This window comes from Azolla caroliniana, unplaced genomic scaffold, assembly GCF_043228905.1.
Source record: "Azolla caroliniana isolate FFs.n. ecotype wild unplaced genomic scaffold, voAzoCaro1.0.p SCAF_20, whole genome shotgun sequence".
NCBI lineage: Eukaryota > Viridiplantae > Streptophyta > Polypodiopsida > Salviniales > Salviniaceae > Azolla > Azolla caroliniana.
This window is the reverse complement of record NW_028230455.1, coordinates 13,517,512-13,578,459: the sequence shown is the minus strand read 5'-3', so window position 1 is coordinate 13,578,459 and position 60,948 is coordinate 13,517,512. Positions and strand designations below refer to the sequence as shown.

At 38.9% G+C, this 60,948-nt stretch overlaps 5 protein-coding genes across 5 annotated transcripts; all 5 read right to left on the bottom strand.

Moving 5' to 3' along the window:
* Nucleotides 1-1,440: 1,440 nt before the first annotated feature.
* LOC147851129 (uncharacterized) lies at nt 1,441-5,731 on the bottom strand. The gene is made up of 5 exons (XM_087335945.1): nt 5,322-5,731; nt 3,564-3,760; nt 2,849-2,923; nt 2,624-2,699; nt 1,441-1,718 (listed from the first exon to the last, which is right to left on the bottom strand). Exons 1-5 carry the CDS (start codon nt 5,398-5,400, stop codon nt 1,657-1,659), a joined length of 489 nt encoding a protein of 162 aa, XP_087192071.1. The 5' UTR covers nt 5,401-5,731; the 3' UTR covers nt 1,441-1,656.
* Nucleotides 5,732-7,445: 1,714 nt separating this feature from the next.
* On the bottom strand, nt 7,446-9,347 carry LOC147851128 (pentatricopeptide repeat-containing protein At3g03580-like). The gene has a single exon (XM_087335561.1). It carries the CDS (start codon nt 9,345-9,347, stop codon nt 7,446-7,448), a length of 1,902 nt encoding a protein of 633 aa, XP_087191687.1.
* Nucleotides 9,348-11,017: 1,670 nt separating this feature from the next.
* LOC147851127 (protein disulfide isomerase-like 5-2) lies at nt 11,018-15,793 on the bottom strand. The gene is made up of 5 exons (XM_087335924.1): nt 15,536-15,793; nt 13,324-13,427; nt 12,619-12,989; nt 11,647-11,963; nt 11,018-11,436 (listed from the first exon to the last, which is right to left on the bottom strand). The coding sequence occupies exons 1-5, from the start codon at nt 15,740-15,742 to the stop codon at nt 11,116-11,118; spliced, it is 1,320 nt and encodes a 439-aa protein (XP_087192050.1). The 5' UTR covers nt 15,743-15,793; the 3' UTR covers nt 11,018-11,115.
* A 2,429-nt stretch (nt 15,794-18,222) lies between these two features.
* On the bottom strand, nt 18,223-19,774 carry LOC147851126 (UNC93-like protein 1). The gene has a single exon (XM_087335404.1). It carries the CDS (start codon nt 19,735-19,737, stop codon nt 18,319-18,321), a length of 1,419 nt encoding a protein of 472 aa, XP_087191530.1. The 5' UTR covers nt 19,738-19,774; the 3' UTR covers nt 18,223-18,318.
* A 27,582-nt stretch (nt 19,775-47,356) lies between these two features.
* Nucleotides 47,357-48,612, bottom strand: LOC147851125 (uncharacterized). Its single transcript, XM_087335964.1, has one exon. It carries the CDS (start codon nt 48,528-48,530, stop codon nt 47,535-47,537), a length of 996 nt encoding a protein of 331 aa, XP_087192090.1. The 5' UTR covers nt 48,531-48,612; the 3' UTR covers nt 47,357-47,534.
* Between the last annotated feature and the right edge of the window lie 12,336 nt (nt 48,613-60,948).

Below are 60,948 nucleotides of genomic sequence, written 5' to 3'. Positions count from 1 at the left end.
CATAATGCATTATAGTAATGCTTGCTTTCAGTTTTTTCTTGAGTAATATATCCTTGTTTTTAGTGAGGTTTGTCATTAATTCACTGAATATCCTAGAGTTTTTTTCCATATCCCCAATTACCCATGGCTTAAAGCCTTACATTATATTATATATTTCAGGAAATAAAAACAAACTTAAGAGCATTCCTGGAGATATTATAAATTTGCAGAATCTCAGAGCTTTCCCTGTTAATATTACTGCTTGCATTTTGTAGTGCTTTCTTCATGGCTAAGTAAAAACAGACTTTAGCATTTCTGGAGATATATTAAACTAACAGAATCCCAGAAATTTCTCTGTTATTATTCTTTTTGCATCTTGTACACTGTAGTGGTTTCTAATCAATAGGTTACTTTGGTCCTACTGCCATGAAGGTGGTAAATACATAGATTTATTAGCATCTACAAGAGACCAATATAATCTATTGACCAAGCTGAGCCATGGCAAGGCGAACTTGGGCCCTTTCAAATGACTAATTGACCATCAAGCTAATGACAAATTGACTCATAGATGAAATGACTGTTAACTGCTTGGAGATCAATAAAAAATTTGGAGATGTGCTATGTTGTGTAACAAAGATGCCTGAAAGTTCAAGGATGTCAATAGCCTAATAGCCTAAGAATGGATGTAGAAAAGTCTCATGATTTTACCCTATCTAACCAAATGTGATAAAAGACAGGATCGAGACCAATGGCAGCTCTTCTATAAAGGAAAACGAAAAAAATTACCAGTCTGAATACTTCTGAAAAGGAAGTAAAGTGGGTGATTCAAATTCATAAAGTACATGTTACTCATCCAAAGTTACAGAAATGTATTATCTACACATGGAAAACAAATCCTCATCTCTGTATGAAACAAACTCGTATTACCTTTTTTTGTTCAATGCAGAAGGAAACTTTTGACAATATGCTGCTTGCTTTATATTACCAACATGGCTCTAGCTTAAGATATGGTAAATTAGAATATTTAAAAATTGACTCGAGTTACAATGATAAGGAAAATAAAGGTTTCTAAAATATTTGATCCCTCTAGTTTGCGAGCATTATTGAATCAATTAATTGCAATTCTGCAGAACAATAACCAATTTGTTATAAATTCATGTGTATTGCAATCATGGACATTTGTGGAGCCTGGAAACTAAAATGCATTAATTTCCAATACATTAATAGAATTTATCTATACTAAATGGTATATTTAATATTTTGCATGAAGAAAAAAAACAACTAAGAAAAAGTGCATGTTTACCCAGTTTGTATGAGACATTAGAGTTCATATAATAAAAGATTTCATTTGCATATAATCAAAACACAACATAAGACTGCAAGAAGAAACAATCGAAAGACTAATGAGAGAAACAGACAGACAGAGAATACAAGAGTATTTGATGAAGAACAAGATTGTAATTCACCAAAATGTTTTATCTTGTTCCCGATTGATTTTTACATGAAGAAATGCTTTTTTTCTTTAAAAATGAGCCAACGTCTATGCTTGAAGGAGAAGATGTAAGGCTCAACCAAAGTTACCAAACAGTTTTCTTCTCATGGACATGGATGGAGTAAAAGCATATCGATCAACTCAAAACAATTTAAGTTATACATGGTACATATGACAACACAGGTTTACCAAGGCCTATCTAATGTGCTTCCTCTTAATCGTCGCGCTAGTTGCATATCTTTAGTCACTGCAAAGGCATACACAAAAATGTCATCTTTAGTACCCAATAATAGTCAACGAGGCTTTGGATAAGTAGTTTTGTCATGATTCATGAAAATTAACAAAATACACTTACATGCAATAGGCAACTACTCCTGCGTCCTTAGTATAGTTCCTTTCTTGAGAAGATTATATGTGTATGAAATTCAAGAAAAGCACACATGCTTATTCTGGAAATTATATCCATAGTTTTATTTGAAAAAATCGCAGGCTCCACCATCCAAAATCTAAAGCCTTACAAAGGCAATTAATTCTAGCACATTTGATGGAAACCTCTATCTATTGATATGACCATACAGCACATCTTACATCAACACAAGAATCTTTGAAGTTATTGATTTAATGCATGGACATGGATCTACATTTATTAGCCAAAATTACAGGCAGGTGATACAATGCACTCTAGAATCAATTCTCATACTTTACTACTTAAGATGGTCACCATAGTGTTTAGATTCTCTTCTCATCAAGATATGATGATAATATATAATTCTGTTTCTGAAGTTTTCCTTACATTGCTAGTATGAAGTGTAGTTATAACTTGTGCACTCATTTATAGCATGTGTTTAAGAAAATTTTTCCTACTATCACGGCACTGTAACAAATAATGACCACTCTTATCTAGCACCAAGACTGCATCATAGAGATATATTGAGAAATAATTGGCAATAACATATATCAGTTAAATAACATTTCCAAAATGGTATTAAAATCACTGTTCTTCCACGGACCACTACAACCAGCCAAACATTTATTTTGCCTAACAAGAATGCTTTACATAAACTAATTTTAAATAATATAAGATTAGTCAACCAATCAGACTAAAACCTTTAACTTGCACATAATAGAATGGGTTAAAGAGAAGAGACATACTGATTGTAACTCTCTTTGCATGGATTGCACAAAGGTTGGTATCCTCAAAGAGGTGGACAATATGGTCTTCTGCAGCCTGGGTAATTGAGTTTGTCTTAATCAATAATTATACAAGGTAGACATGGATAATAACGAATGGAATCATATACACTTGGGTGATAAAGAGTGAACAATATATAATTCACAATTATACTTGAATAGTTAAGTGGAATTATCACTTCTCACCTCTTGTAGAGCAATCAGTGCCTCAGCAGTCCATCTGGATACACTATCAGAAAACTGAGCAGCTACTTCTCTCACCTGCAACATAAAATGTTACATCTGAGATCCACATAATGTAATTTCAGTGATTCAGTCTTCGTTACTACCAAAAACAAGGATAGTAAAAGCATCCAACTGTTACATATAGAACTGACTAACACGATCATTGCGCACTCATTATAACCAAAGAATAAGGATAGTACCAATGCAAGAGACCTTCCCATTGAGCCATACAACTACACCAACATCTACATATGCTCAGCACCAATGCAAGAGACCTTCCCATTGAGCCATACAACTACAGCAACATCTACTTATTTCGATACGCAACAAGGATAATTTTACAGATACAAGGACCCATACAAGAGTCTTTCATATTAAACCTTAGAACTACACCACTCAGGAAAAACAAGATAAGTAAAAATAGAAACTTCATAGATAAGACACAAATATACCACATTCGGTTTTGCTTAATGTAATCAGAGTAAACCACAAACAAAAATAACAACATTTTTGGACATTTACCATTGTTCAAAGTTAAAAGCATTCTATATCATACGAAATTCCCCAAATTTTGATTTTACATAGGTGTAATCTTGTGATTTTGAAAACCTTAAGAGGGTATTTTTATGTTATTTTAAATTCATCAAGAGAGAATCGTTGGAGAGAGAAATTTTACCAGCCTAGCAAATGGCATAGGGTGAATGAGAAAGTGAACTGTCTTTTGGTAATGCCTAATCTCTCTAAGGGCAACTGTGCCAGGTCGGAAACGATGTGGTTTTCTTTGGCGTTCAGGTTGAGCATTCACAGGAGTACTGGGGGTTGCTGGGGGTGTTGAACTATGTCTCTTTGGTCGCCCTTTGCTGCTTTCTACATCTGAAAAAAATCAATACATTTTATATCAAACAACGAAAGAAAAAAAGGGAGATCTGAAAGATAAAGGAAGGAAATACTGATATTTTCAAGGGAGATAAAGAAAGAAAATCAGATAAAGAACAGAAGACTTAATTTTTTTTCCATGAACATGGAAATGAGAGAGAGCAGAAAGTAAAGGTCATTGCCGGATATGCATATGGAAAATAAACCCTTCTGAGAAGGAAGAGAACAGATGCAATAGAAAACTTAATTCTCTCAAGAATATAGAAGATACCTTTGGGATTAGATAAATAACCCTTAAATAGACTGGATTAATGCCAAGGAACAAGAAAAGGATTCAAGATATCATGAGTTGCCATGGTAAAAAGACTTTATTCAAGAAAGAAAAGAAATCAGACCATAATTCTGATACATTATTGTGACCCTCAGGAAGAATGAGAAGAAGTCACCAGTACATATATTCAAAGGAAGATGGACAAGCGGATTTGTCTCAAGAAAATGGAAAACAATCAAGAAGCTTAAAACATGATTCCGAATATATCAGAATGAAAGAGAATACAAGCCACAGAAATGTTACCAATGGGAAATGAGGCCAGATTAGAAAACCTAGAAAAGATATACTAGGGTTTCTCATCAAAAGAGAGAAGGGATCATGAAACATTCCAAAAAGTCTAGTTTTGACAGTAGGTGAGAAGGACTCTGAGATAGAGAGTGAACAGATGCCACTAGTAGATTCAATGAAAAATGAAAATCCAGAAGACATATTTAGGGAACCATTGGAAAGAAGCTTAGATTTTTCTCAAGATAGGAGAGAAGGAATCAAGAATATAAACCAAAAAATAAATCAATCTACGTATTCCAAGAAAGATGAAAAAAAACTAAGTCACGTATTATCTTCAAGCAAAAGAGTGAAGTCTCAAGAAGCTTACCAACAACAAGTCTGATTCAAGAAACAATAGAATCAGTTCTGACAGAAAGTTAATGCTCCCACACCGAGGAGCGGATCAGAAGTGAAGACCCTGAGAGAAACTAGGTCACGGAACTTTGATTGTACAAGTGGAAACCAAAATTTTCCAGGTGGTGCAAATGCTCAGAAAGAAAGTGGAAACAGACTCTAGATACTTGTAAGGCCTCAGGAAACCATCGCGAAGCCTCAGAAGTCCTAATTCTAACAGATAGTTGTGAAGCCTCAGAAATCCCTAATTCTAACGTTTAGTCGTGAAGCCTCAGAAATTCCTAATTCTGACGTTTAGTCATGAAGCCTCAGAAAGCTCTAACTCTGACAGATAATTGCAAAGTCATTAAGAGATGATAGAATAGGTTGCTCGATTCAATGAAATATAGAAATTACAAATTAAGAGAAAGGAACACTTGAAAAGCGGCTCGGATTTTCCTTCAGAAACAATTCAATGTAAGGAAGAAAAAGCAGAAGCCACGGGTAAATTCAAAAAGTCGTGGAAATTGAGAAGGCATCTAGAGAATTCGTTGATAAAATAGTTCAGCAATAAAACAAGAAGCGAAAAAAGGAAGGATGGAAGAGAGAGATTGAGTGACAAGAAACCTGTATTTATCTGTTGATCGACATTGGAAGAAGAAGATACTTGAGAGGATTTTCTCGCCCTTTTCTTGCTTCTGACCATGGCGGACAACGCTCTTTCTCTACCCCCTTCTTAGGCTCCTGTCTTTCTTTCAAATCCTGGAATGCAGAGAGAGAAAATCCATGCCTGCTCAGCAGAGAGGGGAAGAGAGGATAAATTAGGGTTTAGCAGAGCGGAAACAGCATGGCGAAGAAGAAGCGAGGGAGAGAGAGAGAGAGCTGAACGAATCAAGCTTCCATCGTTTCTTTCTGTGCACAGAGAGAGAGAGAGAGAAAGAGAGAGAAACAAATCAAGCTTCCATCGTTTCTTTCTGTGCACAGAGAGAGAGAGAAATAAATCAAGCTTCCATCGTTTCTTTCTGTGCAGAGAGAGAGAGAGAGTCTCCGTTTTCTCTCTCTACTTTCTCTCTCTTCATTTTCCCGCCCGAACATTGGATTCTTCGCTTTTTTTAAAATAAAAAAATAAAAAAATAAAAACAAAAACCGCTCTTCAGAATGTCAAAACCACCCTCCGGCGGTATTCTTCCGACTTTTCCTTAATATCAAAACCTACCCTCCCGAGTCCCTGATATTCATTCTTTCCACGTTTTCCTTAATATCAAAAGTACCCTCGCTGGTATTCTTAACTATTTTCATTAATATTAAAAAACTACCCTCCGCAGTTTTATATTCCAACCTTTTTCCTAATACCAAAATTACCCTCCATTAGAAACAATGAAACCCCGTATGTTTTTCCTCGTCTACAATACACTCCAGTGTGGACAAGGAATCGGCAAAGGTTTAGTTTCGGCCTAACAGGTTTGGTTTGGCCAAACTGGTTAAGCCTTAATTGGTTTGAGTGTTTTCAAACTTGAACCACACCACTAAACCGGTTTAGGAACTGGTTTGGACAAACCGTTTAACACTAAACCGGTTTGGACAAACCGTTTAATGCTAGAGCCGTTTAGGAACCGGTTTGGACAAACCGTTTAAAGCCAAACCAGTTTAGGAACCGGTTTGGCCCTAAACAGTTTGGCTCAGCTTGAACCTTGCCTAACCAAGCTCAAAGCAGTGAAAGAGGCTCAAGCCTGAACTGAGTCAAACCGCCAAACCATTTAAAAACGGTTTTAACGGCTCGATTTAGTCTAGAGCCAAACCGTTGCCAATTCCTAGAGTAGACATGAAAGACTCTGAACGAAGCATGCCCAATGTGATTGGGTCTAGCTTCCAGAACCTCAAACTCCTTTCATCTATCTTCTTTGACATTCATCCCAGACACTTCTACCTCTTTCACCTTAACCGCATGCATAAAGAGCTTAAGCATGCTAGGCTCTTGTCTCCCTCTTGCCAATGCTTGTTCAGCAACATTCGCCCTTTCATACTTAATCCAATCTTGCTATGCACAATAAGAATCGTCGACACTTGTGCTTTGTTTATGAGGTAGGGTATCACCCTTTTGAGAACAAGTGTTTAATTGTAACTCCTTATGTGCTTGGACCGTCCTCCACAAGCTCTTTACATTGGCAAAATTCTCATTGAAGTCCATTAATGGCACCATTTAATTCTGGCACTCCTCCATCATCATCTTGTGATTGCTCATCATACATCAAGCTCAACATTTTGATGGTACATGATGAATGTTGAATGTGCCACACATATTGGGTCATCAAAAGGTATGGTTAGCAAGTGTCAATAATGGGATACTAGGATGTTCAACACAATCAAGGATATTTGTAGAGAAAGGAGGGGTTTTTTTGCTTGCTAGTGTTTATAGCATTGCCATCACTATCCAGATACATGCTTCATGTATATCACACATACATGGGATTAAGTGGTTCGCGTTGTCCCTTGAAAATTAATGTCTAGACATTGATTGATACTTGTCATATTGATGTGGATGCCAGCATGTATTTAGATCTTATAGCCTCGATTCATCGATGGGATTAATTTGTTTTGAGTTGTCCCTTGAAAACTAACGTCTAGACATTGATTGATACTTGTCATATTGATGTGCATGCCAGCATCTATCTAGATCTTATAGCCTTGATTCATCGAACAACTTTCGGGTTCATGCGCTTATCTATGTGCATGCCAATGCCTGTCTAGATATTAAACATGCCTCATAACGCTTTTCTGTAGCCTTGATTCATCAACACATTTGGCGTCGACATGCATGCCAGCATCAGTATATATGTTAAACATACTAAAATATGCTCCCTCGTCACATCCGGCCATCTCAATTGCATGTCGAAAGGCATCATGACCAGCTTCTACATTTCCCCATTTCCGACATGCGCCCAACACAGCATGCCATGTGACTGAATTCGGATGGAAAGGCATATTTTCTACTATTTCGGTCATATTCTCTACTTGGCCAGCCCTACCAAAGAGATCAATTATGGATATATAGTGTTCAATACATGGATTCATACCACACTGGCCATTGCTTATCACCTCAAAGTATGCTTGCCCACTATCTAAAAGACCCACATGATTGCAAGCATTAAGGACACTTTGGTAAGTGACACTATTCGGCTTTATCCCTTCATTTTCCATCTTTCTGAGCAAATGAACCAGCCCTTGGATATCACCTACCTGAGCAAATCCGGTTATCATCGCAGTATAAGAGACATCATCTCGAGTAGAGAGCTTTTCAAAGACATAGGATGCATCGATAAGTAAGCCCCAATTCACATACATGTCCACCAATGCACTACTAAGGAAAGGGCATCCCACCAAAAAACCCAATCCCTTCATTGTGATCTCACCGTGAATTTCACGGCCTTTTGCCTCAGTCCCTAGGCTGCCACAAGCTTTTAAGCCGAACATCAAACTATACGTATTACTTGTTATGTCTTCACATTGCATCCTTGTTACACAATCCAACGCTTCTTGGCTATAACCTTGTTTAACATATCCTCCAATTAATGTTGTCCAGGAGATGATATCTCGACTAGGCATCTTACAGAGGACTCCATGTGCACTTTCAATCAGGCCACAATGGACATACATATCAATGAGAGCATTCCCTATAAGAACCTCTCTTTCTAACCCTTTCTTGACAATTTCACCATGTATATATCCACCTCTCTCTGCAATTAGACAAGCTTTTAGGCAACACACAAATGTGGCAGAATCAGGGGAGATACCCTCATGACCTTGCATCAATTCAAGACATCGGAGTGCCTCTTCATTATACTCGCATTTTAGATATCCTGCCATCAATGAGGTCCAAGAAACAACATCATGACCTTCCATACTATCGAACACATCTTTGGCTTTTGTAAGCATACCACAATTAGCATACATATCAACTAAAGAGTTGGCAACGATACGGTTTTGATGAAACAACCCTCTACTCATAACTTCACCATGAATTTCTTGGCCTTTATACAACGCTCTGATATTAGCACAAGCTTTCAAGGCACAAACATATGTGACCACATCTGGAGTGAAATCCCAATGAGACTGAATCTCATCAAAACATTCCAATGCTTTTTCATCACATTCATGGCCAACATATCCACTAATGAGAGCATTCCATGAGTAAATATCTCGATTCGGAAGCTTATCGAACACGTCATGGGCAACACATAACAACCCACAAGATGTATACATTTCGATAAGGGTACTTCCAATAGAAACATCTTCATCTAGCAAACCCTTCTTCAAGACCTCAATATGTATTTCTTGACCTTTATATGGAGCTCTTACAATGGCACATGCCTTTAATGCAGACACATAAGTGACGACATTCGGAGATATGCTCTTCTCTCGCATTTCATTAAAGCAATCCAATGCTTCATTGCCGAAATGATGTTTCATGTATCCTCCAATTAGTGCATTCCATGAGACTACATCATCTTGTACATGAAGGTTGTTTAGGATCTCACGAGCTTTCTCCATGAATCCAAACTTGGCATACATGCCAATTAAGCTACTGGCAATGAAGGCATCTTTCTCTAGACCATTTCTACGAATCTCATGATGTAGATCTTCGCCTTTCCTCATATCTCTTTTGTGGGCACAATCCTTGATCAAGGCTAGGAATCTATATACATCAGATGGATTTCTACAATATCTTTTCATTGCCTTGTGAATGGTACCATGGAGGTCTTAACAAAGACCTCAATTTGATTGAGTAAGAAAAGAACACTATTCATCGATTTGGCAAAATAATTCTAACGCAAAAACTGGTCACCACGTCATTCTGTTATTTCGTCAAATACCTGCAAGTAAAAACATGACCCAACAAGTTGAGAAATAGAGATTAAAAAGGGGGGAAACAGAAAAGGGGTATTCCGGAAATTATCCAAAACGGTTTTAGGTGAATTTTGGTGCCATATTCAAAGAGGTTTTAGGCCATCCAGGTAATGTTTTTAAAACTCTGGATATTTGTGTAAATGTCCGAGTTCACGATGTTTTGGTATTTTGGATGCCCAAGAGGCCAAATCATGTGGGGTCATTAGTTGAACACAATCGACACCTCATGTGCGTGTGTGTGTGTGTGTGTGTGTGTGTGTGTGAGAGAGAGAGAGAGAGAGGAGAAATCTAATGAACTACAAGGTCATTTATTCAACATGTTAATATATTAGTTATGTGATCAACCACAAGGTCTCAATTTGAGTTATTGCTAAGGAATTTGTCATGGCTGTATGTGTCACTAGATAATTAAGAGGAGGTGAGAGTTAGAGAAGCTATGACAGCATTAGGTCAAGCAAGATTCATATCATTACAATCTAGATGTATCCTTCTACTTTCGAGGTTGTATAAAGAGCAAGCAATCTTTGTGCATGTCTCATTAGTGTTGTATATTGAATAAGGAGTCTCCTTGATGTTAGTTGTGGCCAACAACATGATCATCCATGTATGCATACTTGAACCCGTAATACAAGCTAGATGTACTATGGAATGTGTCCACATCTCTAGCCATCCAATGGGCTTCTACTCGAAGATTTTAATAATCGCATATTTGTTATGGTTCATCATATTTAATTGGTTAAATTATTTGAACATGCTTTAGACAACATCATCAAGTCAATATATCCATACAAGATGTGAGAGAATTGATGGGCTGTTAAGTTCACCAGTACGTAGATGTATTGTTCTGAATGAATGATCACAATGTTACCTTATTGTCAAAATGGCATTAAAATACATTATATAATATATTAACCCACTAAGGGTTCTACAACGTTATGACACCCAACAATTGGGGTGAAACAATGCCCAATAGTCATCCCTGAATTCAATAATAGAGACCATACATTTACCATATCAATCAATCATACATTTAAAAAATGGGATTGTAATTGTCTGGTAAAGTGCAATAACATGAACAAATTGTAAAGACCCAATTTCTACACATTAAATCATAAAGGGAAAAAGGAAAAAATGTGAAACTGAAACTTTTTCCTTCCTTAACAAATGAATGATGTTGAACAATTCTTTCATGATGGAGCAATGGCATAACAACTTGCCTATTGGAGTAACAATTCCACACTAATCATTTGCATAAATCCTATTCAAACCTTCAATATTTTGTAAAAGAGGTACATATAGAAACAAGTCTCAGGGGTTTCATCTAGAATCCAGAAGCGAAGCAAAAATCATTTACCCTCAATTAGAAACCCGATTAGATTGAGAAAAAGCTAATCATATTTTCTTTGGAAAGATTTCCTTTGAAAATGATGATCTATAACAAATTGGCTTCATATTATAAATACATTCACATGGCATAACATAAGGGGCATCATCAAGGACTAAGTTAACTTTGAATCTAGTCTTCTTTAACTGAACTAGTGTCATTACTACAAGACATTAATGGGTTTCTTCTCTCTGCATTGCCATTGTAGTCCATTGGCCTTATGCCGATATAGTCCCTATCTGCTGATCCCCAAATGCTATGGGCGAAAATTATAGCTCCGATGACAAAGAGAACTATATAAAAGCTATTTGTGCCGATAAAGAACCTAAGAGATTCTATCAAAGTTGGTCCTTTCACCTTTACCTTTTTAGCCTTCCCTTCCTTGAATTCTTGAAGAAACAAGTTGATGTATTCTTCAGCTTTCTCAGCAGTAAAATCATAACCTTCTGAATTCTGGCAAGGTGGCATACAAAATAGACATATTGAAGTCAGACACAAGCATGGCACCAATTTGCTTCCTTTATATTAAACCAATGGCATAAAGTTTGCCTTCTCAGGAAAATTTTGCTTTTTCATATCAGATGACGAAAGAAAAATTGCTTTACCTATGAGCTCTTCATATTTAACCCACACAATAATTTTGATTTGAAACTGTATAATTACCTCAAAATATGTGGAGTGGCCATCCCATATAATGAATCGAGGCAAAACAGATTTGTTGTCGATGTGAAAAGTGTCAGTAAAGGAAGGAAATTTAACTGAATCCACATGTGCAAAGATGAAGGCTTGGTTACGAGGAGCCAAATCTCGTAACATTCTAATGAATGATACAGATGGAATTGACATATCGTCTCTCAAGATAGCGAGGCCAATTGGTCGACCATGTTCACGCATATTCAGTAAGTTGTCCATTGTGACTTCATTCACCCGTGGCAAAAGGTTCTGTTGTACAAACCTCACCACATCATCATCTTTATCCCCTGAAAATCATAACAGACATAAATCATGATCTGTGATAGATAAGAAAATTATCCTGTCAAGGTAAATCATTTTGAGATTATTAACACTGTCTTTAACTATGAAAATATTTACAATTATGAAGCCCTTTGGAAAGACACAGAAATTAAGAATACAAAATATAAAGAGAATATTATTGAAATTTGAAGGTTTCATGTTCCAACAATCAAGATGAAGAATGTAAAAATTTTAATACAAAAAAAGACCAAGTATTTGAAGATTTCATGTTCCAAGATGAAGAATGTAAAAAATTTAGCACAAAAAAGGACCCAGTATTTGAAGATTTCATGTTCCAAGATGAAGAATGTAAAAAATTTAGCACAAAAAAGGACCCAGTATTTAAAGGTTTCATGTTCCAAGATGAAGAATGTAAAAATTTTAACATAAAAAAGGACTGAGTATATTAAAAGGTTTAACATTCCAACAATCAAGATGAAGAATGTAAAAATTTTAACCCAAAAAAGGACAGACTATTTAAAACATTTCGCAGTAGACTGTAGAGATTCTAATAACTATCTAAGATTATTAGCACTGGGAAAAATAACCATTGTATAGAAATTTAAAAAGGTGTTATAGAATTAAATTGAGCCAAGAACTGTAGTAGAGTTAAGAAAACACCTGTAAAAGGTCCATAATGAACTTCTATATCCCCTTGAACAGAGTGAGCAACAATAGCAGGAGCTTTGCCAAAGCCAAACCTCTCCATTGCTTTCTCGGAAAATTGCTCTAAGACCAGAAACCATGCTTTGTTTTTATACTGTTTTGCTAAATGTGAAGAAATAGCAGATTCTTTCATCCCAAAACTAATAAATATGGGGAAACTTGAATCATCATTTTGCATAAACGTTTCAAGTTCAGCCTCATTCTTTAGCACTTTCACATCAGGATGAGACAGCTTCCAAAGATGAGAGGAAAGAGATTCAGCTTTGCGAGGACCCTTATAATCAATTGGAATTCCTCTGATGAAAAACTTGAGTGTCGGATATGCCCTAATGGAAACCAATATTTACTTTCTACATGCCGATATAAGCAACGCTAAACCACTATTAAGTGTATTTGCCCCAAAATACCACAGTTGTTTTATTTTATCTTGTTTTCTACAAATTGCTACACATTTTCCTTAATCAACTTGAGCACACAAAGAATCAAATGCCTTAATTTAGAGATGCAATGCATTTTCCGATTAATCAAGATATAGGCAAACATAAAAAATTAAAATGTGTGGCTTTCTGGCATATATACTTTTTTAAGAAAAAAGAGTGACCATTTTAAGATTTCATTAACTGAAAATAATATATCAAGAAACAATAGGCAGAAAGGTACCTAACATCATATTTCGATGCAAGTTTGGCATTTTGTTCCACATTTACTTTTGCAAGGATAATGGGTGGGGACTTCTCTGCTAACCCAGGAGCAGCTGCATCCAGCTAGTGTAAAACTTTGTCAGTTAATGATCAAGTTTAGGCAAACATTTCATTACTGTTACTTCTCTATGCATAAGATGTGGTGCTCTTCTCACAGGATGTTTACGCACACACAGTTCACATCATTGAAGATTTTTTGTAGTGAGATTGGCCTATCAAAGGGACCAAATACATATGATAATCACGAACAAAATTGCCTCACTTACAAGGACAAAGCTAATATTTATACATTGATGTCCCTGCCAACCATTTTTGGGGCACATGCATAGGACATCAGTTGAAAGCTGGTTGGGTACATCATCAATCTAAATACAATCTCAATAACCTTCAGAGATACCACACAAAGATCAAATATTTCAATCCATTGGTAATCCAAGCCTTGCTATATGGAGTGGAGTTATACCCCGTCCTAATGGGAGAACATTGCGAAGGTATGTAAGTTGTTTCTATAATGGCACCTTGTGGCTAAGGTGGACCACACCATACTTTGGGACACGCCAGACAATAGGGTGAATACAAGATGGTTTACAAGATGGAATGTGGCAACACTACTTGAGGTACACACTGATTATATACTCACGAAGGACATCAGATCATGCATTACTTATTCATTCACAGCCAAATGGGACGAGAATGCCAAGAATTGCAAACTGCAATGCAAGTACACTCACAGAAAGCCAACATGATGGGATGCATCCAACCACGTTTTTTCATCCTCCATGCCATTTAATTGGAGAAGAGTAATCACCCTCCGCACTCATAGTCATGATAGGATGAGGAGCATCTCCCACAACAATTTGAAGCATTCATGACCATCCTAACAATGCTTCTCACCATCAAATTGTTGTGCATACCAACCAGGCTATCTTGTAATGCTACTTTTTCATCCAATAGGTCATATCTCTACCCTTCTAAGGATATTAAAATATCACCATTCTTTTCTTCTCTCTCAATTGTATTGTATTAATATATACAATACTCACTCTCAAGAAGCAATCGAAAATATCCAAAGGACACATCAAAGCAAAAACCGTTGTTCCAATTGGACACAGGATATGAAAATTTTGTTTGGAAGTGGGATGTAACACATTTCATGATGCATCAATGGATTCTTTGTGAATAAGGCCTTTTTGCAATGCCAATGTATCATAACATAGGGAAAATGTGGAGGCTCACACTTCATGCATTATAGTACATACGTTGCGTGTAACTACAAAACCATATTCTTCATCAAATGGGGAAGTTGCACGCATCAATATATGTTAGAGCCCATTCCATTATCTACCATCCAAACCATTGCTTCCATACAACTTAGTTCACACTTATTTTCATGTGAGTCAAGATGTCCACAGGTGACAAGTCTAGTCGACTATGCACATTTCTCCTTTAAAAACATTTGAGAGTCTTGAGTATCACATTTTGATACAATGCTCCACCTTTGATCACATTCGATTATGCTTTCAATACAGCTTCAACCAAACGCAATCCTTGCACGAATTTCTCTCATAGTCACAATGTGCACTCACGACTGTGAGTCATGACATTCATTAGTAAGGTTCTTGCAAATTGAGAGTTGTTACTCACATTCACATGTATTACATGAAAAAATTGTACTTTTTGGCCTCATACAGTAAAATCTCTCTCTCTCTCTCTCTCTCTCTCTCTCTCTCTCTCTCTCTCTCTCTCTCTCTCTCTCTCTCTCTCTCTCTCTCTCTCTCTCTCTCGCTCTCCACACCTTACACCTTTCTGCTTTCTGCTTTCTATGCAAGATAGGCAAGCCATGAACTAGCCATCAAGGAAGGAATGTGGGAAATATATACACATACATACATATTTGGTGTAACTAATTTGTGGCATGTATGGGGGAAAATAACACCCGTGTGTTGAGATATCTCCCATTTCTAAAATATTCGCCTTGCATACTGCCGTAAAGAATAATAAAGTAATATCCAAAAGATTCAATGATCTATGAAGAAGTGAAAGATTCTGAATTTGATGCAATTTGACATAAGGTCATATATATGTGTATGTATACAGACACACACACACACATATATACACACATATAATAATACGCATGTATATACGTATGCATAAAGAATTTCTCTCACCTCAGGAGATAGCCTCTTGCAATGGCCGCACCATGGAGTGTAGAAATCCACAAGTATATAGTCATGATCGGATATAGCTGAATCAAAAGTGGTTTCAGTAAGTTCAAGTACAAGGGATCCGCCGTTTCCATCAATTCTCACTAGAATGCAGGAAAAAAAGAGGATCTGAAGAAGGCAGATGATGGCTAAGCTGCGAGGGCTGTCCATGGATCGATTTCTTTTGCTTCCTCTCCTCCTCCTAGTTGCACATTTTCTTTGCAAAAACTACAAAAATAATGCCTTCTAGTTTTTTATCAATTCACCTAAATAGCCTATTAGGACTCAGGAGTCGGCAACGGCTCGGCTCAAGCCGGAACGGAGCCGTTAAAACGTTATATTAACGGTTTGCTGGTTCGGCAGTTTAGAACAGCTCGGTTTGGCTTGAGCCTTGCAAACTGGTTTAAAGATCGGTTTGGTTTCATTTGGTTCATGTTTGAAAACTCCTTAACCAATTAAGGCTTACCTATATTGGCCTTGACTTATTTGGCTTGGACAACTTACAAGGCCAAACTAGTTAAGCCAAAACCAACTGGTTTCTAATTCCTAGTCATCATATGGAGACCTAACTCCATTTTGTTTTGAGACAATATCTTGTCAATCTTTGAGATTTCTAGTGTGTGTAAAATAACATTCATATACTCGCCTGAAACGATTGAATTCAAGCATATGTTGAAACATGAGAGAGACTCGAAACAAGCAGTGGATAACTATGAATGTCATACTCTATGTTCTCAAGGATTTTTGAATAGCAATGCCTCTAGGGGAATTTTGAAAGTTCCACCTTTTCCCTTTTGTTATTGAATATACATGTATTGATTTCAATTCTTTCTCTCATCTCCTCCCCTGTAATGGTTTATTGTTTGGTTATTTCTCTCTCTTGGCAATAAATTCCAACATCCATAAGGCTCTCTCTCGTTTATGAAGCTTAAATTTACTTGCGTTTTTCCAATTATAACACAAAACTTGTTGCCTTCATAATCTTTGAAAGTAATAGTAGGTTGCTTGTCCTAAGTGTGTGAAGGTTAGAGAGTCCCAACTAAGGAGATTGAGCTCACACTGACACAATGGGTTAACATTTGTAGTGCTTTTTTGCCCACATATAATTTGCATTCACATCGATTCATGAATCATTCAAAAACAAAGTTACAATTGAGGCATGTAAAAAAGGATGAGAATTTGCACCAGTGTTTGATCAATATTCTTCTCTTATTGATTCATGCCTTAGCAATAGGAGAATTTCACCAAATGAACGTGAAATCAACCCGCGTACAACTTGATTAGAATCTCTTCCCTATGTTGTTAACTAATGATTTGGAAACATGTCATCGTGTGTACAAAAATATTTGGGTCTTTCTTGAATCACATGGTCTAACTATTGGTCTATATGCCAAATGAAATAACTTATAGTTCCTACTCTCTCAACTTCCTAAATATTATAATATTGCACCTTTGCTCATTTGAGAAATCATTTCTTAAGATACATCTTAGTGCATCAATATTGCTATTTAAAGTAACAACTAAACTTCAATAATGAATGAGAAGTTTGATAAAAAACTACAAGTTTATGCACATGGTTGATATACATTGTTATTATATCATAATAAGATCTTAGCGTACCCTCCAATGTAAAGTATTACACCTTATAATAATTTTCTTTCTAAATTTTTGTAGCGTCCAACCAAAGTTATATTTAACTATGGTAAATTATGGGAGTTTGCACTTAAGAGCAATTTAACATATTCCTAAATTTAACAGTTCTTCAATTATGTTTGACTTGGTAGTTGTGATGCCTTACATGTTATAGCTTTTTAGTTAGTTTGACTATATGCTTTTTCTTGTGGGTCCTTCGGGTTTTTTTGAGTAAAGTTGGGAATATTTCCCAAGGGGGGAGTTTAAAGATATCCCACGTTCAGTTAAGAGTAATTCTCATGCACATTGGAAAATACTTCATGGGTAGAGGAGTAGGTTTTCCTCCACCCATAATTTGAAGGAGAAAGAAAGATCCATGAATAGAGTGAAATTACATGAGAGACAATATTGGGCCTTAAATGAGAAACTCCTAGACAAGAAGGTTACTCTATAGGAAAAATAAGTCTCAAAAGAGTTGCACTTCAAAATTATTGTATTTTTAAATAGGAATAATAATCTCAACCTTAGCAAGTAGGGGCAAGTAGGGATGATTCAAAAACTAGAATTTTGGTACTCTCGATCTCTCAAAACTCAATCATATTGTTATCTAAAGCTAATCCCATATTCATATGCGTGTTCGATCCCTTGATCAATATCTATCTATGATTAGAAGGCTCGAAAATAGGAAAAACGTTGTGTCCTCTAAAAAGGAGCCGCTCATTAGCTTCAATCCATTTGACAATTTCTCCTTGGTCACTCTTGCCAACTTTATCCATTAGGGAGTATACAACAAAACATTGGATCAGAAATATTTTGTATTTATTTTGTAACTTTGTTCAACATTTGGTCCTACTCATACAAGCTGAGACACTAGCACAATTATTGGAAAGAAACGAATTGGAATTTGGCACATTATCTTGTTGTAGAATCAATATTTTATAAAAAATAATATTAGTTGAACATCAATCATACAAAATAATTCAATACAAGTGCCCCAAAGGCTTTGATGATATGACCAACACATTAGGTGTCCCAAAGGCTTTGGGACATTATTGATGACCACTAAACAACACAATAGGCTTTAGTCAAGAGGAGAGAGTCTAAGAATGAGGGGATTATTCTTTAGCCATGGTGGTGGGGACATTGGTGGCATCCCCAAGTTTAGAGGGGATGGCTGCCTCCTCCTGATCTTGAAGACCCGATTCACTAGGATCACCACAATCCTCCTCTTTAACAGCGCACATGTGAAGGATGGCAAGGAGCGGGAATGAGGCGCCCATAAGCAACCAATTGATGAGGAGCTCACCAACAAACGAGACCCCCGTGTTGTCGATATGCCATGCAATTGCGGCACCCGCACTTTGTACACCCTTGTAAAATCCACTATATCGGCTAAGCTCATCTGGCTCGCCTGATATCGCCCCTATGGTCCAATAGCAAAGGGTTTGGTACATGGCATCGAGGAGGCCGTAAGTGACATAGAGTGCGAATGGGCCAGCGAATGGGCGGCCTAGTGCAAAATCCAATTTGGGTTCAAATGGTCGGGCTCGAGAATACTGCAGTTGGTTAGCGAATCCGCCTCCCCATATGGCCATCCCGATGGTGGCTAGAATGCCGCAGCCGAGGAGTCCCCGGACTCTTCTTCTCTTATGGCTTTTGTCTAGGACATATCCCATCATGATGGAGCCACCCATTTGGGCACCCCAATAGAAGACATTGTTGAAAGCCCGTGTCCGCACATCGAAGAGGGCCGCGTTCACATTGTTGAATTGGTAGGTATAGAAGAAATTGGAGGCTACGCAAGCCGGGGCGAGAAGGAGCATACGCCAATCGACAAAAAGCTTAGAAACTTGGATCAATTCGCCGAACAAAGTTGAGAAGAGAGGTTCGGGACCGAGGCGAGTTCTCACGGGGGTTCCATCGTCGCGTAGTACCGAATTAGGGTTCGATAGAAGCAAGGCAAGTAAAGCGCCGACGGCCATGATGGACATGAATGCTACATAGGTGGCATCGTTCACGTGGCCCGTGCTTTCGGAGTGGAAGTTAAGTGCCAAAGGTATGAAAGCGCCCAAGACGCCGCCCAAGTTGAAGATGGTCCAAAAGAGGGAGATAAATAGGCCCTTTCGGGAGGGAGAAGGGTAGGAAGTGATGATGGCACCTTGGGCTGCCCACAAGAGCCCGGCCCCGATGCCTAAAACCGCACCGGCCATGACCACGAAGAAGGAGGCGTGGTCGGGCCGGTCATTGTAGTAAAGGTAAGAGGCCACGTAGAGGACATATGGGCAGCAACCAGCGAATAGGGTGGCCCGAGCACCGCAAGTATTATAAATTCCTCCGCCCAGAACCCCGAAGACCGCGAAGAAGGCATAGAGGGCGGTCAAGGAGTTGTTGGCCACATGTGGGTCTTCTTGGCCACCTCCTCCCATGCCATTCAAGGCATTGAACATGCCTGGACAACAGAAACAGATGATCCCTACCAGGCAGACCTGTGTGAACGCGGTCTTGTACCCCTGACAATGCCACGTCATGCCCATCCCCAACCTCGTCTGTAACGTCTCTCTCTCTCTCTCTCTATGTATCTCTTTGTGTGTGTGTGTGTGTTTCTACAACTCTTTTCTTCGTTACTTCCAAAGAGAGAGAGTCATTGGGCTTCTTAAATTGTTTGAGAGAGAGAGAGAGAGAGAGAGAGAGAGAGAGAGAGAACTCTTCCTTCAAACTAAATCGTTGATGATATTTAGAACCAACCATTTACTAGGGATCTGCGAATGCTCGGCTCAATCATAAAACGGTTAAAACAGCTTAACGGCTCGTCTTAGGCTTGAGCTTGACTAAACAGTTTGAGATTGGTTCGGCTTGGCTTGAGCCTTGCCAAACCGGTTTAGCCGTTTACGTGGTTTAGTACTTAAGTTAGAGAAAAACTTGAAAGTTAGAAATTAGTTAGAGAGAGAGAGGGAGGGAGGGAGGGAGGGAGGGAGGGAGACTACACAACAGACAAGAGAGAGAGAGAGAGACTACGCAGACAAGGGAGGGAGAGAGAGAGAGAGAGAGAGAGAGAGAGAGAGGGAGGGAGAGAGGGAGGGAGGGAGAGACTACACAGTGAGTGAGTGAGTGAGAGGGAGACTACACAGACGTGTCTTTGACCCTTCCCCCTCTCACAAGAACCACCGAATGTTCCTGCAAATTACGAATGTTCCTGCAAATTATGGCCAATGCCTGGTTGAGAGAGAGGGAGGGAGGTTTCCAAACCGGTTTCCAAGCCGTTTTCTAAGACTACACAGACACAAACGTGAGAGAGAGGGGGAGGTTTCCAAACCGGTTCACAAACCGGTTTAGGGATCGGTTTGGTTTGGTTCAAGTTTGAGAACCCCAAAACGGTTTAGGCTTAACCAATTTGGCTTGGATAAGGCCAAAATGGTTCCACAGTTGTATGGAATGGATAGGTAGCTACTTCTAATGTTTTAAATGTATAACATGGTCTTTACCATTGGGGAGTGATGTTAATTTTAGATTATCATTAGAAGCTTTCGAGGCTTCCACAATTGTATGGCATGGACAAGTAAGTGTTTTTTTATGTATTAATGTATAACGTGGTCTTTACCATTGGGGAGTGATGTCTTGGCCTAAATCTTTAACTAGCCCATCACGAGGAAGGTGACCCCAAGGGACTCACTCAGTAGTGACCCTTGGGAGTGTAACAACCCGAGCTATTAGTCATATTGGCCCCTTCCAAGGAGCTCGACTCATCTCATTAACTTCCATTCTAGGAATTTATCTAATCCAATATCATTTTCTAGGAGGTTGTTCACGTTCCTAAGAGGCTTATGTTGGTATGGCATTCTTTGTTAAAGTTCGAATAGGTGTAGTGCTTTTGTATGAAGGATGTAATTCCACATTGTTCAATGTCAATAGAAGAGTTTAAGATAAGGTTGCAGATTTGTGTGTAGTGGAATATGTGTCGGTATATATAAATGTACATAAACTTGGATAGGTATGTTCCTATGTGCATATTTATATGTGTGTGCGTATGTGTATATGAATGTGTATATACATGTGCATATGTATATGGATATTGGTAAGTGTAAACATAAGTCTATGTGTTTGTAAATGTATATGTATGTATGTAAAAGTACGAATATGTATTAAGTGTATATGTGAATGTATGTGTGTATGTTTAGGTATATGTATATGAGTGTGCATATATTAATGTGAAGATGTATGTGCATAGGTTTGTGTATGTGTGTGTCTACTGTGCGTAAATATGCATATAAGTATGTGTTATGTATGCGTATATGGACACGTATATGTATACTTGGTAATTTTGTGTGTGTGTACGTATACATGTGTAGGGTTGTGTATGTGTATGAATTTGTATATGTATAATGTATGTGGGCATATATGTGTAAATTGGTTTGGGTATGTGTATTAATGTATAGGATAATAGGAGTATGGGTATGAATTTGATTGAATACATATGTTAATGTGTATGGGTGGTTGTATATGTACGTATGTATGGAAGTGTTTGTGCAAGTGTGTGTATGTATGTATGTATGTATGGATGGATGGATGCATGTATGTATGTACGTTGATCGGAGTATGTTGAACTTGCAATGATTTCAACATTGGTTCCAAAATTTTCTAGTTCCAAGTTGATGTATATTCTATCTATGCAAGACATGCAAAAGCCATTCATATTGTAGCCTGCTCTAAAAAAACTTTGCGAACTCCAAAGTTTTTTTATTACATGCCAGGCATCTTTCACCCCCATTAAACCCATCAACAAATCCCACGCAACTAGCTCAGACCCCTGCACCACCATTTGCATGCCCCCCACCTTTTCCTCTTTGTACAAAGTCATGTTAAAATCCCCTGCAAGGATCCATGATCTGCAATCGGCAAGCCATCGGCCAATTGTCTCCAAAAATGGGCCCGATTTGTTGACAAATTGGGCGCATACACGTATACATGTTTATTATGCCGATTATGCATTGGTACCATCTGATAGTCACATAGATGGCACGTCCCTCCACTATGGTGTCCTGTCCCACCATGACGACATCTGAAGAATTCCTTATAGATGTACATACACCCCCTTTCCTATTGTGCTCACCTTGAGTTGGGGACCAAAATGTATGTCAATCCTCCTCAAGAGGATTGCCAATATTCAAGATCCTGTTTGCACTTAGATAGTGCTCTTGTAGCAGCAAAATATCCAGGATCCCTTGAAACTCAGGGATTTGAACTCTTGGCGGAAGTTCTTCCTCTCCAACATACATTCCTAGACCTTGTATGTTCCACGTGAGTAATTTCATGATACAGAGCTCGAGGTCGTTGCAACCGAGACTCTTATTGTAATACCTCTTACTGTTGAATACAAGCTTCTAATGGACGTATTCACACCGTCTCCTTTATACACAATAGATTGGAGAACAAGAGAAATCCGGCATCGACAAATCCGAGGATCTACTCATAAGATTGCAACCATTTCGCTACATCAATTGCGTGAGGAAGGACGCAAGGAAGCAATGTTTGTCTTCGCGGTATCAGTAAAACCTTCCAACACTACTAAAGAGGAATCCACAGTTCAACTTCTAGAGAAGTATCGTCAGTATGCCGATGTGTTCGATAAGGTACAAGCCAATACACGTCCTCACCACCGACCGTATGATTGCCCCATCGATTTATAACCGGGAAAAGAGCCACCATGGGAACCGATCTACAATTTGTCACCAATCGAGCTAGAAGTCCTTCGAGCCTATATAGAGGAGAATTTGGCAAACGGTTTCATTCGACATTCGAAATCTCCAGCCGGTGCACCCATTTTCTTTGTCAAGAAAAAGGATGGATCACTTCGTCTCGTTGTAGACTATCGCGGCTTGAATAAGGTCACCATCAGGAATAGGTATGCATTTACCCTTATCTCAGGTCTTTTAGAATGGATCAATGGTGCAAGGTTCTTCACAAAGATAGACTTATGAGGAGCATATAGCCTCGTACGGATCTGACCAAGAGATGAATGGAAGACTGCATTCCGCACCAGATATGGGCACTTCGAGTATATGATTGTCATGATAACAGTCACATCATGCATCGAAAGGATCATGACACTCACATTATGACTCGAAAGGATTTGAACCCACGACCTTGTTGTACACATGTCAAATCCTTAACCATTGTATTAATATTCTTATATGTATAGTCTCTAGAATATGAAATCTAATATCATAGGAATATTCTATATTACTCTACATTCTAGAATGACCTAGAATATTCTAGAGTGTTCTATACCACTAGAACCTTCTAGAATACTCTATAGATCTTCTAGATTACTCTACATTCTAGGATAACCTAGAATATTCTAGAGAGTTCTCTATTACTTATAAATAGGGATCTACCACCCATCCCAAACTTAAATTGGTTCAACGCCATTTTGTAGCCTACTCTTTGTAATCCATTTTACGCTTCAATATAATAATTCTCTTTCAATTATCTCTCTATCTCTTTTTCTCTCTCTTTCTCTCTCTCAGTCTTGACACTTTCTCTCTCTCAGTCATGACAGTTTGAACCAATTTTTTTCCTTTCATCTCTTCGTCTTCCACAAACCCTAACAAGTTCTCTTCTTCCTTCTCCTCTCCCCTCATAAGCTATGGAGTCCGTGAGCAAACAAGAATACATGCGTGTTCTTTCTGAGCTCGACATGCTCACGAATAAATTTGTGGCATTAGAGCATGAGAATCAAAGGCTACTTGGAGATCTACAGCACGTGAGCGCCGAAAAAGCTCAACAATATGAAGAGTTATCACAGCGGGTTCATCAACTTGAGGCGACTATATTGTCATTACGAGAGCAAGCGTCGGGGGCTCAGAACTCCCCTAGAGAGCCAAAGATCAGCCTCCCTGCCAAGTTTGATGGTACGAGGTCTTTATTTCGAGGCTTTTTGAATCAAGTTCGTTTAGTTATTCAGCTACATCCCAATCGGTATCCAACTGATGCTGCTCGTGTGGGATTAGTGGGAACTTTGCTATGCGGTACGGCGTTAGCATGGTTCGCACCACTTCTCGAGAAGAAATCACCATTGCTGGAGGATTTCGAGGCCTTTGTTAAAGAGTTTCAAGCTAGTTTCGGAGACACCGACAGCACTAGGACAACGATAAACAAGATTCGAAGGCTCCGACAAGGAGATCGTCCCGCGTCGTCTTATGCAGCCGATTTCCGTCTCTTGGCATGCGATATCCCTTGGGATGAGGCAGCTTTAATGGATCAATTCCGTCAAGGTTTGAGAAATGATGTCAAAGATCTTCTTCTTACTTTCCTTGAAGATCCGAAGTCACTTACAGAAGCCATTAGTCGAGCTGTGCGATGTGATAATCGCCTATTTGAGCGACGTTCTGAGCGCCAACAAATGTTACGCCGCCAACCTGAACAGACTTACGCTTCCGTAGTCGCAACGCCTCCACAAGTTTCTAGACCCATTACAAGGGATGGCCCAACTCCGATGGAAATAGAGTCAACACAACGTCGTGGGCCGTTATCAGATGCTGAGAAGCAACGACGTCGAGCGCATCGCCTCTGCCTGTATTGTGGTGGTCCAGGACATATAGCTGTAAATTGTCCACATAAACCTAGGCGTCAAGTATACCAAGTAAGTGCCCATGAAAACCCTACATCGAGTTCTATTGTTACTTCTAATAACATAAATAAGCCTCATAGTCCATGTCATGAGAATAGATTCGATGTCTTGAGTCAATTAGAGGATGTGTTAAACGAGTAAGTCCGGCCAAAATAGGAGCCATTTGGCTGGACCATCCTAGCTATGTAGAGTTAGTTCCTAGTCGTGGTTCCATTTCATCAAATCAAGTGAGTCGAGTTTTTTCAGCACAAGTCGAGCTTACCACATCTACATGTCATCGAGTCCTAGCCTCTGCCCTTCTAGATTCTGGAGCCAACTCTTGTTTCATGGATCGTGAATTTGCCTTGTCACAAAACATCCTCTTGAATAAGCTTCCCAACCCAGTAGCCGTAGGAGTCATCGATGGACGTCCCATAGCATCAGGAGATATAGTCGAGGAGTCTGAGCCAATTAGGATAGTTCTTGGCAATTTGGCAAGCCTAATCTCTTTCAATATTATTCGTAGTCCGGACCACCCACTAGTTCTAGGTCTCCCCTGGTTTGAACTCCATAACCCGAAGATTGATTGGATGAAAAGAACAATTGAGGAGACTCGGGAAAAAAGCACAAATCCCGCATCCCTCTCTCCTACATGTGCTAATAGATCCCCGGAGTTATCGCCCATCTCTTTACGACAGTTGTGGGAGGAAGGGGGGAACGAGGCCATGTTCGTCTTCGCAATAGTAGCAACTCCATCATCCACTTCACGTGACGCGGATATTAAACTACCAGAGATATACAAGGAGTTTTCAGATGTCTTTGATAAGGTGAAGGCCAATACATTGCCGGAGCATCGGCCATACGACTGCCCTATTGACTTACAACTAGGGAAAGAACCTCCATGGGGCCCAATTTATAATCTCTCCCCTGTAGAGCTAGAGACTTTGCGGGAATATATTGATGAGAATCTGGCAAACGGATTCATTCGGCATTCTAGATCCCCTGCTGGTGCACCTATCTTCTTCGTTAAGAAGAAGAATGGGACTCTTCGGTTGGTCGTGGATTATCGAGGGCTAAACAAAGTGACTATCCGAAATAGATATGCTCTACCATTAATCCCGAATCTTTTGGAACGTCTCAGTGGTGCAAAATATTTCACGAAGTTGGACCTTCGCGGAGCATATAATCTAGTTCGGATTCGCCCGAGGGATGAATGGAAGACAGCTTTCCGCACTCGCTATGGACATTTTGAGTATACAGTGATGCCATTTGGTCTCACGAATGCACCTGCTGTTTTCCAACATATGGCGAACGATATTTTTCGAGATTTTCTTGATATCTTCACTATAGTTTACCTAGATGATATTTTAATCTACTCAAAGACCCAAGAGGAACATGATGCACATGTTCGTCAAGTACTGTGCCGACTCCGAGAATATGGTCTCTACGCAAAATTAGAAAAGTGTAGTTTCGGCCAGAATCAAGTGGAATTTTTGGGGTATGTTGTATCGTCAAATGGTATTGCTATGGACCCCATGAAGGTACAGGCAATTTTAGAGTGGCAAACGCCCCTTTCAGTGCGTGATGTGCAATGTTTTCTCGGGTTTGCAAATTTTTATCGAAAATTTATTAAAGATTATTCCAAGGTTGTGCTTCCGCTTACTCAACTCACACATAAAGATCAACCATTTATATGGAGTTCAGATGCATCCGAGGCATTCAAAAGCTTAAAACGAGCATTTACAACGGCACCTATCTTAGCACATGTCGACCCAACAAAACGCTTCATCCTCGAAGCCGATGCATCCGATTTTGCACTAGGGAGTGTCCTCTCGCAGACTGGAGATGATGGACAACTACACCCTGTCGCCTTTCATTCACGAAAGTTTGAAGCTGCAGAGATCAACTACGAGATCCATGACAAAGAGCTTCTTGCAATCGTGGATTCGTTTCAACAATGGCGACATTTCCTAGAAGGTTCTTCTCAGCAGATCATTGTCTACAATGATCATAAGAACCTGACTTATTTCCAAAATGCTCGAGTCTTGAGTCGGCGACAAGCCCGGTGGGCGCAATTTTTGACTCACTTCGACTTTATCATCATATATCGCCCTGGGATGCAGCAAGGCAAAGCAGATGCTCTTTCTCGGCGCTCTTATATGGAACTTCGTCTAGGGGAACCTGCTTTTGAGCATCAAAAACAAATCCTTTTGGGTCCTAATCGATTACGATTAATGGTAGTTAACGCCATAACAGCTCTTGAAAATTCCACTCTTCTTGATTCCATTCGAGATCATATGGCCACTGATGATTTCGTCAAGGATGTTTTGGATCATATCGTCCCGGATCGTGCTTCTTGCTCACAGTCGAAAAATCCTCGTAATGACTATTGTCAGTTCTATTGGCATGATGGTTTTCTATTTCGACAAAATTTATTGTATGTTCCTGATGGTTCCCCACGGCTACAAGTTTTGCAACATTGCCATGACTCACCAATGGCTGGTCATTTTGGAGTTCACAAGACTCTAGAATTAATTTCTCGACGCTATTGGTGGCCTCGCCTTCGTCATTTTGTTGAGGAGTATGTTCGGAGTTGTGATATATGTTGTCGATCAAAGAATCCTCGTCACCGACCCTATGGCTTACTACAACCACTTCCCATTCCGGAAACACCTTGGAAGTCTATATCCTTGGACTTCATTACTGATCTCCCAGTTTCAAAAGGTTTTGATGCAATTCTCACAGTGGTTGATCGATTTACCAAAATGGCACATTTCTTGCCATGTACAAAGTCGATTACTAGTCAAGAGACGGTTGATCTCGTTATGCGGGAGGTATTTAAGCATCATGGTCTGCCAGATGATATTATTAGTGATCGTGGTCCACAATTCATCTCAAAGTTTTGGAAGCACCTGTTCAAACTTCTCCACATTTCAGTTAAGCTTTCTTCGGGCTATCATCCTGAAACAAATGGCCAAACAGAGCGTACCAACCAGACATTGGAACAATATCTTCGTTGTTTCATCAACTATCAACAAGATGATTGGGTTGCATTTTTGCACTTGGCGGAATTCGCTTACAACAACTCAGCCCATTCTTCTACAGGATATTCCCCATTTTTCGCAAATACGGGCTGTCATCCTCGATGGACGATGAATGCGCATCCAGAAGTTCCTACCAACCCTGCTGCCGAGGATCGTCTTAGTCGCCTCCAAGAAATTCAAGCTAACATTCTCCACAATTTGCACGATGCTCAATTTACACACAAGAGGCTTGCCGATCGTCATCGTCTAGACTCCTCAAAAAAGTTCCGCATTGGGGATCATGTATGGCTTCTCCAACACAACATCAAGACCACTCGACCTTGCAGTAAATTGGATTACCAACGTTTTGGCCCTTACATGATCACTGGTAAGATAAGTGATGTTGCATTTCGTCTTGACCTCCCTCCGCACATGCATCTTCATCCGGTGTTTCATGTATCCCTTTTGGAACCTTATACTACAAGTTCAATTCCGGGCCGTCTTACGACACCCCCACCACCTGTCGAGTTCTTGGACGGGCCTGAATTTGAAGTTGCTGCCGTTCTCGATTCTAAAATCGTGCGCAACAAGTTGTATTACTTGGTCGATTGGTTAGGCTATACCCCCAATGATCGAACTTGGGAACCTGCCACAAATCTTTCCAATGCTGCAGAACTCGTCAATGCATTTCATCGCCAATATCCTTGTAAACCAGGTCCTAATACAAACCCTACGACCCGTGAGACGTGTCGTCGAAGAAGGGGGATAGTGTCATGATAACAGTCACATCATGCATCGAAAGGATCATGACACTCACATTATGACTCGAAAGGATTTGAACCCACGACCTTGTTGTACACATGTCAAATCCTTAACCATTGTATTAATATTCTTATATGTATAGTCTCTAGAATATGAAATCTAATATCATAGGAATATTCTATATTACTCTACATTCTAGAATGACCTAGAATATTCTAGAGTGTTCTATACCACTAGAACCTTCTAGAATACTCTAGAGATCTTCTAGATTACTCTACATTCTAGGATAACCTAGAATATTCTAGAGAGTTCTCTATTACTTATAAATAGGGATCTACCACCCATCCCAAACTTAAATTGGTTCAACGCCATTTTGTAGCCTACTCTTTGTAATCCATTTTACGCTTCAATATAATAATTCTCTTTCAATTATCTCTCTATCTCTTTTTCTCTCTCTTTCTCTCTCTCAGTCTTGACACTTTCTCTCTCTCAGTCATGACAATGATCATGCCATTCAGTCTCACTAATGCACCAACAGTCTTCCAACACATGGCAAATGATATATTCCGAGATCTCTTGGATGTTTGTTTGATCATCTATTTGGATGATCTACTGGTTTATTCGAAGACCCAAGAAGAGCATGATTCCCATGTACTGTTAGTACTTAAACAGCTTCGAGAACATGGTCTTTATGCAAAACTAGAAAAATGTAGCTTCCGTGCAACCAAGTGGAATTTTTGGGCTATGTCATCTCCTCGGAAGGCATCTCTATGGATCCAACTAAGGTCAAAATTGTGGTAGAGTGGCAGACTCCACATTCGTTGCGAGATGTGCAATGCTTTTTAGGCTTTGCCAATTTTTACCGCAAGTTTATACATGATTACTCAAAACTTATTCTGCCTCTCACACAACTTACCAAGAAAGGGTAGTCATTTGTTTGGTCTAAAGAAGCGGACATGGCTTTTGAGAGTCTTAAGAAGGCATTTACATCAGCTCCTATTGTAGCTCATGTTGATCCGGCAAAACCATTCATCATTGAGACAAACACGTCGGATTTCGCCTTGGGTAGCATTCTTTTACAACAAGGCGATGATGAAAAGCTACATCCTATGGCTTTCCACTCACGCAAGTTTAACGCCGCCGAAATCAACTATGAAATTCACGATAAAGAGCTATTAGCAATAGTGGACTCTTTTACGCAATGGAGGCATTTCCTAGAGGGATCTTCTCATCAAGTCACCGTATTTAGTGATCACAAAAATCTTGCCTACTTCTAGAATGCTCATGTATTAAATCGACACCAAGCTCGATAGGCCCAATTCCTCACTCGTTTCGAATTCAAAATTACATATCTTCCTAGGAAGCAACAAGGGAAGGCAAATGCGTTATCACGGCGCTCGTATCTAGCACCGCATTCCGGTGAGCCAACATTCGATAACCAAAAGCAAGTAATCTTGGGACCGGCACGACTGCAAGCAACGCGGGTTTTCGATATGCCATTGGATTCCCACATTATCGATACCCTACGTGAGGACTTGAAGACAGATGATTTCGCTCAAGCCATTCTAGCACAAATTGATCCCTCTTGGGCATCTTGTTCACAATCGCAACAACCAGGTATGGATTATCGACAATTCGAATGTCACGATGGATTACTATTCTTTAAGAAGCTCTTGTATGTTTCTAATGGTTCTTGTCGCCTTCGAGTAGTCCAAAAATGTTATGACACATATAAAACTGGGCATTTTGGTCGTACTAAAACGTTAGATTTAGTACAATGATCATTCTGGTGGCCTCATATGCGACAATTTGTCGAAGATTATGTTCAGACATGTGATACATGTTGTAGAGCTAAGATGCCAAGACACTATCCATATGGTTTATTGGAACCATTACCAATTCCAAGCAAGCCGTGACAATCCATTGCTCTAGATTTCATCATAGATCTTCTAGTATCTAAGGGATTCAATGCGATCTTAACAGTAGTAGATCGATATATGAAGATGACCCATTTCCTGCCATGTAGTAAGGAAATCACTAGTGAAGAAACCACCGAAACTGTCATGCGTGAGGTATATCGGCATCATGGCCTCCTCGATAGTATCATCAGCGATCGTGGACCCCAGTTTATCTCGAAATTCTGGAAGCACCTCTTCAAAATGCTCAAGGGCACTTGTAACCTCTCCTCCGGCTACCACCCACAAACAGACGAACGAGCAAAACGAACAAATAAAACGCTAGAACAATATCTTCGGTGTTTTCTAAGCTATCATTAAGATTACTGGGCGGATATTCTCCATTTCGCCGAATTTGCGTATAATAACTCTGTCCACTAATCGACTAAGGTCACACCATTTTATGCTTATACGGCCTATCATCCCCGGTGGTGTGTTTTCGAAACTCCGGAGTTACCCACAAATCCTTGTGCAGAGGATCGTTTGCAATGGCTACGCAAGATACAAACGGATTTATCTACTCATTTACAACAAGCTCAACAAACACACAAGGAATATGCGGATCATCATCGGCTTCCATCCAGTTTTAACATTGGAGATCGGGTACGACTATTACGACGACACATCAAGACTACTCGCCCATGCGATAAATTGGATTATCAATGATTGGGTCCTTTCCGTATTATCGGAAAAATTAATGATGTCGCTTTTCGTCGCGATCTACCTCCGCAACTACGGATACATCTGGTATTTCATAGTTCACTTCTAGAACCCTATTAGGACAACACTATCCCAAGTCATATCAAACCACCTCCACCCCTGATCGAACTTGAAAATGGACCTGAGTACGAGGTTGTCTCCATCCTCGATTCCAAGATTGTTCGCAACAAGCTTTACTATTTGGTCGATTGGTCAGGATATAGTCCCAGCGAGCGTACTTGGGAACCAATAGAGAATGTGACCAATGCTCGTGCTCTTCTTGAAGACTTCCATCATCAATATCCAGACAAACCGGGCCCTCAATCCAAAACGACTAGTAACACTCATCGTTTTAAAGAGAGGATAATGATATGGAAAGATTCGAGCCCATGACCTTATGTTACATGGGTCGAGCCCTTATCATTAGACTATACATTGTAATACGAAGGATGTTATTTTCATTTATTATTTCACTATAGAAAATTGATGTATATTCTAGATTTCTCTAGAACATTTTAGAAACTTTAGGAGTACTCCTGAAAACACTATATAAGGAGGCACAAGGCATTATTTCGAACCAAATCAATTCAACGCTAGTCTTAAGCCTCCTAGCTACTATTGTATATTCTCTTCACATAATATATATATTTTGTTATCATCATTCTCTCTCTCTCTCTCTCTCTCTCTCTCTCTCTCTCTCTCTCTCTTTCCTTCTCTCTCGAGTTCTACACCTCTCTTAGTACTAATCCTGATCTTTTAGTACTAATTCCTTCTCTGTCTTAGTACTGTTCTTGACAGTACTTCTTTGTCTTAGTAGAGTTCCTGAATCCTGATAGTTGTTGCTCGGTTCCTTCTAGGGATCGGCAATGGCTCGGCTCAAGCCTAAACTATTTGGCTAAAGCGGCTTAGCGGCTCGGCTTAGGTTTGAGCCAGCCTTTACGGTTTGCGGCTTGGCTTGGCTTGAGCCTCGCCAAACTGGTGCAAACCAGTTAAGCCGTTTAGAAACTTGAGATAAAGAGAGAGGGAGGGAGACTACAGAGATGAGGAGAGAGAGAGAGAGAGAGGGAGGGAGGGAGGGAAGCAAGGAGCTTGTATTCTACATAGTGGATCGTCTGAGAGAGGGAGGTTTCCAAACCATTTGGCAAGGTGGTTTTCAAGCCGTTTCCCAAACTGGTTTAGGATCGGTTTAGTTCAGGTTTGAGAACCCCAAAACGGTTTAGGCTTAACCGGTTTGGCTTGGATAAGGCCAAACCAGCTAAGCCTAAACCGAACCATTGTCGATCCCTAGTTCCTTCCCGGATAGTTGGGAGACGTTGGTTGTCACTTTGGGCAACGCCGGGTCGGAAGGGAAACACCTATCGCTAGCAAGAGTAAAGCCGAGCTTGGTAGATGAAGAAGCTCACCGGAAGGACCAGGAATCCAGAACCGATCCGAAGGCTTTGGTTACGGAAGACAACAATAACCGGGGAAGAGGCCGGAATCGGAGCCCCCAGAACCGGGACAAGACGGGGACGAGGTCAAAGTCAAGGGGAGGCCTACGTACTTCTATTGTGGGAAGCCCGGGCACTTCCAAAAGAATTGCTGACATTTCCAAAAAAAGAAAGGAACCGACAATGCCGACTTGAAGAAGGGCTCGAGCCTGGAAGATCAACACTTTGCACTTGATGCATGCCGGGATTTGCCAGGAGGAAGTGAACGTGGTATCTGACACCGCATGTAGCAAAGGACAAGAGAGCGAAATTGGATCCGAAGTCCCGACCATGCATATTCCTTGGATACGGCGATGATGAGTTCAGCTACCGAGTGTGAGACTTGATCGACAAGAAGGTTTTCTGGAGTCGAGACATAGTCTTCATGGAAGACAAGACCATAGTCTTCCGGAGTCAGAGAAGAAGATAGTGGACTCCGAGTTGACTGACAGATATCGGTTGGAAGATGCTAGGACACATCATGTTGGAAGCCGGATGTCAACCGAAGACCATGATGAATGGGACGGATTTGGACAGAGAACCGAATCGAACAAAGAAGAAGAAGAATCGGACACCGGAATTGGACAAGACCTTCAATCGGATTTGGATGAAGAATAGCCAGACAAATCGATCGTCGAAAACCAAGGACGGAGATACCCTCTAAGAGGGAGAAGGCCCTCCCGGAGATTTCCGGAAGAAGAGTGAATATTGTTGGCCGACGAGGGGGAGCTGGAAAGCCTTGAAGAATCAATGAGGGGCACCCACAACCGCAAGTGGTTGAGTGCCATGCAAGATGAAATGGATTCCCTGCATGAGAACCATACATACGAATTGACGGAGCTGCAGAAAGGAAAGAGAGCGCTCCGGAACAAGTGGGTGTTGAAACCAGGAGACGTTGGAAATCCACTGAGGTACAAAGCCCACATCGTGGTGAAGGGCTTCTAGTAGAAAAAGGGAGTGGATTTCGATGAGATCTTTGCCCCGATAATCAAGATTACATCCATCCGGACTATGTTGAGCATTGCGGCAAGCATGGATCTCAAGGTCGAGCAGCTAGACGTCAAGACGACGTTCCTGCACGGTGACCTCGAAGAAGAGATCTACATGCAACAACCGAAGGGATTCGTCAACAAAGGGAAGGAGAACCTGGTGTGCCGGTTGAGGAACAACTTATACGGACTGACGCAAGCTCCTCGACAATGGTACCGGAAGTTCGACTCCTTCATGACCGATCAAGGATACCACAAGACATAGGGCGACCATTGCATGTTCATGAAGAAATTTGATGGAAGGGGACTTCCTGATACTCCTGTTGTATGTGGACGACATGCTGATTGTCAAACCGTACCGGATCAAAATCGGAAATCTGAAGAAGGCCTTGAACTGGACCTTCTCAATGAAAGATCTAGGTTCGGCGAGACAGATATTGGGGATGCACATAGTCCGAGACCGGACGAAGAAGCTATTGTGGTTGTCATAGGAGAAGTACATGACGAAGGTGTTCCAATGATCCAACATATCGAATGCTAAGTCGGTCGGGTCGACACTTCGGGCAAATTGCAAGTTATCCGAAAAGCATAGTTCGAAGACAAAAGTGGAGAACGCGGAGATGACGAAGGTACCATATGCCTCCGTAGTCAGAAGCTTGATGTACGCAATGGTGTGTACACTACCGAACATCCGATACGCAGTCGAAGTGGTCAGCTGATTCATGAGCAATCTGGGAAGAGAACACTAGGTTGTCGTCAAGTGGATACTCCGATACCTGAAAGGCACCTCGATCATGTGCCTCCGGTTCGGCTCCGGTAAACCCCTATTGGAAGGCTTCACCGATTCAGCCATGTAAGCTAATGCAGATACTAGTTGGTCTACATCCGAATACGTCATGAAATATGCGGGGGGAGCCGTATCATGGTAGTCGAGGCTGCAGAAGTCCGTTGTACTATCAACAATGGAAGTGGAGTACATGGCAACAGTGGAAGCCGACAAGGAAGTAATTTGGATGAAGGACTTCATCGGAGAGCTAGGAATCCGGCAGGAGGAATACTGGCTCTACTACAACAGTCAAAGTGTCATCCACCTTGCAAAGAACACAACCTACCACTCTAGGACGAAGCACATCCAATGAAGATATCACTGGCTTCGGGAGAAGGTAGAAGGCCAAGACCTCACTCTGGTGAAGATCCACATGGAGGAGAATGGGTTGGATATGCTGACCAAAGTATTGTCATCCAACAAGCTAAATGCATGCCGGAGACGGATCAGACTGGCGAAGACCCCATACAGGAGTGAAGGGGGAGATTGTTGAGATACCGGTCCCTCCGGATGGGGATCAGAGAAGCCGGATAAGAATGATCCGGACCGGAGCATCCGGAAGGACATCTGGAAACCGGATCGGATGAACCTAGAAGGGGTCCGGCTGGATCCAGTGACAACCGGAAGAGAGACAAATATGTAAATATGTTTCTTGTGGGCCATTGAGGCCACATTTGTAAATAACCCATAAGTTATATAAGTATAAATATAACTTAGGACAAATATGATAGTTGTTGTACACAGAGTGAAATAGAGAGTGAGAGAGAGATACAAAAAGCATTTTCTATTGTAACTGCCGTTTGGCGAAGATACAGAGCTCGAGGTCATTGCCTTCGAGACTCTTATTGTAATACCTCTTACGTATAGTGATCCTGTTCGGAGTTTGTGAGGTCTTGTGGTTTTTCCCGATTAGGGTTTTCCACGTTAACATTTGGTGTCGTCTCAGTTGTCTGTGTAAGTGCATTCTAATTTCCTGTTTAATCGTCCATTTGCATCGTGGAACTACGTTGTGGTTGCACACTGTTTCCATCATTATTGATCTTTTGGACTGAACAAATTTGACCGGAACTCAAACATCTACCCCTATAGTTACTTGTCTTGTCTCATGCAACTTTTTTAAAGTTTCGGAACTAATTGGTGAGCTTTCTTGACACCTCCCAATGCGTAACAACTCTTTCACCGCTCTCAATTCGATACTTCCCCTTTTACCAAGCATGGCATCATGTGTGCACACTACCACCTCTTCAAAATTATTTGTCCTTTGATCCGCTAACAGATCCTCATCTTCCAACAATGCCTCAAAGTTATTTCTCAACCTTATATGAGGCATAGTTGTGTTTCCTTCTTGTTGCAATCGATTTTTCCATCCCAAAACTAGAGTCCAAGCGTCTGCATTAGCCTTCTCCTTCTCTACTCCATTGAGGGTGTTCTAACCTTCCACCCCTATATTCTCTTGCCTAGCAACCTGCCATTTGTCCTTTCCCACCGTCACATTATTGTTGATCTTCTTAGGGCATTCCTTAGCAATATGGCCCTTCTTTTTACAATAAAAACATTGGCCAGGTAAACCATCATATTCCATTGCCACATCTATCAGTCCCACTTCCACATCATGAACCTTGATTATAGGGGGGTTTTTGGACAAACTTTGCACAAGCACTCTAATCTTAGGGTAGTCCCTGATTGTATCTGCCATCGTTGTCTTTGAGGAACAGATTGTGCCAATCTTATCCCCAATCTTCGGCATGAAGGGGTATAACTACCCAAGGAAGATTTTGGAATATCATAGAAATCACCCGAGGATTACCACTTTTCTTGTCTTCCTCCATAGTATGGAAGTTAGCATGCCACTCCAACAAAAGAGATCTTCCATATTTGAGCTCTACAAATTTCATATCCACAATCCACGATATATCACCCCCCCTCGATCACTTCAACATGGAAGAAATTTCGTTCCATATTATGCACATTTAGTATTTGTGGAACCCTATCCATAAGAGCTACTTGTAGCATGTCACAAACCATACCTCTATTGTGTCTACCACCGAGTAGCTTACAAATGAACGAGCATTTCTTTAATCTTTGAATCTCCACATTCAAAATTTTGCTTTCATCCTCAGACAAAAAACCTCTAGTAACTTAGAGCTCTCCTTCATGTCCATTTCCTTATCATGACCCCATCGCGGGCATGCATTATGCGCCTAACCACATTCCTGCAAAATATTTTCTACTTGCAACATGTCCTCCTTGGATTCCAACTCTACAACACCATCCATCCAACCCTTGTGACGATCCGCCTGATGGCCCCCGTTACCTCCCCTCACACATCACATGCCATAATGCATGGCTGGAATGATCTCCCCCAACTGTTTGCTTCCCGACCTCGTTATTCCAAACCTCCGGCACTCCCCACACTCTCGAATCCTCTATGCATTCAACTGTGAAGATAGATGCCGCCTTGTTGATGAGAGGAGCCCTATCCTCCTCTTCCATCCAACCCACCTTGTCTGACATAATGATTGATTCCTCACATATCCCCCTATCTCCGCCAATAATGTGGTGCCCTGCTTCTTTCAGCATATCATCTACTTTCCTACGCCCCCCATTTGCAAGGTAACAGCGGGAGTTAAAAGATTAATGAGTGTGATCAAGGTAACAACGGCAAGGGCGCCGTAAGGTCCGTGGAATCGAGGTACACATTGCAAGGTAGGAACAAGGATAGGGAGAAGCATCATAGGAACCTTGTTTTTTTACTCTATGTGGAACATAAAAATTGAGTAGGAATATGTCATACTTTGTCTTAAAGAACGTTTCAGCAACGTGGGGTTTTTGGAATTCTCCTCAATGATCCCAAGAATAATAGTATTCTTGGATCCTCATTCTTGTTCATTTGATTTAAACTTTGTTTTCCACATTTTTTGTTTGAGTTATAGCTTACATGCTAGGGAAATTGTAACATCATTGTCATTACATGTACCAACCCATCACTTTTTTGTGCCTACAATCTTCATTTTTCTTATATCATACCTCGTGGTATCCACTTTGTCCTCTTTCAATGCATTCTCATACTTAATCCTACCAAGCACTCTTACCTCCAAATAAGAGTGCTTAATACGTTGTTTCACTTCATCCTCAAACTATGGTGTTGTTGGTTTAACAAGTGGCATAAGTTATCATGTTGGTTTAACAAGTGATTCCTCTTGCGAAATACCTTATATACTAAATATGTGAGAAATAAGTGATATTCATCCTTCATATAGGTTTTCATTTCATACATTTTATATCTTCATACATAGCCGATGATGCCAAGATATTATATCAAGCATGAGAAATAGATAGATTTTATCAACATTGTCTAATGTCATAATTGAGACTGCACAAGTGACAAGTTTCTACAAGGATTGGGTTTGGTCAAAGATATATGGAAAGTTCAAAGAAATATAATCAAATGTGATCAAAGGCAAAGAGCATCACCGCAAACTTGTTTAGGGCAAAATGTGCAAAGTTGACAAGGCTCACCACCTATACTCCAATGTCTCCTCTCACATTAGAGAGAATTAGAATTAGAATTAGAATTTTTATTGTCCATAAAGAGGCCAAATTTGACCTATGGGACCAGAGTATACATGTGTTCTTGAAATGTGTCTCCTTCCTAAGAAGGGGTATTCATACATTGAAGCACAAAGTCTCTATGTGTGAATAAAGCATACACGTATGAGCTCAACCTTCTAGGTGGTGTCTTAAGTATGGCACTTAAGTTATCACTCCCTCTTAGTATGTCAACATATCTTGAACGAATTGCACTATATGTCCAACATGTGAAGAGCAAGTGGCATTCATCCTCTACCAGGCCTTCATTGCATACTTTACATGTCTTCAAATTCGTTACATTTTGATACCATGATGCAACTTCAATACCTAATTTGTGAGATCGGGTGCGAAGTAGTGTAAGGGCTCTACGGGCATTACGACTCATATTGGTAATGAGATACGGTTGGATACAATCAATAGGCATTCTTGCTTTATATTGAGACCAACATTCAGGGTTGACATTTGCAATGTAGTATTCTAGCTTTGTCCTCTTAGCATCTTCCCACTTCATCCTTAATGATTCCACCAACCTTTCCTCAATCATTACATAATGCATAGCATCGCCGAAAGCTCTAAAAGATCATCCACACCCCATCTTCTAAACCATTTCCTTATGTCAACAACCCAACCGGATAAGAGAATCTTACTCTTATAATTCTTTTGTAGCTTACATCCAAGATCCCAAGCAAGATGTGGTAATCGATGATTTGGCATATTCTTGACTTTTGTAATCTATTTATGTACTCTTTGGAGTGCCAATATTTCTATGGGTCGAACACTTGTTTCCAAGAGCATAACCTGGTAAGAGGTAGTGCATTTAACTCCTAATTGCCTCCTTAAAAAACAACGTTTGCATTTTCTCAATCTCATTCCATGCATTAAGAGGGATGGTGCCACCCCATACTTCTACTCCATAAAGCAATACTTGAGTTACCATGGCCGATGGGTCCAAATTAAACATTTTCACACAAAGAGACAATGAGACACACATAGATAAATTAAGCAACATTCAATTTTTTTTTTTTCCAAAAAAAGATACTACATTAGTATTAGAAAACCGCCATAAGGCTAAACATACAAGCTATACCGATCCCCTATATTTTTCTAAAGTCTAACCATTGGCTTGAATAAACACTTTGGTGTTGAGTAGAACCACTCCACCTTACCAAAATACCGTCTATAAAATATACCTATGTCCCAAATGGCATGAAACTCCACCCGCCTAAGCTCCGCTTGATGCGTATTACCTTTTATACCATCCAAAATCCCTCTAAGATTATGTACAATCTCTATCCAAATTCCGGAGATTATTTGAGCAGGTCTTTCAGTCATATTTTGAAATACCTTCAAACATCGAGCCTTCCAAATATACCAAATTGTAATACTGCTTACCAATTGCCATATTTGAGGTTTATCAGTTTGTATTTGTGGATTCGGAGGGATCAAAATTTTTTCCATCATACCATGCCTCACCATAATAGCATCCGCAACCTCCTCATGTTCATATTCCATCGGTTTATCATGTACCGCTGCCCATAATACTGCACCCCATGTGTACACTGCTCTAGGATATATTGGAATTAACAATTTTATAATTTGTTTCCATATATCCATAGCAAAACCACAACTCCACAAACAATGTTTAGCAGTCTCTATTACACCTGTACAAAAAGGACACATCTTGTCTACATTTCCTTTTCGCCACCCATTAACTGGTATAGCATTATGAACCAACAACCATCGAAAACCAACAATTTTCCTACTCATCTTTATACCCCATAACCATTTCCAAAATTGTTTAAGATGTTGTGGAGAAAGGTCATTTCGTCTCCAAACAATATTTGCAGTTGGTTCTTTCCATGATCTAGCAGCTAATACTTTCCTACCAATCCTCACAGAATACTGAAAAAACGGCACATATTTGATGTTATCTTGCATCCTCACCTTCCAATACAGTTCTCCAGGATCCCAAGTTAGTGTAGATATTGATCTCCTTTCCAAAATCCAAATCCTCCACAAACAATTCACCTTTTGAGGATCCGGGTCTAATACCCAATTTGATCCATCATTTGCAATCACCCTCACTTCTTTATGTAAACAAAAACTAAACAAATCATGTTCCATAGATGTACAGATTAACCTACCATCATCCTGTACATCAAAAGTCATGCATTCTTGTTCCCCAATATAGGCTTTCACTCCAATTAAAACATCCAATGGAGTAAATAAACCCATCCACTTGTGTGTAGTATATCCAATTTGCATTTGAACATTAACAAGGGCATGCTGGATCGCAGAATACATTATCTTCCCACCCCTTATATTACTAATTAATAGCATTTGTTGATCTATAGATTTAGACAAAAAAGTTATCCATGCACCTATAGACTGTGCTGGCCCACGATCTAATTCTGCCCATGCACATTTAGTACGCTTTCCCAACATTTGTCCTCTTAGGTCAGTCAACCATGAATTCCAAATCAGCGGTTGCCTACAGAATTCAGATTCTGTTTTTGGCAATGTCTTAACTAAATCACGAGAAATATCTTTCCATGCTTTAAGAACACATCGAGCAAATCTATCTTCCCAACTTGTAGCAATAGCCAATTTATTATGTTCCATAAAAGCCCATCTAGCACTAGGCGTCCAATCTCCACCTGTCTTGGGACAAAACCTTTGCAATTCATAAAACAACAATTGTTTCCAAGGTTCCGATCCTGGCAATAATCCTCGAATCACCAATTTTGCCATTAAAGCTTTCGATTGTTGTAATGGATCCACAATCCCTAATCCTCCTTGATAGCAACATTCAATTTAAGGTTGAACACTTTCAATTCAATTGTGATAAAACAAATATATTCTAGATTCACTGCTACGATTGTAATTGTGAGGTGGCATTGATGGCATTATTGGTGAAATAACGTTTAGTCAAACATTTTTGCAAACAAAAGCATGGTTCAATGGAATTGAGGGATTATGGAAGTTTGCTCTGAATATGCCACAACATTATTTATAGTGTATTATCTCATTGACACACTTAGTAAGTGATAGAGAGGAAATTGGTACAATCCCTAATAAAATTTCCCATTATGAAGGATTTTCTATGTTCATAAGTGTATTATGAACCATTACAACATACTATTTTTGTTTGCATACTAATGTTTTTCTCTATCTAGAATGTCAAGAGAGCGTATTTTATGTGTGAATTTTGAGTATGAAGTTTATGAATTTGTGACTAATTCATTTTTTGAATAAAAGTTGTCTTTGTGAGTAGCTAAGTTTAAACGGCATATTTGGGCATTCCTTTAATATTACCAATTCAAGAAAGTATGAAATGTTTTGTTTCTCTAAGGATAATCAAATGTGATAAATGGCCCTTGCAAGAACAAAACATGCATCACTGCTCATAAATGGATTAGGATTAGTTTATTATGAAACCCACCTTAGGGTTAACAATCGGCAACAGTTCGGTTCGGTTCTAGAGGGTTCAAACCGAACCGATTAAAATTTTTGAAACTTGAACCAAACCGAACCGAACCATGAAACCGTTAAACCATTAAACTGTAAAAACCGCGGTTTCGTGGTTCGGTTTCGGTTTCGATTTTCAACATAGGTCAAATTTTTTATTTTTTAAAATTTATAATATTTCATTTTTAAATTTTTTTAAGATGGTCATAAAATGTGAGAATAAGGTCTAAAACTGAAAAGATTGTTTAAAAACAATCTTTTAAATTTTTTTAAAATTTGTAAATTGTTTTAAAAATAAAAAACCGTTAAACCGCGGTTTTTGACTATTGAAACTGAATCGAACCGTTAATAAAAACCTAAACCTGAACTGAATCGAACTGAACCGTTGAAACTGTTAAACCACGGTTTAGCGGTTTAGTTCGGTTCAAACCAAACCGTTGCCGATTGTTACTTAGGGTCACAATGTGAGTGAAATGTTTCATAACAAATAATCTTGCAATACATGGGTTTAATATATTTCCTGCTTCTGCCATGGTTTGTTTGTTTCTGAAATTTGAACAGGAGTTTAATAGAACTACGAAAAGCATGATGTGCATAAAAATACTCATTTTGTACACAGACAAAAGTTTGTCCTTGAGTTTTTTTTTATCTTTGTTTAGTAGCGAAGTAGCGACATTTCGTACTATAAGCATGACAAGAGTATGATTCTTGGTTGATAAAGTTTTATTGGGTAATGTGTAGCCATAATCAAGAGGTTTGCGGAAAAGAGTGTCCAAACTGATTTAGTTGGCATTTCAATATCATGATGAAAATAAAATGGTCAAAATGATTGGAAGAAGTACAAAAACAAATGTATCCAAGGGAACAAAGTTAGACGTAGATGGATGCGGTGTGAGTTACTTCCCATGATGACATAGTCGAACAGAAAGAGAAATATTGGACTCAATTATCATAAACATTCATTTTAAAATATAATTAGATGAGTGGGACTATGTTTGATCAAGATGCACAGTAAATAACATCCATGGCTAGGATATTTGAGGAAAATCAATCATGCAAAAAACAAAGAAAACAAAATAAGCTTGGACACATGACCAATATGTACATATCTTAAATATCTTCTCTTGAAGGATTCTTCATCCAACACAACCTTGGATTAGAGGCCATCTTACTCAAAGGAAGTACTTTGGTTATTGCTTTTGTGAGCTCAAGGTTTCTATCTAGCCTAATGCAATTAGTGTGTTGTTACAAACTTTAAACCCACTTTCCTCACGAAAACACACACACCACACACCTTCATTATAGGTGTGATCTATGAGATTGGAGTGCGACATTTTTGTAAGATTTCATACCTTAATGTTTGATACGTTCAAAGGTCCATTGTCCCTAATTATTTTCTTATCATCACATATTTTTGCATCTCTTATGTCTCTAATTATTTCTCCATCACCAAATATTTCTTGTATCTTTATGTCCCTAATTATTTCCGTATCACCAAATATTTCTTGTACTTTACGTAAGATTCAAACCCAAGAACAATCACATGTAAAGTGCTCTAACCACGAAGGTAGTGTTCAATATTGATTTGTCATCTAAAATTTCCACCATAAAAGTACTAATGTGCCACCTAGTTGAAGTACAAGAACCTTGTGATTGAGAGAAGGTTCATTGTATACATAATAGTCTATCTCCCATGTTGATATATGTGACGACTTAATATTGCCAATAGTCACATGACACTAAAGGTAAGTGAATTTTATAAGTAGAACACCATTGATTGACACCCACATTATCCTCTGGATTGATAGGTGTTACAAAATAGGAACGTCCAAATATGGATAATATGACTTATAATAGAAGCCTTGAATATATGAAGCATTTCAAAATGAAACCCAAATTACACATGTTTACCATAAGCATGGATTATATATGCAAAGCTTGATTGAGATCAATAAATTTCTATGTTGCTCACCATATTTTGGTTAGCAAATAATTATTGATGACTAAAATTGTACCTTGCTTACAATGTGTTTAGCTACTATGATGAGTTAGCAAATGGTTGGTTGAGGAGGTTAAAAGTTGTGTAGAGTTGTTCATAAGGGATGAAAATAGAGAAAAACAATTAGGATAGGTGGTAATATATGATGGAGATAAAGAAGCATGATAAATTGACAATGCATAGAGAATCAAGCCCTTCCTAGGAGATATCATCCAGTCCAATCAAACCGGTTTCATGGAGCATCGTTCTATTATGGACAACGTGATTTTGTTTTGGGAGGTTGTTGCAACGGCAAAGGAGACTAATCAAAACTTAGCATGTCTGATGCGACTTCGAGAAAGCCTATGATCGAGTGCAATGGTCTTTCTTGGAAGAAGTGATGAAGGTCATTGAGCTACCTTTGGAGTGGAGGTGTGCTGCCCAAGCCTTATATAGGAATGGCTCGAGTAAGGTGTTGATTGCAGGGAGGAAAGGAGCTCGAATCTTTCTAACTCGATCCATCAGGCAGGGTTGTCCTCTTGCTCCCTTTCTTTTCATCTTTATTACTGAAGCAATGTTTGCCCTTTTTAACAGTCAAGGGGCAAATCTTCATGGTCTTTCGATCCCTAATTCAAGGAAGACCCTGCTGGACTCGGAGTTCGCGGACAATACGATGCTATACCTCCAAGGAAATGAAGCGAATCTTGAGAGGGCACAGAGTGCTATTGAGCTCTTTTGCAAGGCATCGGGAGTGTCCATCAATTGGAAGAAGTCCAAGGGTTTTTGGATCAGCTTGGAGTCCGAGCCTATTTGGAAGCCAAATGTTGAATTCAAATGGATTGCAAACGGGGAAGCCACTAGGTATCTAGGAACGTGGATTGGGGTAGATATCGACAAAGGAATTCAGTTGCAACAAATTCAAAGCAAAATCTGTGACAAAATTCGCAATTGGTCAGGGATGAACTTATCATTGGCTGGCAGGATCATAGTAGCTAACCATGTGCTCTTGTCTACGTTATGGCATGCAGTTTCAGTGTGGATGTTTGACAAGCAAGCTATTCGTAATGTTAAAGCATGTATTAGGGGATTCCTTTGGGCTGGGATGAGGAAAGACAACGCGGCAGCCAAAGTATCATGGTCTACGTTGGTTCTTCCCAAGAGTAAGGGGGGTTTAGGATTGATTGACCCTAGATTGCAAAGTCAGGCATTGTTATGTAAGGTATTAGTAAGGAGCTTGCTACCTGGTAACGAGTTATGGAAAACATTGATACATAATAGGAGCATTGTTTGGAGTCCAAGATTGGGTGGGCAATGGAAGTCACACAAAGCATGGCCTTTTTGTATGGACTTAAAGTTGAGGAAATCTAACTAGTTAGCTGATCGTACTTGTATGTCAGTGATGCAGGCGTGGAGTATGCTCCGTGGGAAACTAAGTCGGAATCGTCCAAGTACTAGTGCTAAATGGATGCGCCAACCCCTATTGTGGAACGAGACCGTACAATCGCTAGAAGGAACGATGCTTGGACAAAGCAAGCGCATGCCGTGGGCTACATTGTATTGTCTAGGGATAGACTCGGTGGTTGATTGGATGCGGTTGTCCAGCAATAATCGTGATCAATTATATGAAGACTTGGGAAAGGTCAGAAATGGCAGAAAGATGCTTGACGTAGTCAATACAGTTGTCTCCTCGCTTCCTATTGGTAATGAGGAAGAGGGTGAATGGTCCGGACAATGTGATGATACCGGAAAAATTATCAATGTCAGGGGTCTAGGAAAGAATGGGAAGACTGTCCAGATGGGATTATTAGATGACAGTGCAGGCTGGTACCCCATTAGAATTGTGGCAAGAGCCGGAAAGAAATGGAAGGTGAATCCACCAGTTGAAGAGGTTGAGGAGGACTGGATCTTGTACGTGGTTGAAGGCAAGCCTCTCGAGCGCGTAGAATGGGATCTCGTTGAATATACGTGGAAGGGAGAACAAGATAAATCATTAGGTTTCTTTGAATACTCAATGCGGTTGGGGAGGAAGTTAGGTTCATATCGTGAGAAGTGTGCCAACAAGTGGTCCCATGCAGCTATCGATTCAGCCTTCGTGGATAGAACCAGGAGTAGGATATGGAACTCATCCCTTCCCGAGCGGATCAAAGTGTTTTTCTGGTTAATCACCCATCGGGTTGTTCCAACGGGAGAGTGGCTTGGGAATAGAGGTGGCATGAGTGGTTGCAAGGCCTGTAGTGCGAGCTTGGAGGACATCGCTCATTGTTTGTGGTGTTGCCCTCGAGCGCAAGAAATTTGGTTGAGGAGCTTAAGAATCTTGGCTCGGTTCGGGGTTGAGGTTCATGTATCGAACACAGCAATCACTTGGTTGGCCATTGAATCGGCCTCGTGGTTTCAAAGGTGGAATGGAAACAGTCCTTCTTTAAAGGTGATGCAAGGATCTGTGCAACCAGCGCAAGGAGGTTTATTCTTCTTATAGGAACGTTGCGTGGACATATGGGTATTAGTGGTCGGCCTTATGGTCTGGCAAGTGTGGGTATCTAGGTGCAAGGAGACTTTCGCAGGTAAACGAACCCCACCGGCTGAGAATTTAATGATGATTTGGTTCGATCTTATTTCTTCGTTGCGAGGTGAGTTTGAAAGTCTTCAAGGGCCATCTGACGCAAGTGAAGAAGCTAGAGCTCGTTTCTTGCTGAAATGGAGCGGTTCGTCGATGCTGCAGATAATGGATGGTAAAGTGAAGTGGAATTATCAACCACCATGGTGGTTGTTCCCTCCAAGTGTACCTAACATCTAGATGGGTGCTGCCATGAGGAGTGAATGGAGGACATCTATGTTGAATTTTGTTTGTATGAGGCTCACATGGAGAATATGCGTTCGAGTAATGCTATACACATCGAATGATGTGGTGCTTTGGAGTTGTTTTTTTTTGTTGTTTCATCTACGCATATTGTTTTCCTTCGACATGCAAGATGTCTTGTAAGATATGAGTTGTAAATTATCCTTTGTACATTGCTTAACTAATGGAAGTAGTTTTATTTTTGGATAAAAAATTAAAAAAATTGACAATGCACAAACAATGTTAGGAATCATCGAATGCTTAAGAAACAAATTTGAGCCTAAATCTATAGAGAAACCAAAAACCAAGAAAATGGGAATTAAGAAAAGTATTATTATCAAGGAATTAGAAGAAGAACATGGGAGCTTTATGACATTGTGAGAGAAAAGACAACAATCCTCTAGGCATTTAGGAGCAAGTTCAAATCTATAATGATTAATACTAGGCTTAAGAGCGTATTGGAGAGAGCCTAAAAGAGGAACATAAACAAATGGAGAGAAGACAACTAAGTGTAGTGACTTTCAAAACCCTTATGTATGTACATAAAACCAAAAGAAGCAAGGAGAAGAGATAGAGATACAACAACTTACCCATGAAGATTACGTGAATAAGTAAGTGGATTTTTCGAGCTATTCGTGTGTGTTTGTGCGTGCGCATTTGGGAAGGGGAGGGTGACAAAGAGCAAGGGAGAGAACAATTAAGCGCTTCTCAATATTTGCAGAAGTTTGTTCGGTCGATTAGATGTGCTATAAACATTTGGTTTGGGCATGTAGAAAAAGAACACAAATTTTACCCCAAGTCATAAGGGACAAAGAGTGTGCACCTCATGGAGTGATGAATGAGGCTTTGTGTACATACATAGACAATAATATATATATATATATATATATATATATATATATAGAGAGAGAGAGAGAGAGAGAGAGAGAGAGAGACACACACACACACACATTTTTGAATGGTAGTTTATTTTTAAAAAATTGGATCATGTGTGATCTATTAGAATGTTTTCACATACTAGAATATGTATAGTAATGGAAGTTCTAAAAGTAGACATATAAGAGAAGAGAATTGTAAATCCATGAGGTTATATGTATTGATGAGAGGAAGGGGAGGGAAAGGTAAAGGGTTAGAGGTGAAGAGAGAGGTCCATGATGATGGAGGAGGGAAGAGATGGCTCTCCTTTTATAATGAATTCACCACCCCAAGAAGAAGAAGAAGATGATGATGAAGAGGAAGCCATGTTGTTGGGCAAAGTCATGTTTGTAATACCCTTCTCGATGAAACTCGCTACCGAATTTGATGCTCCCATACTCGTGCCCGATAATAGTTGGGATGAATCGAGAGTAGATGGAGCCGCTAGCACGCGGGGATTATTGAAAGGGTAGCTGAAATTCTTTCTCATAGGGCCCGCCAATGCCGCCATATCGTTGTGAAACATCCGGCCCGATCCGCCATATTGAAATGTTTGCCCACCACCACCACCGATGTCAATGTCACCATTAAATAAAGGAGATGCCTTGAGAGAGTGTGCTTGAATTCCCAAGTTAGACTTGGCCAAGTGTGAACTTGAACTATTGCTATAGCCACCACCACTAATGTAAGGATGGTATGGATTGTGATTATATTGATGATGATTGTTGAGAAACTCTAGAGATGATGATCTTTGGTTATTTTGAGGAGATGTGTTGTTAGAAAGCTTGGGTGCTTTCTTACCACTTGTTGATCTCTCCCTCTTGTGGGCATTTTGATGGCCTCCTAGAGCTTGTGAGCTATAAAACTTCCTAGAACAAAAGAAACAAGGGAAGGTTCTTGAAGAAGCCATTGGATTCTCACTAAGGTTGATGCAATCCTTCCCATTTTGATCCACCTCATTAGAGCAACTTTTGGGGCCAATTCCATCCACACCCCCATCCTTAGGACCATCCAATTTGCCGCCAAGCTTAAGATCTAGCCACTTTGAGTCCTGAACAATATCTTTGTTGAGGTCAAGGAAGACTTCGTCCTCGCGACTCCGAGAAGAAAAAGTGGGGTTCGAGATTTGTGCCTCCCCTTCAATATTTGAGGAATGCCTTCCCCCTTGTTCTTGTTGTGGTGGTTGTTGTGAACCAATTAGAGAAGCCATGGCTTGGCAAGTCTTGCTTATGCTGGCCAAAAATCAAGAGAGCAAAGAAATTATAAAGAGAGAGAGAGAGAGAGTTTATATGTAGGCATAAAGTTAAAGAGCAACCTTTTTTCTCATCTTTAGATGACCAAAAACTAAATGCTTTTGAGGAAAAAAGGGGAGGGTGTTAGAAGCTTACATCAAAATCTCTCTCTCTCTCTCTCTCTCTCTCTCTCTCTCTTTCTCTTGTGGGAACCATAACTTTAAAGCTCAAAAGTATGAATGCATCATTTGACCATTATCATGTATTCTAAGATTCCTAAGAAAGGGTTTAGAAAGGCCATATTGTATAGGTAACAAAAGCTATAAGTTTATAGTGGAGAAAAAACCACAAGCCTAAATTGGAAAAGTACAAGGAAGTTGGGGTGATTTATTAACATAATGAGAGATGTTGTCTTTGTATTTCTAGTCATTTACTCCCAAAGTGCCACCCCCCATGTGGGACACACTTCCTCTCTCTCTCTCTCTCTCTCTCTCTCTCTCTCTCTCTCTCTCTCTCTCTCTCTCTCTCCCTACACACACACACACTTCACAATCTTCTCTCTAGAGTGACTTGACTAACTAAATGAATGATTCATCCATTCATTCAGGAGTGAGGACAATCTTTCTTTTTCTCCCTTTCTCCTCCGCCCACCCCCTCTTTCTGACACATGACTTGCTTTTGTTATATCCAAACTGAAGATGATAAAAAGTGATTGGATCTAGGCAGTCCCACTTGGCACTATTAACTTCAAGTCTAAGCTCACCGATATATACATCTATATATCATTATGGATTTTTATATACACCTTACAAGTCTTGGAAGTCCTATCCGTGTTTTTCCATGTGAGGAAAAAGATACTAAGGTCCACTACTAGGTTGGTTCAACATTACAAACTTAAATAGACAAGCTTGCACATGTGTTACATAGAGCTAATTGTCATATGGTTCGTCAACTATGTTTGCATAACCTCAACTATTGATGAGTCATAATGTTTGAATGTGCAGTGGGATGCAAGGATCCACACCCACCAAACTTAGTTAGGCACATAGAACCCCATTCACAAAAATAACCTTGTAACATTAGACCCTACAATTGTGTGGGAAATCAAGGATAACCCTTATTACAACCAAATCAAAATACTTGCTAGTCTAGATCTTTGACAATGTTTTGAATATGAATAATTGGTATGGATATAAATTTAACGAAATCTAGTCTTACATAGGAAAACTTATCAAAACAATTCTCCACTTTAGAAAGTACCAAGATTTTAAATGCCAAAATTTCATTTATATATATACCTTTGGTTTTCTATGAGCCCTAAACTTTTAATGCCTGTTATTAATTTTCCTTTTCTTTTTTGATATGCTTGATACATCATTTATTTCTTTATAGGTGATTATCCTATGATATGTTTGAGTTTTCACATCAAATGCTTTACCATCGAGACTCGCGCTTGATACAAAGCTTGTATATCACTAACTTAAGACATTGTCTTATGCTACGACATAGTACACATGCTAACCGGGATGGATACTTTTTCTTGTGAAACTAGTTCTTCTATTTATGAAACTAGACTTTCATCATTGAAGGATGTAAGGTCAGTTATAGTTAGGTTTGCACTTTGATTGATAGGTGAACCGCAAAGGTATGCTTTCTAGTTTACATCCAATCTTTTGTTTGGGATCTGACAATTGTATCTGAAACATTTAATTTTGTTATGTAGAGATAGGGGAATGGATGAGAGAGGATGTATGTGTATTAATTGTTAAATGAAAAAAGCTTTGGTTAATAAATGTATATCTTGTTCCCTTTGTTCTACTTATACGTTTTATTAGAGGTGCATTGCATCTTGTAAATTGGATGTGATTATCAAACTTGTGCTCTTCAAATGTCTTATAAATATCTCCTTTACTAGGAAAAAAGTTCCTATAAAAGGATTGATGTATGGTTAGACTTGTAACACTCGCAAAAGCTATATACATTTTCTAAAATTGAACATATTTTGAAGCCTTCACATGCTTGACCACTCAACATTTCTTATACTTGACTACTCAACTAATATTGTTCAAAGATATCACTACAAGTATTGAACCTTTGGTTTAACCCAAACCTCAAGGCATTATTTTCGTTTGTTCCGACTTTCAATTAATTACTTGTGAGACCTTTCCCCCCTTGCCATTTACTTATTTGTACGAGTCACTAAGTCATTACCATAATAGTAACTTCCCTAGTTGTTTTAGACCTTAGGAACTACGCAATGGACACATAAACAAAGCGAGCAAATGCTATCCATGTCAAAAATTGGATCGGAAAAAACAAGGAAGATTGACATGTGATCATTAATAAATGATCATACCCAATGAAAAGGCAATCGAAAAACAAGTTGGTTGGAGGACAGGATATAATGGTCATGATTCAAAGAATCAGAAAAACAATATCTAGATTAGTTGTGAATGTGGGCTTTTTGAGTAAGGCTCTTGATTGACTAGATTCCAAGGATTCGTAGGTAGATGGACATCACCAATATATGAACTAATTATTATGCAACTTGTAGTTGTATTAGACATAAAAAAGTATATTGTACAAGGTGATCTATCATAAACATTTAAGGATTAAATGATGAGCAACAAGTTGTTTTTGTTTCATTTTGAACTTAGACTTAAGAAAGAACCATTTTCTTTCACAATTCTTGGATAACTAGAGAAGCTTCGTGGAGGGGGGGGGGGTCGAAGGGGGAGGACAAATGTGATGAACAATCCCTTTGAAATAGATAAGGAATCACAAATTTTTAGAATGTGAAAGAAAGATAGAGGATGCAAGTTTCCCGAGTAAAAAAACTTTATAGGCTTCAAGCGAAAAAACTTGAGAGGTCATATTGCTTCCTATTTTTGTTGTTATTTTGAATATAGAAATAGATAGAGTGGGTGAGAGAGAGACATAGAGTACCTTCCTAAGTATTTGGCTTACATTTAAACTAGCTTGCCTCATGCGGTTTGCTTTTAAACAATGTGTCTCGCGTGCTAAGAGGCCCACCCCTTGTACAACATTTGTTTTCAACCCCCAAGACCCACACCTCCTTGATTGAGTTGAGCTCATTACTTTGATTTTGCCCATAGGCCCCATGAGCTAATGTTTATCTTATATCCCACTCAACACTTCTTCTTTGTATATTCTTTCCAAGTAGCTCAATCTTGAATTGCTTTGCTCATCAATGATAATGTCATATCCATCCAAACCTCTTTTTTCCTTAAACCAAGCTATCAAGGACTCATCCCCATGATGATCGCAAAAGTTTTTGTAATGACTTTGGTAAATTTCCATAGTTTTGTGTCCACTTAAGCTTCTCACTTGAAAATTTTCTAAAATTAGACGGACATCGTGATTGCAATACCTTGCAAGTATTACTAGTTTGTGTACTTCTATATGCATGATATGGTCATTCTAATAATAAAGAAGCAATAATACTTTATTCATCATCTTTATCAATTCTAGATGTAATAATAGTCAACACATCTACTTAAGCTCATTTACACAACCTAAATGGAATGGTGATTAACAAGAAGATGGTTTCACCATGTGCATACTTGATTTTTCTTCTGCATTTGGAACCAAGTTTGCATCACTAATGTAAATACATAATGCAAATTTGCAATTTAACACTACCAACATTTAACATTTGGGTCACAAAGCACTTTGTACAAATAAAAAACTCAATTATTTGTTTATAGGGAGTCTACTTGGAAACATTGATCTCTCTTTATGCTAGATGGGAGAGTGATTGCACCACTAACACACATTAGGGGCAATATTTGCATGGGGAGACATGTATATGTGTGTAAAATGGGTGGCAAGTAACTTCATAGGTGGTGCAGTTTCCATTAGAGTATATGTGGAACTCATTCTATATGGTGGCCATAATCCATGTCCAGAAGTAGTTAGTCATCTTTTCTCCAGACACATTTGCTAATTCTATTTGAGTAAATATTGTGATGGAGAGTCGATATGTGTAAACACTATATATAATGTGTGCTCAACTTTCTTGTTAAAAATATCATTTATTTTATATGTGAATAGATGTCCTTATTTGTATTTAGAAGTGTGTAAAATAGGAGTGTTGTAATCCCTTATGTTCGAAGTTCCATGATTTAAATAAATTTAGTTGTTGGTTGTAGTATTTCGTTAAATGGAGGTTGTGAAACTTAAAGGATGTTCAACAACTTGTGAGAACTCTCTCTTGTTGTGACGTGAAGTACTATATGTGTGATTTGACACATTACTATTTGGGTTTCTAGCTTCTTCATATGCTAGCATTGAACCTATATAATTACTAGAACCAAATCTTGGAACTAGCCATCTACCAAAGCCCCTAACACCCCCATCAACCAAATTTGGTACTTAGAAGGATCAATATCCCTAAACCCCAGATGATCTATATATAACAACCATAAAACTCTAAGGAGCATGCCTTTCAGTTGGCTCTTTCATTTGGCCTATGAATGATTAGGCTTTTCCTCACAACTGAGGCCTTGTGAATTGATTCTTTTCCTTCCTTCATTCTATATTTTTGTGGCTTTGTTTTGTAGTCCAAAATTGGGGGTAAGAATCATTGCAATAACATTGGCAATTTTTCTAAGCATTGGTTTTGTTGGGAATTTTTGTTGATTGTCTTTATCTAATTATGAATCATGTTTCTCCCATTGTTTACGTAGATCCTATCTTTTCCAACAAAACAAACACACTTGAGTGTTGACAAGGGGAACAACTCTCTTTGAGAACCTACTCAAACAAAGAAGATGCTTGCTTTTCATTTTTGCTATGAACACTAGGATAGCTCAAAATGAAAGCAAATAATCCAACCTTATCACAATAAAGATCATTTCAATTACGTAGCCTTGCCATTGATGAAAAGGAATTTGCTAACAACCAAGGATTAGGCATAAACAAATGATAGATTGTCGCAAGCCTCTAGATACATAAAAAACTTAATAACAATTTGTAGGCCTTGGAAATTACCAATGAACAAAGAAAACCATCCAAGAGGATTAACTATGAACACCAACGTGGAGGATGTGTAAGAGAAGTGAACGAGCAAAGCCTAATAAAAATTATCCTCTCGTCACAAATGTGACATCATCATACCATGATTAAATGGGCATAAAATTTATTAAGGACAAGTTGATTGTATAATGTAACAAAAACATTGTTATCAAGGCAAATCAGATGCCAAATGTTGTTGGAGATGGGTGGGAAAAAGGGATCTAACTCCATATTGAAGAATACGACATTTTATGTTTGTATCGAGTTCATGTACTTGTTTTGTTGATGAAAGAGAACATAAATATATTGTCTATCAAGGTTCAATGTTACTGAATGAAACCTCCATCACGACTTTACAAGGAAATATCACACGATGATAATCACAATATGTTTGGAAGGATTATGAAATGTATGTGTAAATACCAAAATTGTTTCTAATTTCTTTCTTTTTTGACAATTTCTACAACAATTCATAATTCCACATCTACAACATGTATAAATCCTTCGAAGCATTTGAACTTGTGGATAAGATCTATCTTGAATAAATTTAATAACATCTATTTTCTAGTGCACCACTCATTTTGATATCAAGTTTGAATCACATAAAGAATGCTTTTATAACCACTAGTTGGTCCTCTTTCATCGCTTCACCTTGGTGGTGATGGTTATTTTAACAACTCTAGGCTACCTTTGTGGAGCCAATGGAGATCCTTCAAGTTTCAATTCATATGGCACAATCATGCTTGATTCTATCTCCCATAGCATGTGCTCAATATCACCAAATTCATTATTCACTAAAACAAATATTGTGGGACTCACGAATGGTATAGTTCATGCATTTCGTTGGCAATAAATTAATTGCCCCTAAAAAATGAAAAAACGATTATGGCAATGATTAGCTTCACATTTGAAACGTACTTAAACACCTTTGGTATTGGGTGTGGACCATGAGGCATGCTAATGACCAATATAGTGTCTTTATTAGAAACATACATTCGCCCCCATCTTTTATACATATATTTGGATATCTTTACCTGTTCTAGATTTTCCATAAGGCTCACAATTGGAGAACTTGGATATTATGTTGAGCACAAGGCATAATATCAAACCATGTGTGGTGTCATTGTTGGAACCATGTGAAATTTGTGGATCTTGTTGCGTGTTAGCATGTCGACATGATCTCTACGCGATGTGATTAAAGGTGTCATTTTTAATGTTGGTAGATAATATCATCAAAAATTGAAATATAGAAAAATAGTGCCAATGTTGTCAAACATGTGAGGTCATTAGTTCAATACATCTTGATGACACAAAAAAGAAATACAAATCTGGTACATACTATTGAAAAGGAGTTATGAGTTTCCAAGAAGATGACACAACTCTCTACTTGAGCTTATATGAACCAAAAAATATAGAAATTAGGGAATTGCAATTGAGTTGGTTGTCCAACTTGTGGAGCCAATGCAGTCATTAGTTGAATAAGAAAATTAGAAAGAAAAGGCGGTACAATTTTGATGTGAGATTGTCGTAAAATGTCACATCACTTTGCGCTTACATCAACACTATTGTATGGTGATATTAAATAAACTGTTTTTATGGTATGTATAAAACACTTCACCCTTACATCAACACATGAGTAATGACTACTCCGCATGGTGCTACGAAAAACCTTTCTTCTGGTGCATATAAGCCTCAATATTGGCTATAAGTATAGAGTTTGGGAAAAAAATTGATCTCCCTTTACATACACTATTAGGTATGATGATTTGCGCTCTATAAGGGAAAAACCTTGAAACACTAGTAAGTTTTACGTTATTTCCTCAAATATCCTTGATCAAACCCTTAAAGAAGAATTGTATGTGCACTTTCATATTACATTAACTTTATGTTTATATGTGATGAAGAATGATGAAGGCTACACATTTGTAGTGTTTCAAACTTTTAGAGCTTTTTAGGAGGAATTTGTCAACATATAGCCTTTTCCATACATAGTTGACTTCCATTCAAAGTTTAGGAGTTCTAATAAATCTAAAATTTGAACAACCCACTTTTAATGTTCCTCAACAAACTTTAGTTTTATTGATGGCGAAGTATTGGATAAAGGAACCAAAACATGTAAGTCCATTGTAAACCTAAAAGTTCATTAGAAACATTTTCAAGAAGTTGATGCTTCACATCAATGGTAACCTAATATAAATGCAAAATGTAAGCGAAGTTGTAACTTTTATGCATGTCACTATGGCATTCGACATACGAATAACTATTGATTTATGCACTTGCTTATTGAACCATGTGGTCCAACATTTGAATGATCGTTACTCCATGAATTGTCTTAGTTTCATTAAAGTTTAACAAAGGACGTCATCATGTGTGGAAATTAAGAACACAAGGACACGCATTCCACTAGAAACTTCAACATGTACATTATTAAACTTATGAAGTGTCATAAAAAACCAAACAACCTAGTTTCAAATACTCTTTGATTTCAACTCTTTGGAGTGTGTTGAAATGTTTTTGGGGACATAAAAGTGTGACCAAGAAATGGCCTTAAAAAGTGAGTTTAGAATAGATATGCATGCCTTAACTAAACATTTCATAAAAAGTGCCAAAAATGATTGAAAATAGGAAGAAAAACTATTATTGTTATCAGTGACAAGCTTGTAGGGTTTGAGGTAATGATGGCAAAATACCTTCAAAATCACGCAACTCTATTGGTCTATACTATATAGTGGTGCGAAGTAATTACGTAAAGCCATATCCCTTTGAAATTGAATATTCCAAGTCTAGTATGGAGCAAGCACATCTTGGAATCTTGTAATCTCTGAAAACCTGAGGTTCTATCCTAGCTCTATTGTTCAGAATTGGTTTCAAATTCTGTATTTGATTCAAAACATGAGGTAATTTAGCTTCAACCAACAATACACATGCTAGTTATACTTGGTATTTAAACCTTGGCAAAGGTTTTTGATATATTGCGTGCATGTGAACATATCCTCCCCCACACTTTTTATAATAGTGCACAATATTACTTATAACAAGCCTCAAATTGAGGGGACAATCAATAACGAATATTTACAGGTCATATAAAAAAAGCATTAGAAGAATAGGGGGATTATAATATGTCACCATTGGTGAGAGCCATATCAAACATAACTGAGTTCTTGTAGGCAAAACCTAAACATGCCAAAATACCAAAATAAGTTTTCTATTATACACCATAATAAGACCCATGAAAAAAAGATGGGAATGTTTTGAGTCAAAATGCAAAAACTAGAAGAACTTTTAGAATATAACCATACCTCTAGGTAATATGTTACTTGTTCAAAACCTCATCAAGGAACAAGCTCAAAGTAGAGAAATATTAACATATTTTAGGGAAATCTATGAAAATGTGTCTATTTCACCACCATTGCAAACATTGAGAGACCTTATTAGGAGGTGGATGTACAAGTTGAAATCTAGTCATGAACACTTTTGGTCATTGTTTTTTTTTCCCCTAAAAAAGAATATATTGCATTAGTTAAAATATACACACACTCGATCCCTTTCTCGGGTAGGCCTTGCCTAGACTATCCTATCCTTCATAAGAGATCTCACTTATTTATCTTACACTTTCACATGTTTCTCTAACCATCCTTTCATACACATCACCTGCATTCAATATCCCACATGACATCTCTTTCACGCCCCTTGTTCAACTAATGGGAGGGGGGAACAACCATTTGCATTGTTTTTGTATGTGAAGTAGCAAAACTTAACCACTATGTTTACACATGAAAAGTTAAAGTCAACTATGTACGGCACCATTTTGCTAATCTTCAATCTTAGATATGATGCTTGGAAAAGTGATACTTTACATTTCATGTTGTAACTAGGGATGTTGGGTCCCACATTTCATTGTTTATTTTCATTTAATCTGTACTACATTATCATCAGTAAAATGTGAGAACATCAACATATTTAAAAGATAAATACCATGTGAAAATGATACGCATGCCCATCCAAAATCAAAGAATTAGATTTATGTGGGACTAACTCCACATTGATAAGCATTTCGAGGAAATGGCAATACCATATAAATTAGTCCATGGGTTTTCCTTATTTGTGGGGCATGGATAGGAAGGGTGTTTGGTTGAATCATGTACTCTTATATCTAAAAGCTAAGTGTTCAATTGTCAAGATCATGATATACCTATGTGATCAATTGATATCAAATCGTGGCACTTTTAGGGGATTACAAATATGTATGCTGACAGACGATGTCATATTCAACACAACTTAAAGTCATGAAATTAAGTTATCTAATGATAAAGACAAAACAAACCGTCTCAAACAAGGGATGTTTGGAATCTTCCACCTTATTGATATCTGACCACCAAACAAATCTAGGTCGTTTTCAATGCATAACAAAATGACACCACACTAATTAGCCATAACCATAGAAGACAAAATACAAACGAGTGATTCTTATTCGCATAAAGCTCTTTACGAAAGACAATGTTATAATAGTCATGTTGATATTTTCGGAGCATTTTGAATCAAGTATATGGTTCCAAGGGACCTTGCTAAGTATTTCAACGACAAATCATTTTTCTCTTTCTATCAATCATATAGTTAATGTAGCACACGAGGGTAAGTAGGGCCTGTAACATAAACTAGAAATTTCCCCTCACTTCTATTATTGTTGAATCAGTTCAAAGTAAGGTATTGATTGATGTCTCCATCTCCTCAAACATATGCATCACACACATAGAAAGGGGAGGGAGTTTTAAAGATTATGCCTTTAAATTCAAATATCTTGATGATGAAAAATAATAATGGAAAATGTGGATGACCATTATTTAGCGAAAAGTATGTAATCATTGACTAATCACTAGCAAATTCAATATTTGATGTTTGAATTCTTGACTTTAGGCATATAATTATCTACAATTGATATGTTTGATAGTCAAAGGTGATGTTGGGGAAGTTACGTGTGGTATAAATAGAAGCAAGAATATACAAAACCTTCATAAACCTTTGAAAGATATATGATATCTCTTTTGACACATATAAGTGATTTGACATATGGACTATCAATACAAGGTATATATGCAAAGACTCATTTTGAAAGTCACATATCTACTAATATTAATCCTATGTATATCATCTTCTAATAAGAGATATGTTTAGGTGAACACCTTTTTCTTTTCCAAAAACAAAACTCCTTCCATTAGTTATAAAATTTTACAACTAAGAATGTTATATAAAAATCCCCCACGGGGCTCGATAGTTCCATCTTATGCGGAGGCCCATTGACTCAAGAAAGGGAGAGGACGGCCATTGTTGGATGAAGGCTAATCGTTGTCTTTATGCTCCATTGGATCCACCTATGATGCCATTGTATTGGCTCTTTAACGTGACTTCATTCTGTATCTCTTCCAATAACGTCATCGGGTGCACGATTTGATTGGAGAAGACCCACCTAAAACATTGTTTCTAGAGAGTCAATAGTGTTATTAAGTTGACCAATTCTAGCATGACTTGGGATTTAGCATTTACGGGAGTTGAGTGAATATTGTCTATGGTGGAAAACGAGATCTCGTGTCTTTATCACCGACGACATCCCCTCCTGATTTTCGTATCTGCTAATTGAGGCTTGCCATGATAACCAACATACATCCCCCCACTTCATTGTGCATTGAACCTAGCCTAATATGTTATTGTTTCCATAATTGCTGCCAAAACTTGGAAATAGTTGTATGGGGAACATGATATGTTTGCCATATCGCCATATCTTTGCAATAGCTGGTTCTTTGTCAGTTTGAGCAGCTAGGTGTAGTGACCCAATCAGGTCGTGGATTGGAAGAAGGCAATGAATTTGCTTTCTTGGCCCACATAAGGATCGTGCCACGTCCATTGTAAAGAGTCTCGGCTGACCTTACGAAACCATGTGTTCTCATGAGTGCGTATGTGTGATTTTAGTTGTACTTTGCTCGGATCGGGATCTTATGACCTGTATACGTGAGCACTCGAATTGCCATGTTCGATGTTGTTGGTTCCCCATTGTCTCACAACTCGTGGCCTTGCATCCTATTCGGTGTTTCCCTACCCACTGGAATCAAAGAACCCTCGTCGTTTCCTATACACTTCTCCATTGTCGTCCTTGAACTAGCAGGTTCCCCAAGCAATAGAGCGTTCACAGTTTTAGATCTCAGTCCATCCAGTATGTTGGCTTGATCTTGTAGTGGCAGACTGCAGTGACATAAACCACCTCCAACATTCTATACTTTGTGATGTCCCACATGCCCGGGGGCTTCACTGTCAAAACTTGTATGATAGCACGTGAGTTCATCAAAAGGGGTTTAAATTAGTTGTTGGACCTTCTGCAATGCTTCCTCATGACAACCCCTTACTTGATGCAACGAGTTTATTGCACTCATCTCAGATACATGGGTTCTACAGGATGCGTTGATTGAGCCAAGCAGGTTCGGAGTTAGGATGACTGCATTTGAGCCCTTGTTTTATGTCACACCACACCGTCCACATGGATGCATTGAATCTATCCTCCAATTGGCGTGAGAACCTTGGTTTGAGATTCACGTTTAGAATCCATCCCATCAGAGGGGTCCAATTAGACCATGTGTCTATGGCTTAAAGTAAGCAAAGCATAGTCTCAGTAGCATTTTCCAATGGTCATCCCCTGGTTGGAGTCCTCACACCTCAAATTTGGCGAGTTGTGCTTTGGGCTATGAGAAAGGATCAATAAGACCCATCCCTCTTCTCGACTTGGGTGATGTGAGAACATGTCACACCACCTTGGCTTGAGTTGCATGATTTCCTTACTAGATAAAATATAATTGCATACCAGTTGCGGAATATGATGTATACTTCCTTTGGAGATCGTCCAACATGATAGGTTGTACCACGTTGTTGCAAGTAATACATGATTCACCACTATGATACGTCTTGCTAGTGAGGGTTTTTTCAAGCTCCAATGTATCAACTTTTGCTGAATGGAGTGAATAATTAGTACAATCATAGTCTCAGGAGGAGTACTGAAGCCAAATTGGAAGCCCAAATACCTGGTGCTCGCTCCTTGGTGTCACGGACAAGTAGTCGAGGCTCAATACTAAGAGAGTGAGAGAGATATCATAGACGAGATAATAAGAAAGAGAGAGAGAAAGTAGTCAAGAGAACAAGAACTGAATTATGATTCCATAACTGGTGTTGTTCACCTTGACTAAGGCCAAGGTGAACCCTGTATTTATACATGTTTATGGGCTCTAAATGTAGCCCAATGTAAAGACTCATTTTCATGCACAAGGCTCAATACTAAGAGAGTGTGTGTGAGAGAGAAAGTAATCAAGAGAACAAGAA

Excerpts from the sequence above, each read along its gene's own strand:
- LOC147851129 (XM_087335945.1), bottom strand. The coding sequence starts at position 5,400 with ATGGTCAGAAGCAAGAAAAGGGCGAGAAAATCCTCTCAAGTATCTTCT. Across the intron at positions 2,700-2,848 it reads CACTGATTGCTCTACAAGAG|GCTGCAGAAGACCATATTGT; the intron begins GTGAGAAGTGAT and ends TCAATTACCCAG. Across the intron at positions 1,719-2,623 it reads TGCAAAGAGAGTTACAATCA|TGACTAAAGATATGCAACTA; the intron begins GTATGTCTCTTC and ends ATGCCTTTGCAG.
- LOC147851128 (XM_087335561.1), bottom strand. The coding sequence starts at position 9,347 with ATGAGGAAAGGCGAAGATCTACATCATGAGATTCGTAGAAATGGTCTA.
- LOC147851127 (XM_087335924.1), bottom strand. The coding sequence starts at position 15,742 with ATGGACAGCCCTCGCAGCTTAGCCATCATCTGCCTTCTTCAGATCCTC. Across the intron at positions 11,964-12,618 it reads TCATTATGGACCTTTTACAG|GGGATAAAGATGATGATGTG; the intron begins GTGTTTTCTTAA and ends TATGATTTTCAG. Across the intron at positions 11,437-11,646 it reads GCCACTCCACATATTTTGAG|AATTCAGAAGGTTATGATTT; the intron begins GTAATTATACAG and ends CCACCTTGCCAG.
- LOC147851126 (XM_087335404.1), bottom strand. The coding sequence starts at position 19,737 with ATGGGCATGACGTGGCATTGTCAGGGGTACAAGACCGCGTTCACACAG.
- LOC147851125 (XM_087335964.1), bottom strand. The coding sequence starts at position 48,530 with ATGGCTTCTCTAATTGGTTCACAACAACCACCACAACAAGAACAAGGG.